At 36.4% G+C, this 72,089-nt stretch overlaps 1 protein-coding gene and 1 pseudogene across 1 annotated transcript; one reads left to right on the top strand and one right to left on the bottom strand.

The window, feature by feature from the left end:
* Positions 1 to 35,689: 35,689 nt before the first annotated feature.
* Positions 35,690 to 39,868, top strand: LOC149172655 (uncharacterized). Its single transcript, XM_089426409.1, has one exon. The coding sequence runs from the start codon at positions 35,690 to 35,692 to the stop codon at positions 39,866 to 39,868; it is 4,179 nt and encodes a 1,392-aa protein (XP_089282535.1).
* Positions 39,869 to 51,295: 11,427 nt separating this feature from the next.
* Positions 51,296 to 55,388, bottom strand: LOC149172654 (aldehyde oxidase GLOX-like; annotated as a pseudogene).
* Positions 55,389 to 72,089: the final 16,701 nt, after the last annotated feature.

Raw genomic sequence — 72,089 nt, 5'->3', positions numbered from 1 at the left:
ATGTTGTGAGTGGGGTTGTTAGGCACGAGATAGTGCGATTCTTATTTTTGAAAAATGCACAGCAGTGCGATAAAGAAATGGCAATGTAATGTTTTGATTTAGTTTTTTTTGAAGAACAGAGAGCTGTGTATGTAATTTCTACAGCAGTAGAAAGTCTATGAGAGTAGCAGAGTTGTTTTTGTGATTCCCTCTTTGAACAGAGGAAGAAATATGTAACAGAGTTTCAGTTTGTTTTTAATTAATAGAAATGCTTTGTGACTGTGTAATGGTGTCTTCTGAGTCATTTTGATTTTAAGAGGTTCTTGTCAAGAGATCCTGGACAGAGGAAACAGAGTATTGTCTCTGTGGTGAATTTTTTTTTGCTGGTTTTGGTATTTTCTCCATTAAAAATACCCAACACATGAGAGATATCTCCTTAAAACGACTCGCCTCACCTGAGGTGGACTGCCTGGATTTTAGAAAGAGATAGGCATGTGAAACGCGTGAGAGTGCGATAAACAGAACGGCTCTATCTTTTAAAGTTGGTGGGAATCAGGGTTGGAATTTCACAATAGTCACTCCGTCAAATTGGACGGTTTGGACCCATCTTCACAGTTTCAAGAAAAGATGGTGACAGTTTTGTAAATTTTTCACCTGTCGTGACAGCCGGTCAAATTCAATCCTTGGTGGGGATGAGTTAATAGCCCACTATATGTCTGTCCGTGTTTTGCTTTCGTCTCTATGAATCGCCTCCGCGTTTTCTCCACAAATACAAAGAAACTACATACTAGAGGGTTGCCAAACCTGTGAATTGATATATGTGGTGGACCCCGTGAACGATGCCAAACTTGGGAATTGATAAATGCTGTAGGCCCTGAACCTGGTATTATTATTATTTGGTATAGTACTTAGGCAAAGAACAAAAGATTTAGAAAGGAAGAAAAAAAAAAGGAGAGATGAAAGATTGGTATCATTATTATTTGGTATAGTATTAGGGTAAAGAGCAAAGAGATTTAGAAAAAGAAGGAAAAGGACCGAAAGATCGAAGATTTGGTGCATAAACGCGTCAGCTTAGAAGTATTTGAACGATGTTATTACTCAGAGCTTTTGATGGAAAACTACAAGATGTCGACTTTTTAAACTTTTTGATTAGAAATGTGGGTTAGCCAACTAAGACAAAGAAGAATTTTATGTTTTCCAGAAATTCATGTTGCTTTCTGGAAGTGTCCTTTGCCATTCATACTGTTAGCGTACATAAAAATGACATGCTTCATCAAAAAATATGGAGTGAGGATCAAATTTCAACGTGAGCTAAGTTGTGCAACTCCTCCCTCACACACGTATTGTGCGAAACTGGCGGACTCGAGGGAAAACGATAAATGTGAGTTTGGGTTGGTTAATTGTCAATATCAACATCTACTTATCTGGAAGAAGAGAAATTGTCATTTTACCCCCATTTCATTAGCAAAAACAGTTGTAGACTATGGTGACAACATAATAAATTGTCATTTTCGCTCTAAAGAAAATAAATTTTCATTTTATCCCCATTTCATTAACAAAAACAGTTGTAGACTATGGTGACAACATAATTGACTTTTTGGTTATAACAACATAATAAAACATAAATTGTCATTTTATCGTCATTTGCTTAACGAAAGCGTTTTTTCTTAATTAATGAAACATAATTAACCAGGACTTTTTTTTCCTTAATTAATGAAACTGCGTAATATCGTCACATCGTACTCATGGGCCATAAAACAGGAAAAGGCCTTACCCTTTTTCAATAATGAAAATTCATAGGAATAACCTACAATTATAATTGATAAAAAATAAAAAAATAAAAAAGAGTGGGAATCCCGTAGTTTACGGACGTTTTTGTAAAATTTTGATAAAATTTGGCAGAAATTTTGGGAAATTCAGATTATAGCTATTAAGTTTTAAAATTTTAAATACTTTAAATGTGTTTTATAATATTAAATCCATTACCAATATCAAAAACAAGATTTAAACACTCTTAATTTTAACTATTTTTTTGACTTAACCTCAATAGACAAAGTCAATGGGAATTGAATTCTATTGAGAAGCTTCTATCATGTTTCCACTCTTTGCAATATTTATATTTTCATTGGGAAATGCACTTTCTCATAATTATACACTTTTTAAAGGAGTTATTTTTAGTGTGAATTTTTGGACTTTCCAGTGTCAGAATCAGTAGGAAAATTTTGAGATTAAATCTTGATTTGGGTTATTTAAATTGGTTTTTCTACTATAAATATAGATTCAGCATCCTGAAAACCACTAGGCCACTTCGATTGTGCAGGATTACCCACCAAATTTGTAATTTCAATAAATTTCTACCAAATTTTAGAAAAAATAAATTGGAAACTTACTTTTCAAAAACTGCTCTTTTGTTTTGTGTACAGAATGTATACAATTTTTAAAACGGTTATTATGTAGCAATATTTTTTTTGTGTATAATTTTTCGTTGATACGCAACCAGGGCAACGCATTTGATGGTTATAGATATATCATGAAAAATATTGGTTTTGGGAATTTTTATGTTAATTTTTAATTTATAAATGGTTTGTATAATGATTTTGATTAGAGTGTAAAATAATTTCAAGAAACTTTTTGTTTTTTTTGGTTTATATTAGTTTAATATATTTATATTAATAGTCTCGATGCAAATTGGAAATTATTAATAAATTGTATTTATTTAATATTTTTAAAATTTTTAATATAAATATTATTTTATTATTTTTGATGATGATGATGATGGTTAACGTCTATTGAAACCAAACTTTGGTCTATTGGACCTAAAGAAACAAATTATTTAGTTTGATTTAAGATTTTATTCCTATGCTCAAAAAGCTTGGAGAGAAGCCTCCCGAGCTCATTGTAATTTTGACTACGTAAAAGGCTAGGAAGGTCAGTATTGCAACAAAGAATTTTGACTACGTAAAAGGCTAGGAAGGTCAGTATTGCAACAAAGATTTTGACACTGAGATCTAATGTGGTTGTACGCGGGGTACTCTAAGAGGAAGTGATTTTCATCCTCGATGTTCGTATTCTCACAGAGATGGCAGAACCTTTCCATCCATGGTGTTTTAGGAACTGCCCAACCACCCGTTTCACTATGGAGCTCATGAGAGTTCGTTCTAATCTTGGCTATATTAATTTTCTTCTTTGAGCTAGTTAAAATAGAGAGATATTTTTGATCTTCTACGGTGGGGTTGATGACCTCCTTATAATATCTTAATTTTCTTTTAGCTGCTAAATCTTTCTCACACCACATTTTTTCTTTGAACTTAGAAATAACAATATTTTTAATGTTATTAATGTTTTGCAATGTAACATTCTCGTCGATCTCCCAATGGTTTAACCAATGTCTTTATACCAACCTTGTTTGAGTCTTAGGTGGTTTTGGCTGGAATTTAAAGCTAGCTTAGGAAGTCTATGATCTCCTATGTTAATGAGTTTGTGCTTGTACAACAGAAGCCTAGTCATAGCTAGGCTCTCGATAGGGGAAAGACCCACTTTTATAAGGAGAATAGGATAGGGTGTGTTGCTTTTAATTTTGAGGTTGTACATTGTAAAACACTTCTGGATTTGATCAATCTTTCTCCAGGATTCTCTAGAGATGCTACAACCCCAAACCTCACATCCATATAAGATAACCAGAGTGACTAAAGTTTCAAAGAGGAACTTCTTTCCATCCCACATTACAAGGTTTGTCGTTTTACAATTATTTTCAAGACCAAAATAAGCTTTGCATCCCCCATTAATCCTTTTCTCAATGCTATAGTTCCAGTTGAGCTTGTGATGAATATCAATTCCTAGGTACTTGTAGGAAGACAGTTCCTCCAAGTTACTATTGTCATACATAAAATTAGCATAAGTGTCCTTCTTGGATTTGATAATCTTAACTTTTGTTTTGTCAGTGTTAACAGTCATACCCATGGTAGAGCATTTTTCCTTAAGAAGTATAAGTTGTTTATCAAGATCAAATGGGCACCTTGCGAGAATAACAATATCGTTAGCGTAGAGAAGAAGGATGATGACTATCCCAGCTAAGTTCATGCCAGAACATCCTGATTCCTCTAAACAACCTTCTAGCTTGTCGATGTAAATGCCGAATAGGGTAGGGGAGAGGGGGCAACCTTGTTTAACTCCGATATTACACTTAATATCTTTCGACCATCCCTCATTGCTCTTTAACTTAGCAATTACATTATCATAACCTTATAGCAGCAGCTCTCAACTCAAAAGGAACCTTTAGCTCTTCTAATCTGTTCCAAAGGTTGTTTCTAGGAATCGTATCGAAAGCCTTTCTAAAGTCCACAAAACAACAAAAGAGATTGGATTTATAATTGCGGCATTCCTCCACAATGATCCTAAGCGTAATGAGGTGGTCTATTGTTGAGTGCTGGTTTCTAAAACCCACTTGGTCTTTAGCCCACTTACCTTCACTTTCAAGCCATATGCTCAACTTCCTTTCCAAAATAATACCATATAACTTGGCTAGGACAGGGCTAATCATAATTGTCCGATAATTAGAGGGGTTATTTGTATCCCCACTTTTAAAAATAAGGATAATGAGGCTTTGAGTCCATGGTTTAGGGAAACCTTGCTTGACCACTTGATTGAAAAAATTGTGAATGTGGGGGATGATGACAAGACCTCCAATTTTTAAGATTTCTGCCTGGTAACCTTCAATGTCCTTAGCTTTCCCATTAGCTAAGGAATTAACCCCAAAATCAATGTCTTCTAATGAGAAAACTTCTTTCATTGTAAGCAGGGTTTCAAAGTTATCCATGACATTTGGAGATTCATAAAGCTTTTTAAGATAGGAATTCCAGTTGTGTAAAGCAATTGTATTATTATCTGTAGTTTCCCTAGTTAGAATCTACCTCCAGAATTTCTTAGGAGCTACCTTAGAGAGGTGTAAGAGATTCTCTTATCTTTTACGAATATACTGTCTTTGTTTCCTTTTAGTTAGGGCTTTGTATATTTTTATTTTTCCAATTTTAAGAGATTCATCAACAACTTCCTTAATTGTTCTCCTTGCACTTTTACAAACTTTGTCATACCATGGGTTGGTTTTGCTATTTATTTTATTACTTGAAACTTCAATTGAGAACTTGTTAATAGTATATGAGAGGGTTGTAGTTAAATTATGATAGAGATCTTCTATGTTTTCTATACTAGCTAAAGGAAGCAATTTAGTTTTTAATTCATTTAGAAAGAGGTCTTTTTTCTTTCTATCAAAGATTAACTTCTTTTGGCTATAGAGATTATCTTCTATGGAATCTCTATGCATGACAAAATTGAGAGTTATAAGTAAAGGTCTATGATCATAGTCAGGCTCGTGGTCGTTTAAAATGTCAAAATTTGTTATTTCATTGTATAGAGAGAGAAACAATATTTTTTTATATTTATTTTTGAAAAATATATAAACCTATTATTTTTAAACATATAAATATTATAATAAATATTTTAAAATTATAATTTAATAGGGATATATGTAAATTTTTAAAAAAAATCAAAAATTAAATTTGTAAGAATTTAGTTTTATTTTAATAATAAATATCGTTAATCTTTTAACTATATCTTAATTTTTTTTATTACTAAATATAAATATAAATATAAATATAAAACTATTCAATATTATTCTTCCTTTATTCTTTCTACTTCTCTAATTTAGTTAAAATTTTATATTTTTATTTTAATAAAAATTTAAAATATTATTAAAAACTTCTTATAATTTATGTTATTTGTTTTATTTTTTCTTTAAAAAATAATTTATCTAACCGTTAATATAATTATGTGTCATATACCTATTTTCCACACGTTTAAGAGGGTTAAACTTTAATCTATCTAACCGTTAATATAATTATGTATTATATACCTATTTTCCACACGTTTAAGAGGGTTAGCAGGGAAAAAAAACCTAAGAGATGTAGGGATACAGTTGAGTATGTGGCTTTAATCCGAGTTTGGATTACTAAGTACTAGACTATTCAGATTAATAAGTATTAGACTAGTTGCATATAGTCTTATAATGAATAAATGTTTTTATTATTATTTGAGGATAAGTTTGAACTTTAATGGATTTGATTTTTTTTGGTTCATAATAAAGTTAGAAGGATTTAATATAGTAATGATATACACAAATCAAAGATGGAAAGATATATCTAAATTGGCTATTTTACTTACTTTAAAATCATAGAATCATAGAAAAAATATTTCAGAGTAATTAGTTTTAAATAAATATTTATTATTTTAACACTTTAATTAATTATTAAAATTAATATAAATAAACATTTATTATTTTAACATTTTCATTAATTATTGAAATTAATATAATATTTATTTAGTTTCAATGGCTAGTTTCTAAACAAATATATAATATTTCAATTATTTTATATTTATTTTTGTTCAGTTAGTTTTTAACTAAATATATTTTATTATTTTTATATATTTTACTTACTTTATTAACTAATTTACCAACAGCTAGTTTTCAACAGCCTTAAGATCGATTAATTCTTCACCTTGTCCTGAAAATGGATCACATTAGTTGGTTCGAAACGTCGACCAAATACTAATTATGTGATTAATAAGGATTCACCTACGAATAACTGCAAAAAGAAATTGAACTAATTCCCACCCATAGTCTCTATAGTATGGTGAGAAAAAAAGAAGCATAGTCTTTCGAGGATGATTTGGGAACAGGCACAATACTTATAGTATGATGGGGGAAGAATCGTTTGAGTGAAGTAACCCATACTGACCTTGAAATCCCTTGGTCAAGGTTATCCTACGGTGTTGGGTAGTTATTCTTGTGAATGCATCTCATGATATCCACATTACATGTTTCCCAAGAAGGGCAGCCAAGAATGGAGCATGATTCATTGTTCTTCCGACTTTTTGTTGGTTAAGATCGATAAACACATTAAGAAAATATAGGTGCGGGGTGATTCAATGCTAGTTATTGATTGAATGGCTTTGGTTTCCGATCTCAAACTTGAGCATTTGATAAGAGATATTAAGTAGACTTTTTCATTTTGATTGGGTTTCCTTTATCCATATCCTTTGAGAACTCAATCATACAATCTAGGGAGGCCCTTCCTCTTCCCGTTGGGAAATGAGCATTTATGAGTTATTTGAGGGTTAGGAATTGGAATAAATGGAATTTAAATTGTGGTTTTTTGTTAGGTAATATTTTAATAGTTCATTTATGAAAATGTGTAGCTATGGAAATTTTGTTTATTTTTGGTTGGAAACCTAGACCTTTATAGTATAACATAGGACAGAGGTAGCTCTTCGCATTTCTCTGTGTGTGCTACATATGATGTCCATTTTTCTAAATGTTTTAGGGACTTTGGATTGGACTTCTCCATGGATTATCTACACAAACAATTATACTGTTCATAATAATGTTTTGTACGAATTGGGAGGAGCAGGTAAATTGCTTCAATTTTCATCCCCTCCAAAAATTGAAGAAATTTTGAAATAATGTCAGAATTTATATGAAAAAACATACACAAACCACTAAGATTCAACATAGCTTGCAGGAACGATAAGGATGAGCATAAGAATCCAATACTATTTGGGCTAAGAATGAACACAATGCACTACTTGGATTAAGAATAGAAATATAGTCTCGGATAAACACTATAATGATTGAAGCAAACTATTAAAACAATTTGAGATGCACAACTTTTCTTATAATTCTAATGGCAGAAGTGTCCTCAGACACGTAATTTTATTAATCAGAAAAAACAATTACATAATTGATTTGCAAGAGCTTACACCCGAACAACCAAACACTCTTGCAATGAGCTATTTATTAGCTCCATGTCCTAACTACCTCTAATTATGGATCACTTACAAGTGTCCATTTACAATAAATGCTATTCAAACCAACTAGCTAACTAATCTCCTATAATAGAGCCTAAGATACGACACATTTGGAGAGTCATATCTAGTTACAACAATATGCTAATTCTAAAAGTCTCCATTAAATAATTAAACATTCTAGAATAATAATTATTAATTTAATATCTTAAATTAATAATTATTTTATTCTAATTTTATAACCTATGATAAAATTTGTATTTTTGGATCATCTAACATTCCCCCCTATGATCCAAAGATACATTACAACAGATACCAAGTTCATCCCTGAACTTAGTAAATTTTATTCTGCCAAGCGGTTTGGTGAAAATGTCGGAGATTTGATCTTCAGAAGGACAATAAACTGGTTTGAGGACATCTTTGGCAATGAGAGACCTGATATGATGATACTTGGTGTCCACATGCTTTGTCTTTGAATGAAAAACTGGGTTCTTGGCAAGTTTGATGGCTGACTGGCTGTCAATGAACAATGATGTAGCTTCTCCCTGAGAAATGCCCAAGTCCTGCAAAATTCGGCGCAACCAAACAATATCGCATGCTGCCTCCCATGCTAAAATGTACTCTGCTTCTGCTGAAGAAGTGGCCACTGTAGCTTGTTTCTTACAACTCCAAGATACTGCTGCTGACCCCATGTTCATTAAATAACCTGATGTTGATGCTCGATCATCAATACTTCCAGCAAAATCGGCATCAGAATATCCACCAAGTACAAAATTTTTAGTCTTTGTGTAAAGAAGACCAAAATCTTTTGTTCCTTGGATATATCGAAGAACTCTTTTGGCTGCATTCCAGTGGCTGTCTCGTGGTTCCTACATAAAACGTGAAAGAATACTGACTGCATAAGATATATCAGGACGAGTATTTGTCAAATAAATCAAGCTTCCAATCAACTGTCTGTAAGTTGTACTGTCCACCTTTTCCCCCCCTTCAAATTTTGAAAGTTTCAAGTTTTGCTCCATGGGGGTGAGAACGGGCTTGCAATCTTGCATGCCAAATCGCTAAAGAACCTCTGTGGCATACTTACTCTGAGAAATGAAAATATGATGTGGACGTTGGAAGACTTCAACTCCAAGATAGTAGTGAAGTAATCCCAAATCTGTCATCTTAAAACCTGCATGTAACTCCTTTTTTACCTGTGCAAGATGATCATCATGATTGCCAGTGATGATCAAATCATCGACATACATAACAAGAATTACCAGATATTTGCCCTGTTGTCGCACATACAAAGTATCATCAGATTCACTTCGTTGAAAACCAACTTTCTTAAGGTAATCATCCATCTTTGCATACCAGGCTCGGGGAGCTTGTTTCAACCCATATAAAGCCTTGATCAATTTGCAGACTTTATGTTCTTGTCCTTCCACTTCAAAACCTGGTGGTTGGGTCATATACACGTCCTCCTGTAAATCCCCGTTGAGAAAAGCACTTTTCACATCCATTTGATGAACTTTCCATCCTTTTTGAGCGGCCAATGCAAGTGTTAATCGGATGGTGTTCCATTTAGCGGTTGGAGCAAAAGTTTCTTCATAATCAATGCCTTCCTGCTGTGCAAAACCTTTTGTGACAAGTCGTGCTTTATACTTGTCAAGTTCACCCTTTTGATTATACTTAATTCTGTAAACCCATTTGCATCCTATGGGTTTAACATTTGCTGGACAATCAACAAGTTTCCAAGTGTTGTTATCAATTACTGCTTTATATTCTTCAACCATAGCCTGTTTCCATTCTTTATGTTTTACTTCCTCTTTGTATGTGGAAGGTTCAGTAAAATGATTTGCTATCAAGGCAAAATTGCCTTCACTTCTATGTGCCCTTCTGGTGCCAGTTTTATTCTGTTCATCAGGCTTTACATCTTTCAAAAGTTGAATAGCCCATTTCGGAAGTTGATGCTCACTTGTTTGTGCTTCTGTAAAGTCCCCATCATTGTAAAGAGCATTAATATAAACTGATGTACGTCGTTCAGGTGAAGAATGTGGAGACTCACTGTCTGAAGAGCTGCTGCTGCTTGGAGATGCGGATGAACTGCTAGAAGACCCAGATGATGTTGTTGATGTAGATGGACTGGATGACTCATCTTCAGAGGAAGGAAAATCAAGTTCATACCAATTTGGTGAAGTTGGTTGACTTTGCATTTTTCCATTTCTTTTACTTCCCTTAGTTTCTAATTTTTGAAGAAGGTTTTCAATTTCTTCAGCACTCTTACTCTCTGTTTCATCAAAAATGACATCCCTGCTCACAATGAATTTTCCATTGGTCAAAAGATGATACCCTTTCTTCTCATCAGAATAGCCAATCATTGTGCATTTTAAACTTCTTGAGTCAAGCTTAGTTCGTTTTTCTTTCGGAACTAAGGCATAACATACTGACCCAAAAACTCTAAGATGTTTAACTCGAGGTTTGAAACCAAACCAAGCTTCATAAGGTGTGATTCGGTTTAAAGAAGCAGTTGGAGATCTGTTTCTTAAGTAGACAGATGTATGTATTGCTTCCGCCCAATATGTTGGACTTAACCTCTTGAATGTTAACATGGATCTCGCCATTCCTAACAAAGTGCGATTCATTCTTTCGACTACTCCATTTTGCTGTGGAGTGTAAACATTAGTGAGATGTCGTCTTATGCCATTTTCACTGCAATAAGTTTTGAATTCATTTGAAGTGAATTCTCCCCCATTATCTGTCCTGAGAGTACCTATCTTTTCTTTGACTTCATTTTCAACAAGTTGGCGAAAAAGTTTAAACTTATCAAATGCTTCTGACTTGTTCTTCAAGAAGTAAACCCAAGTCATTCTGCTGAAATCATCAATGAATAGTAAGAAATATTTGCAACCACCAAATGAAGTTTGTAGTGGACCACAAACATCAATGTGAACTAGTTGTAGCCGCCTGTTTGCACGCCATGAACTTGTTGGAAAACTTTCGCGGTTTTGTTTTCCATAAATGCAAGCTTCACATTTTGCATTTTCCCTTTTGAATGTGGGAAGTCCTTTAACCATTCCTTGTTTCTGCAATTGAGAAAGACTCTCAAAATTCAAATGTCCATATCTTACATGCCATAGTCTGATAGGTGAAATACCTGTAGTCACTGCCCCTGCAAAATCAGAATGCCTTGGAATAATTGTCCCTTTCATCCGTAACAGTTTTCCATCTTCATATCCTGTCATAACTGTTTTCAAGTTCTATTTCACTGAATTAATCTTCACTAAACCATCTTCCATAATCACCTGATGTCCTGCTTGTCGAATCGTGACTAAAGATAGCAAATTTTTCTTGAAACTAGGTACATACCATACATTGGAAATCAATTTTTCTCCAATGTCAGGGAGAAAAACTTTTACGACTCCTTTTCCATAAGGAGTATGTTTTGTATCATCAGCAAGAAAAATTGAATTAAGTTGGCATTCTTGAAAATTCCAGAAAAAATCACGTCGACATGTCATGTGCTGAGTTGCCCCGGAATCCAAGATCCAGGCATCTTCATAGTCACTTCTAAGATGAGATGAAATTTGTGATGCTGGTGAGGAAGTAAAAACATATTCTGAGTTGTCTTCATCTTGATCATTTGCAAATTGTGTTGAATGCTGCTGAAACTTGTGAATTCCACTAAGTGAAGTTCGACAATCTTCAGCATAATGGCGAACTTTGTTACATCTTCGACATACAATTTGACTTAAGTCTCTTCCTCGTCCTGAAGATTGTCCTCTGCCTCGGCTTTGACTTCTATTTTGATATTGTCCTCTACCTTGATTACTATAGCCTTGTCCTTGAAAATTGCCTCTTCCTTGGTTGTTTCCTCGACCTTGAAAATTATTTCTTCCTCCTCTGTTAAAATTGTTGCCTCTACTTTGGCTTCGACCTTGATTATGTGTTGCTTGATTCTGATTCCATCGGCCTCTTCCTCGAGAACTATCTGCTGAAGACTTACTTGTGCTGGCTTCTGTGAGAAAAACATCTTCACCAACTTTCTTCTTCTTCCCAAAAGTTTTATCATGCTGACTTAACATTTCACAAAGTTCATCAAACTTTAGTTTTTCTAATTTCCCAGTTACTTGTAAAGTTTCTAAAAAATGCGTATAGGAAGAAGGAAGCCCAGCAATTACAATTGTGACCATAAAGCTATCATCAATTGCGGGAAAACCAGCATTAATAATTTCCTGCTTAATATTCTTAAGTCTGGAAAGATATTCAAGAATATCACCATCTTCAGTTAGTTTTTGTTGCAACAATTTTAACTGTAGATCAACCTTCTTTGATTCTGGCTGAGTATCAAAGAGGTCTTTAAAAGTTTTCAATGCAGTCCATGCATCTATGGCATTCTCTATATGTACATACATTTCATCATTCACAGACGATTTAATAAGAGCTAAGGCTTTAGCATTCTTGATTTCCCATTTTGCGAGTGGATCTGCATCTGTGGGTTTATTCGGCTTTACATCTCCATCACATATTCCTTGCCATAATTCATTGTAAATGAGTGTGTTTTCAATAAGACGATGCCACGTTTTATAAGATTTGGTGCCTTCAAGTTTGTCAGAATCAGAAAATAGGTTAATCAACTTAGACATTTTTAGCGATGAAGAGACACACCAAGAAGCAGAACAGAAAGGACAAGATAGTCAACACAACACACCACGCAAAAAACACGATCTATCGGGGCTTGGCCTTGACCCTCGAATAGTCATCAAAACAGTAGAATATTGACTGAGCTTTGCACTTGGCTCTAGTCAATTTCTCAAATTCTTACAGGGCAACTTTCAAAATTTGACTTTTTACAATGGTGCTTTTGCACAATCTGGTAAAATAAATTTACCCCCCCTCAAAGTAAAATTACTTTGAGTTACATTTATCTCCTTCGAAAAATTACAAAAATAACAAACTCCTTATTGCTCCAAAAAATTACAATCACCTTAACAAATGTTACAATAAATTCCCAAAATTACAAATCATTAGATCTCTCCAAACTTATCACTCCATTACATAAGGAATTAGAAATACTCCTTATGTCTCCTTAAAATTCCATAAGGACTTTATAAACACTCTTTAAAAAATCCTTTACATACTTCCCATTAAAAATAATTATTAAAACTTTATGAAATCACTTGAATTCACGTTTGTGGAAATGCACTTTTTCCACACAAAACCTTTAAAATATTACTCCACTAAGAGTGCTTAAAAAAAAAGTTGACTTTGGCTCGATTTTGAGAAAGCTCGAATCATTTGAGGATGGCATTCTTTCTTGCATGCAAACCTTCTCCAAATTGGAGCAACCGTCCTCCAACACAAGAGCCTTCGGGCAAGTCGCATATGATCTGGCAACGAGCAGTCCAACGCAGCCAACTCAGATTTGAAGAGCTTTTCTACCGTTCTGGACACCGGCAGTAACCTAGTGTGGATCAAGTGCAATTCTGTTGACTCCTCAATAATTCCAATTCGTTTTGTTCTTTTATGGCTCAATCGGCTCTATACATAGATCGCAGAAAATAAGTTAATCTTCAAATCGTTTTTGCCGTCAAACAAAACGAAATTACCATCGTTGCGCTCCAGCAATCTTTTCCCTGACCAGATCTTTTTTCTAAATTTGTAAACGTTTGTTTACAGCTTTTTGCCAGTCAGAACAGCCAAACGAATATTCATAATAGCATAGAATATTATTTGATTTACCGCAGAAAATAGCGGAACAGACCTTGAGGTTCAGAGGAATTGGGGCAGGTAGAGTTGTTGGCAATGGGGGAATTCGTTCAGAGAGAGATGTCACGAATCCACACATGGCACTGTAGACTTACGCGTGGAAGTAGCGAAGCCTGTACACTATTTGGTGCAACTGTTGTTTTTCCAAGAAATTTTCGATCGCTGGAAGAGCTAGAACAATCCCAGCGATCCACTTATCCTTTCTGCCCAACGACTACAATTACTCAAAGCAACCTCATTCAAACAGAAACTTTAGCGTTGTCCTCTTTTTTTTTCAATTTACTCAAACAATTTGAAACAATCATACAAAATTCCACTATACAGAGGCAATTTTTTTTTTTTTAATAATAAAAAATGAATTTTAAATTTTTTTAAAAAAATCTAAAATCAATGATAAAATTTATTTTTCTTTTAAACAAAACTGTACAATTTCCATACCAATGATTTGCTGGCCAACTGAATGGAGTTTTCCAGGACTTTGTTGAGCTGAAATCTCCTCAAATCCACTGCAGCATTACTGGAGCTCTGATACCACGATAATGGCAAAAGTGTCCTCAGACACGTAATTTTATTAATCAGAAAAAACAATTACATAATTGATTTGCAAGAGCTTACACCCGAACAACCAAACACTCTTGCAATGAGCTATTTATAAGCTCCATGTCCTAACTACCTCTAATTATGGATCACTTACAAGTGTCCATTTACAATAAATGCTATTAAAACCAACTAGCTAACTAATCTCCTATAATAGAGCCTAAGATACGACACATTTGGAGAGTCATATCTAGTTACAACAATATGCTAATTCTAAAAGTCTCCATTAAATAATTAAACATTCTAGAATAATAATTATTAATTTAATATCTTAAATTAATAATTATTTTATTCTAATTTTATAACCTATGATAAAATTTGTATTTTTGGATCATCTAACAAATTCTAAACGCAGATTGAGTGTTACAATGGATAGACTAAACATATTATTTTCTTCCAGTTTTCTATCAACGCTTTATCAGAGTTAGCCAATACCATAATTTTAGGAATACGTTTCTGCCATTAAACAATATTAGCAAACATAAAGGATGAATTGAAGTTTTGACTAAAAAGAGTATTATTGAATGAAATAAATTATTACTAAATTCATGAAATAAAGTTGCATAAATAAACATGGAAGCAAGGCTATTCACTAACACTGCAAAGACAATATTTCCAAAGATAGTTTTTTCGAAAATGTATGAATGAACTAATGCATGAAGAATAAGAATAGAAGGGGACTTGAGCACTTTGGCTGGGCCCTACTCCAAGGAGACTCAAGACCCTAAAGGAAACTTATTTTGGAAACCAAAGGGTGCTTCTCATTAATCATGATATATGCTCATAAATGAGATATTACAAATTTACTAAAAAATGCTAGGCAAAACGTTTCACCGAAAATTCCGACTCCCTAGTGAGATATGCATGCCCCTTATCTATACAAAAATGGTTGATGGGTTACCCCATCAAAGAGAGGGCTACTTCCCTTTCAAAACCCTAGAAAATAAGCTTGAGTTCCTTGATGGCTTTGCAGATATAGGGAAGTGATAATGACCTTGAGCAAGTTGAGTTTTGACCATCCTTCAGTAAGGGACAAGCTCTGTGTTTTTCTCTCTATTAGACTCTTGCATGATCTGCATCAAATATTCTCATTATCCTATAAAATAAATGCATTAGGCACACAAGATATGAGAATTATCTCTTAACCTTATAAAGAACATATTAAAGATGAGATTTATACATTATTAAATGTAGAAGGAAAGGTTAAAGGTTTGATGTTCCTTACGTTTACCTATTTAAGAGCCACATCATACCCCCTACTAAAACTATTATTCATCCTCTAAGAAACCCATTCATCTTCCATTTTTTGATGCTCTTCATTCATTCTTCTCATGGTTTGCCTAACATCCCATGTCATGTCAGATGTAGTAGCCCCATGGGGGCTTCACCGGGGGAGAAATACCATACCACGTGGGTTCATATTGGGGGATATTTATTGAGGAAAAAATCACATAATATATTGGGTGATATATAGGGGTTAGAGGGTTTTTATATTGGTAGGCATAAAAAATGGAGCCCAAAGTTATTGAAAAATATAAAGGAGTATAAAAAGTGTTAACGAAAAAATGGATACTTCCAATATCTAGTGAAAGTAGGGGTTTTTAAATTAGGAAGGTGTATTGGATTCATATTGGTAGGAGGTTAAATAATGTGCTTTTTAGAGGTATTTTCCAATATGTAGTCAAATTAAGGGTATTGTTTAAATATGCCATGAATGCACGTGATATGTATGAGGTTCATTGATTGAAGCCCCGGTAAGTAGCCCCCACTCGTTCTAGTCTACTTCGGATTACCTTAGCCTATTCTAGGGTAGCCTACCCTACCCTACTCTAGCTTAACGTAGCATACTCTAAAGTAGCCTAGCCTAGCCTACCCTACTCTATAGTTAAGTCATAGTCGAATTTAGTGTGTGGTTTCATGTCAAGTTATTTTAGGCGAGTCATTAGTTGGAAAAGGTTAAATACCCTTCACTAGGTTCATTGTAATCGTCCAGTCTTTTTGTGATCAATATGTGAAATTTGTGTTTAAACTCCTCCACTTTTCCAACGGAAATCTGACCCTAACTACATGCTCTCCAACCACTACTGGTGGGTCACCAATATGGAAAGCAACACAATGAGTCCACATTCATCTCCCAAGTTCCTTCACCTCTAGGTTTATGACCATGTTCCTGACACTAGCTCCCTGGAACCGTATATGCTCCGCCATTGGTTACCAAGTTCCTTCATCTCTAGGTTTATGATTATGTTCCTAACACTAGCTCCACCGTATCCGCTATTGGTTTCCCAAGTTCCTTCGCCTCTAGGTTTATGACCATGTTCCTGACACTAGCTCCCTGGAACCGTATGCTCCACCATTGGTTTCCCAAGTTCCTTCACCTCTAGGTTTATGACCATGTTCGTAACACTAGCTCGCTGGAACCGTATGCTCCACCATTGGTTGCATCGTTGGGCAAGAGAAGACACAATGGTAAAGTCCAGATTGTGGGCCTTGATGTCAAGTGAAGTTCACAAGCATGACAAAGTGCCTAAAAACCTCCATATCCTAAACAGAGGCAAGGCTCATGCTCGTCTTTGACCACGTAAATAATGGGCTCTTTACTAAAACCCTATGTAACATCTACATTAGCCCGAAAGGTTTTTCTCTAAACCCTTTGGATTCATTGGATTTATTTTCTTTCCATTTCTCAAAATTTTGCCCGGACCCGAATTGTCTTAACTTTTTACTCTTTTACCCCAAGTATATTAATTTTTAACTTTCCCACCATTAAAATAATTTTAATTTTAATTAAAGATTATTTTCATCTTCAAAATATGTCTTAAATTATTCGAAGGTGTAATAGTGATTCCTTCCATGTACTTTTCACTTTAGAAACAATTGCGAGTTTAATCCCCACGTACAACCAAATATATACCTCATTTATTAAATTTTAATGATTTACATAAATTTCATTATTAAAAATACAAAAATAATGAAAAATACAAAAAAAAATATGAAAGCTTTATTCTGAAATATTCCTTTCCTGGCATTTATCTGCCTGATATGGACGACAGATTTCACTTCCCATCTTCAAACTTAACCAATCTACTTTAGTTAAATAGATCTACCCATGGCGTTAAAACCATCAAACTGATAGCTAAAAATGGTTTCCAAAATTTCAAACCTAACCAAGTAAATCAAAGCAAGAAGAAACTAAAGGTTACAATGCACGCAACAGCTGTTTGTGTTTGTACCGCATATTGTGGAGTGGTCTCTCCAATCCAGTGGCCTTGACTGCCCACCGTATTAATGCCCACCATTGCCGTCCATGTCGATTCTCTTGTTACTGTTCATAACGTGCTCGATGTGGCAAGCTAAACACAACCAAGCTGGCAGACGACGACTCTCCAATCAATCTGCCATTCATTTATATTTGTTTTAAACGGTATGCCGGGCCCCAGATCTCTTGTGTATTTGATTAATGGTAACATGAGAGATATCTCCTTAAAACGACTCGCCTCACCTGAGGTGGACTGCCTGGATTTTAGAAAGAGATAGGCATGTGAAACGCGTGAGAGTGCGATAAACAGAACGCCAACGCTGACGGCTCTATTTTTTAAAGTTTGTGGGAATGAGGGTTGGAATTTCACAACAGAGTCACTTCCGTCAAATTGGACAGTTTGGACCCATCTTCACAGTTTCAAGAAAAGATGTTCACAGTTTTGTAAATTTTTCACCTGTCGTGACAGCCCGTCAAATTCCATCCTTGGTGGGGATGAGTTAATAGCCAGCTATATGTCTGTCCGTGCTTTGCTTTCGTCTCTATGAATCGCCTCCGCGTTTTCTCCACAAATACAAAGAAACTACATACTAGAGGGTTGCGAAACCTGTGAATTGATATGTGTGGTGGACCCCGTGAACGATGCCAAACTTGGGAATTGATAAATGCTGTAGGCCCTGAACCTGGTATTATTATTATTATTTGGTATAGTACTGGGGCAGAGAACAAAAGATTTAGAAAAGAAGAAAAAAAAAAACAGAGAGATGAAAGATTGGTATCATTATTATTTGGTATAGTATTAGGGTAAAGAGCAAAGAGATTTAGAAAAGAAGGAAAAGGACCGAAAGATCGAAGATTTGGTGCATAAACGTGTCAGCTTAGAAGTATTTGAACGTTGTTATTACTCAGAGCTTCCAATGGAAAACTACAAGATGTCGACTTTTTAAACTTTTTGATTAGAAATCTGGGTTAGCCAACTAAGACAAGGAAGAATTTTATGTTTTCCAGAAATTCATGTTGCTTTCTGGAAGTGTCCTTTGCCATTCAAAATGTTAGCGTACATAAAAATGACATGCTTCATGAAAAATATGGAGAGAGGATCAAATTTCAACGTGAGCTAAGTTGTGCCCCTCACACACGTATTGTGCGAAACTGGCGGACTCGAGGGAAAAAGATAAATGTGAGTTTGGGTTGATTAATTGTCAATATCAACATCTACTTATCTGGAAGAAGAGAAATTGTCATTTTATCCGCATTTGATTAACAAAAACAGTTGTAGACTATGGTGACAACATAATTGACTTTTTGGTTATAAACTATGGTGACAACATAATAGAACATAAATTGTCATTCTATCGTCATTTGCTTAACGAAAGCGTTTTTTTTTCTTAATTAATGAAACTGCGTAATATCGTCACATCGTACTCATTGGCCATAAAACGAATAGGAAAAGGCCTTACCCTTTTTCAATAATGAAAATTCATATGAATAACCACCCACAATTATAATTGATCAAAAAGAGACGAGGTGGGAATCCCGTAGTTTAATGAGTTTTTTTTGTTTTTTTTTTTTTTAAATTTTGATAAAATTTAGCAGATTTTTTGGGAAATTCAGATTATAGCTATTAAATTTTAAAACTTTAAATATTTTTTATAATATTAAATCCATTACCAACATCAAAAACAAAATTTAAACATTCCTAATTTTAACTATTTTTTTTTTACCTAACCTCAATAGACAACGTCAATGGGAATTGAATTCGATTGAAAAGCTTCTAGCATGTTTCCACTATTTGCAATATTTATATTTTCATTCAGAAATGCACTTTTTTATAATTATACATTTTGTAAAAGAGTTATTTTTAATGTGATTTTTCGGACTTTTCAGTGTCAGAATCAGTGGAAAATTTTGAGATTAAATCTTGATTTGGATTATTTAAACTGGTTTTTTCGACTGTAAATATGGATTCAGCATACTGAAAACCCCTAGACCATTTAGATCTTGCAGAATTACCCATCAAATTTGTGATTTCAATAAATTCTTACCATATTTTAAATAAATTAAATCGGAAAAACCCATCAAAAAATTTCCAAAAAATCACACTAAAACCAACTCACTTTTTAAGATCCGCTCTTTTGTTTCTTTTGTTTCGTGTGCAGAATGTATCCAGTTTTTAAAACTGTTATTATGCAGTAATAATTTTTTTGTGTATAATTTTTCGTTGATACGCACCCAGAGCAACGCATTTGATGGTTATAGATATATCATGATAAATTTTGGTTTTGGGAATTTTTATGTTAATTTTTAATTTATAAATGGTTTGTATAATGATTTTGATCAGAGTGTAAAATAATTTCAAGAAACTTTTTGTCTTTTTCGGTTGTTTATATTGGTTTAATATATTTATATTAATAGTTTTGTTGGAATAGGGAAATTATTAATGGATCTTATTTATTTAATATTTTTAAAAATTTTAATATAAATATTATTTTATTATTTTTAAATATAATATAAAAAATAATATTTTTTATATTTATTTTTAAAAATATAGATATTATAATAAATATTTTAAAATTATAATTTAATGTAGATATATAAATTAAAAAAAATTTGTAAAAATTATTTTTATTTTAATAATACATATTGTTACATTTAAAATTAGTAATCTTTTAACTATATCTTAATTCTTTTATTACTAAATATAAATATAAAACTATTTAATATTATTCTTCCTTTTGCAAAAATAATTTTATTCTTTCTACTTCTCTAATTTAGTTAAAATTTTATACTTTTATTTTAATAAAAATTTAATAGATTTTCAAGAACTTCTTATAATTTATGTTATTTATTTTATTTTTTCTTTAAAAAATAATTTAACCGGTAATATAATTATGTGTTATACACCTATTTTCCACACGTTTAAGAGGGTTAAACTTTAATCTATCTAACCGTTAATATAATTATGTATTATATACCTATTTTCCACGTGTTTAAGAGGGTTAGCAGGAAAAAAAAACCTAACAGAGGTAGGGATACAGTTGAGTATGTGGCTTTAATCCGAGTTCGGATTAATAAGTACTAGACTATTAAGATTAACAAGTATTAGATTAGTTATGGGTGGTATGCATATAGTCTTATAATGAATAAATGTTTTTATTATTATTTGAGGTTAAGTTTGAACTTTAATGGATTTGATTTTTTTTTGTTCACGATAAATCAAAAGTTAGAGGGATTTAATATAATAATAGTATACACAAATGAAAGATGGAAAGATATATTTAAATTGGCTATTTTGCTTATTTTGAAATAATCATATTTTACCGTAATTAGTTTTAAATAAATATTTATTAGTTTAATACTTTAATTAATTATTAAAATTAAAATAAATAAATATTTATTATTTTAACATTTTAATTAATTATTAAAATTAATATAATATTTATTTAGTTTTACTGGTTAGTTTCTAAACAAATATATAATATTTTAATTATTTTATATTTTTTTTTCAAGTTAGTTTTTAATTAAGTATATTTTATTATTTTTATATATTTTACTTACTTTATTAACTAATTTACCAATGGCTAGTTTTCAATAGCTAATTCTGGGCAATGATACATCCATACAATTTATTCTTTAAGATATATTAATTCTTCACCTTGTCCTGAAAATGGATCACATTAGTTGGTTTGAAATGTCGATCAAATACTAATTATGTGATTAATAAAAATTCACGTACAAATAATGGCAAAAAAACTCATAATGGCAAACTCTCATTTCTCTTACTTACTACCACCATTGAACTAAGTCCCATTGAACTAAGTCCCACCCGCAGTCTCTATAGTATGGTGAGTAAAAAGAAGCAATCTTTCGAGGATGATTTGGGAACAAGCATTTTTCTCCTTGTAGATATGAACACAAGAGATATAATCGAAATTTCTCTTTAATAGTAAAGCCTCTTCCAAGATGGGACTGAGTGTGTGCATGTGACACTTAGATGTCTAACTAGTTTATAACTATGAGAGATCACCAAATATCTGATGTTTCACACATTTTTAATAGCAAAGAGAAACATAAGCTTGAGGCTTAAGAGTTTTGTGTAATTATGTGAGCCACAACCCAAACCACTTTGAAGTTTGTAAGAGTGGTTTTGAGATAAAACATAGTATTGCTCCTCCCCCACACTCACCCCAGCTTGGGATGCACCATTAAAGTATGCTCCGGAGCGTGACCTATTCACTTTTTTAGCTTGGGATGCACCATTAGTATGCTCAAGAGCGTGACCTATTCACTTGTTTAGTTGTTATATTTTAGAGCCTATGGCTAGAATCATCTTTAGGAATTAGCTCATAAATAATCACAAACTGGGCTACCACTTTGTTGGGGATTATTTCTCTCTTAGAATATGCCTTTATTTCGTGCTAGCAAGATCCCCCAAATTAATAATGGGTGCGATGTTCCTGAGGTTTTTTTGGATTCACAAAGTCCCACCAGGTTTTCCACTCTTCCTTGCAAGAAAAACCTTGTTGTGAAGGACCAACAATTAAGAAATTTTGAACAGAGTTCCAGATGACACTAGCATAACACTAAACACAGAAACAGATGATCAACTGATTCCTCGACTACTTTGTAGAGGGGGCACCAATTTGGGCCAATCAAGTTTCAGTTTTTTAAGTTTACACCAATTAGAAGATTATTTCTAAAATACACCACTGGAACAATCTAGATTTTGTTTGACAATTAAGCTTCCACAACATCTTCCACCATTGAGCCATGATAAATACGTATCTAGTTTTAGGAGTGTATTCCACAGATGAAGAGAAAACCCAATGAAAAAATTTCCACTAATGTTACAATCTAAAGTGTGAGGTATTGAGTGAAGTAGCGTAATTCTGCTTCCACTCAACCCAACCTTATGGAAAATTTAAGTGTGCGCTCATCCATCCTTCAGCCCATATAGATGTGTTTCATGGGCTTGCCACATAATGTAAGGTTCATCTACTTAGAAACTGGAAGACTCATGGAAGAGCTTCATCATTGCATTAACAAACATGCAAATTTATACACACGGATAGCCGTAAATTCTACAGTAATCTGCCGACTACCGCCGCTTGCTGCCGACTTCTCCAGAAGACGCAGACTTCTCTAGAAGATGCTAGGTTCGGCTTTTAATGCTGGTGGTTGGATTTATCAATGTTTTCCAACACTCCCCCTTAAATCCAACCATATGACAACTATACAATATATAAGACACTGTAAACATACTCCTAATTGACATGCCTGCTGGTCTAAGTCTCAGCTAGGCTTACAACAAACATTTCATTTTTGCCTTCTTGCTAAAGGCTCTTAGTAGACATTATCTTCAACAGGCACACACACTAACTTTGCAACACATTGTTGAACAGACTCCTCTTGCACTGTGATCCGCGGCTTTCAACCTCAAGTATGTGGATGCATAGTCTTCAACATCCACGCCAACCCTGTAGAATAAGATACTCGTCCCATAGGTTTCAACACATAGGCCGACGAACAAGTTTCAATGCTACTCTAGTCATCAACCAACAACAAGATCTCCTCTTCTAGTTGTTTACGCACTGTAACAGACACTTAACACAACAGCTCCAGGCTCTGGAACGCTGCACACCAATGCAACAATCGGCAGGGCAGAGTCCACTTGCCCTTCAAAACCACCGAGCCCACAACTCTCTGAGCTCGCACACCCCTAACTCAGCGAACCTCCACAATCGACTCTCTCACATAGGTTCCACAGATCGTCAGCTCAACAGCAACCCACCTTGATGAGCACACAGCTCCACTACACGCAGCCACACGACAAATGGCTGAGCACATAGCTCCACTACTCTGGACAAGAGCGCGCCTTCCTCCTCACGGTTTACACAACACTGTTCTTACTCGAACAGACCTCACCAGGCAGACTGCAAGTTCACAGCAGTGCTACCGCCTCACCAATTTGCAGTAACAAACAAACTGAACACTCAACACAGCTCACACTCCTGAGCTCTCCACTCTGCCAAAACCCTTGGCTCTGATACCAACTTAGAAACTAGAAGACTCATGGAAGAGCTTCATCATTGCATTAACAAACATGCAAATTTATACACACGGATAGCCGTAAATTCTACAGTAATCTGCCGACTACCGCCGCTTGCTGCCAACTTCTCCAGAAGATACAAACTTCTCTAGAACATGGTAGGTTTGGCTTTTAATACTGATGGTTGGATTTATCAATATTTTCCAACACATCTCCCATTCGAATTAAGGAATTCCAACATCTCATGCAACGAGATTTGGTTTCCTTTGCATCTAATCGATGAATCTTCACCAATTCTAAATCTTTCTTCAACACCTACCTTCCAAACTAACCCCTATTCAATTACACTAAAATTCAATTAATACTTTACAAACAACATAAACATTTGGTTTGTGTTTATTTGGAGAGATGTACTTCAATTCATAAACTTTTTATAGAAATAAATCACCGTCAACTTTTGTAACAAATGCCTTGTGAGAAAATAACTAGATTTTTTAACTCATCGCTTCAACCCAATCTTAAAATAATATTAATAATAATAAAAACCTTAACTTACATTTACGGAATCAATTCACAAAATACTTCTTATAATAAAAAAAAAATCCAAACTCACTATTACCTACAAAAATATATGACCCAAAAAAAAAGTACACATGCCATTTCTCAAACCGAAACTTGCAGTTTCAAACACCGTAAATCCTATTATACCAATTACATGCATTTTTATGACCTATCACATATCTTTAATGCTTCTCGCATACTCCTCTATGGGAATTAACATCATTGTGCCTTATGAATTGATACATGAAATGTGATGGTAGTTTCTTTAAATGCTTCATGCATACTCCTCTATGGGTATTGACATCATTGCGTCTTATGAATTGATACATGAAATGTGATGGTAGTTTCTTTAAATGCTTCATGCATACTCCTCTATGGGTATTGACATCATTGCGTCTTATGAATTGATATATGAAAAAGCATATTTAAGATTTTGAAAACCGTACTTTAAATAATTGGTTTAATAAAATAATTAAAAAAAAAAAAATATTACATTGGTGAATAATCTACACGCTGTAAAAATCTGCATGTTAATTATGTACGCTTAAAACAAAATGGAATTATGAAAATTCAAATATCATTACTCTTTGAAAAATAAGATGCTTTTATTATATTTTTATTATGAAATAAAAATTCAAACTATTATAACTATGTTAAATATGTTTCTAAGAGTTTTTTTTTCAGGACGAAAAAGCTGAATATTATATTATATGAGAGATATAAGAGTTCAAATATTTACATCTGAAAAAGACCTATTGAATTTAGTCAACATGGGATCAGCATGGGAGAAATCCAGCTATATGATAAGATTATCAAGCTGTGACAAAATGATCTGAGGGATCTCCTATGAATAAAAACCAGCAAAAGTAGCCGCATATGATCATAACGCACCAAGGGAAACCTGTGAAGAACAAAAATGTACCTAGAAAACCGGCAGATTAAACTCCTAGATATGATAGCTTTCCCACTCAGAGAAAATCTGCAGAAACCATAAACCTGTAGCAGCGTGAAGACCCATTTTAAACAGTGAATCGAACTGAATATTCTTGTCCTTGTGGATATAGTGAATAGAACCTCCGACCATAGAGTCCCAGAAGAAATTGATCCTATCCATCCAGCCAATCAAATGTGGCACTGAAATATGATTTTTTCTTGAGATGAAGTCAACCATAACCTTCGAATCTCCAAATAACCATGACCTTCGAATCTCCAAATATCGAAACATGCTGAAGATCAAGAAAAAGGCAAAATTTTAATAAAATTTTGGTTTTTTTTTAATTTACACTCAAATATCCCCATCATAATGACGACCCTCTTTATTTAGATGGTGTATTTCGAACTTTCAGGTGCAGGAATGGTCAAGCAATTAATTTCCCTCACGTTCGTCAAATTTACAACTATTCCTACATCAACCATTAAAAAGGTACATCAACAATGCCATGGGCGATGAACTGTAGTTACCAACATTCGTGTAACCGTTTACTCAATAGCCCTAACAATGTATTCTGAATTCTCACATTAGGAATATGTCAACACCAATACCAGCTGATTCTATTAAGCAGTTCAGCGGGCCCGAAGTACCAACCAACAGACACTAATACTGAGTTGCAGAGCTAAGAACCTTAGCCTGGGAGCTACAGATGCATGAAGGAAGGAGGAACCAATTTCAAGACAAATCAAGAGCTCAGGGTTTGAGTGGGCCCAATAGTTAAGAGCATGTGTTTTTTCCTAAGAGGTCACAGGGTCAAAACCAGAGGGGGAGAGTATGTATGCATTCATAGACTTGCGCGGAGGTGGGTCCCTTGTTCTACAAACAAGGAGGTGTTATACACCAATTTGGTGTCTGCCATCTTAAAAATAGATATTATTATTATTATGAAGTCAATCTGCAAAAAAAACAAAGAAAACCCAATTAGGTTCGGTTCAAATTAAAAGATGGACAAGACCTTAAAAATGGATATTATTATTATTATTATGAAATCAATATGCAAAAAAAAAATGGATATTATTATTATTATGAAATCAATATGGAAAAAAATGGATATTATTATTATTATTATGAAGTCAATCTACAAAAAACACAAAAAAAAAAGCAATTAAGTTCAGTAGAAAACCTAATTAGGTTCGGTTCAAATTAAAAGATATGACAGATTTCCCATGAAACACAGAAATTAATCAAGACGATTTCTAAAAATTTACTTTGAGCAATCTCCCAATTAGGTTCGGTTTAAATTAAAATATGGACACATTTCCCATGAAACACAGAAATTAATCAAAACGATCTCTGAAAATTTACTTTGAGCAAAGCCTCTACTCTACACCGAGTAGCCTGGCCAAACCAGGTTCGATTAGAGGTCAATACATAAACCGTAGAAAACAAATAAAACAACAAAAATGAAGAACCAGATAAACCCCAAACTGTAGAGTTTCCGGTCTGCAGCAAAGAATGCCCTCCTCTGCAGCAAACGCTGCTATGCGGTCGCGGACGAGTTGGTGAGGGTAACAGGCTAGGTAACAAAAATTAATTTTAATTAACTAATCTTACATTAGAGGTATTTTTAAAGTTTTTAAAGGTTTTTTAATTAAATTGGATACAGAGATTATTGTTAAATCCTTTACAATTGAGGTGACGATTAAGATTAGGACAAAAAAACAGTTGGGGAAGTTGATTTCAGAGAGAAATACCTTACGACGTATTTCTTTTTTTTTAATAAAACCAGATAATATTGTAACATTGTAATCATTGGCCCTAAAATGAATAAGAAAAGGCCTTACCGTTTTTTAATAATAAAAAATCATATGAATAACCTAAGATTATATTTTACCAAAAACGATGAGATGAGAATTCCTTAGTTTAATGAGATTTGATCAAATTTAATAAAATTTTTTAACAAAATTAATTATAATTATTAAATTTTAAAATCTTATTTTTTATAATGTTAAATCCAATACCAATACCAGAAACAAAATTTAAAAAATAACTAAATTCTAACTATTTTTTCGACCTAACCTCAAGATACAACGTCAACGGGAATTGAAATCGATTAAGAAGCTACTCGCATGTTTCCACTCTTTGCAATATTTATATTTTCATTGAGAAATGCACTTTCCCATAATTATATACTTTTTAAAGCCTGCCCTTTCGTTTCGTGTGCAGAATGTATACAATTTTTAAAAGTGTGATTGTGTAGTAATATTTTGTGTTTAATTTATTTTGCTGGGTCATACGCTTGGTCGATCACGAGAGAGCGGAAGGGATGCTGCAACCTGACCTAGGGTTTCTGCAAACCTGAGAGCGGCAGGACTGTCATTCTGGGTACAGCGGGCAGAGTCTGCTGAGTCAACGAGCAAGTAGAAGCGACCATAAGGAACAGGAAAATGCAAACCCCTCAGGGGGAGGGCCAGGAGCCTCCCCCCGATTCGGACAACAGAGCACGGCCTACGGCCGACAAAGACAAGGAACAGGCCATCGGCGGCAATGCCATTGACGACAGACAAAAGATAGGCAAGAACACTGACGCAAATGAAAGGAGTAAGGCAAGTTCATCAACATGCAAGCCGATGGCGATCCATAAACCAAGGGTCGACTTCCCAAGTGAACGCATCAACGCCAGAATACAGTACATGAGGGATCATGTGCTAATCGGCAAATTCATAGGAATATGGCCGACGGAGAAAGCGCTGAGAAGCTGGATCAGCACCAAATGGCATCCTAAGGGGCATATCTCGTTGCATCTAGGAGCCAAGGGTTTCTTCACTGCAGTTTTTAACTGCCTGGAGGACCGCAACAGGATTCTGGATCAGGGTCCTTATTTCTTTAATTCAGCTGGATTATACCTGAAAGGCTGGGTCGAAAGATTTAACCCAGACAAGGAGGATCTGACCTATGCGCCAGTGTGGATAAGGCTTTATTCACTGCCATGGGAATACTGGGAGGAAAAGTCTCTACAAGAAATAGGGAACGCTATTGGCGAGTTTGTAAAGATCGCAAAAGAAACAAAGTTATGCAGGTACACATCCTATGCTCGGATCTGTGTCTATATGGATCTCAAGCAGCCACTGCCAGACACAATAAGATTCTTTCATGAGGACTCTGAATGGACACAAGTTATAGATTATGAACATGTGCCCTTTAGATGCAGGAAATGCCATGAGATAGGGCATCTTTACAGAGACTGTCCCCAAAATAAGGTACCCTCTCCCCAAGATAGTTCTGACAATCAAACCACAGATGGATTTACCAAGGTAACAAATCGAAGGAGAGGAAACAAGAAAGCAACAGGCAACACCAAAGCAAATCTAGTCAATAAGGCAAAACCCACAACAAGCAACAGTTTCGAAGCATTGGACAAGGATGACGAGCAAGAACAGGAGAAGGAAAAGGCGAAAGACAAAGAGAGCCATCAAGAACAACCAGGCGAGACATCGAGACAAGAAGGGAAGAAAATCCAAAAGCAAGACAACTTGATAACCCCAGCTAAAACCCTGCCATGGCATTCTCAAGGAATGGACGTTGAATATTCGCAGCCATATGAGAAATCTTCACAGGGGCGAGAGGATCCCTCGCAAGCACCTCAAATTATGGAAGAAGATCCGGAACCCTTAGATATAGGGGAGCTGGACATTCTAGGCTTGGAACAGGCATGCAAGACAGGGAACTTTGAGAAGATACCAGAAACGCAAGTGGATAACCTAGTCGAAGTTCTGCACATAGCACAGAAGAAATATTCACTAGGCGTCCAAATAGGAAGTCCATGGGATGGAAAATTTATCACAAAGGACAATAAGAAAAGAGGTAGGAAATCCACTTTGGAAAGAACTATCAAAATCGGAGAGATTTTAGTGGAGTCAGGGAGGTATGCCAAACTGACCAAGTATTTCAATCCACACCCCCAAATTTCTCAATGAAGTTAATATCATGGAATATCAGAGGGCTCAATAGCCCTAGGAAAGGTAGATTATTAAAAAATATGCTGATGCAAGAAAAACCAAGCATTCTTTTCTTACAGGAAACGAAATGTAGTTCAATTTTTTTGGAAAAAATAGCAGTGAAAGCATGGCCAGGGGGACATGTAGTAACTGTTGATGCTCAGGGAGCTTCGGGAGGACTTGCAATCCTCTGGGATGCGCGAGTCATACAGTTAAATAATATTCAAGCCAATAAAAGCTTCATTCAGGCAACCTTTCATCTCTTAGGTTCTAATATCCATGGGCTAATAACAAATGTTTATTTTCCTCAGGACATAGCTCAAAAAGCTCAGATCCTGAACACACTATCAGATCTCAACTCAGACAGACCTCATCCACTTTGGATTGCGGGAGGCGACTACAACATGACAGCAAGCATAGAAGAAAAACGTGGAGGCAGAAGCAGAACAAATAATGAGGGCAATCTACTAAAAACTTTCATTCAAAATAACTGGCTGGTGGATGTCCCTACAGGCAATGGTCTCTTCACATGGAGCAATAAAAGAGAAGGAGAGCAGCAGATTGCGTCGCGTCTTGACAGGTTCCTTATCTCCGATAATGCAGTTCACCTTGGAGGGGAATTTACAACATCCATACTCCCTGTCTCAGGTTCAGATCATTGGCCCATCGAACTGCAATGGAATAGGCCAGGTAACAATATCAAACGTCCTTTTCGTTTTGAAGAATTCTGGTTTACTCACCCGGACTTTGAGAGGCTAGTAAGATCCACTTGGCTCCACTTCAATCCTTCTGAAGGCACCAGGATGGCCAGGTTTCAACAAAAGCTTAAACATCTTAAAGGGGTCATCAAAAGATGGAATCACAATACATTTGGCAACATCTTCAAAGCACAAGCCTCCCTCAACATGGAAATGAAGAAAATCCAGCAAACTATCATCACTGAAGGGCGCACGGAGGAATTAACCAAGCAGGAGCAAGTCTTAGAATCTAGAATCATAGAAAGGGCCAAACAGGAGGAAATTTTATGGAGACAGAAATCAAGGATCAGATGGTTAAAAAATGGAGAAAAGAACACTAAATTCTTTCATAAAACTACGGTGCAGCGGAGAATGGTTAATCACATCTCTCACATTAAAAATGAACAGGGGGATAAAATTGAAACTCATGAAGGCATTGAAGAGGAATTCCTGAATTACTTCAAGAAGGCACATCAGGAGCCCGATTTCAACAGAATGCCGGCCATCAACAAGCTAATTAAAAATATACCAAGAATAATAACAGAGGAACACAACAGTCTTCTCCTCAAGCCCATTAACTTAGAAGAAGTTGAAGAAGTTGTGCGGAATCTGAAAGAAGGCAAGGCGCCAGGACCGGATGGTTTTACATCAAATTTTTTTCATAAATTCTGGGACTTGATAAAGGATGAAGTATGGCAGGTAGTAGAGGAATCTAGAGCACTCAGATGGATGTATCCTGGATTAAATGCTACCTTCATAGCCTTAATTCCAAAAGGGGAAGATTCCAACACTCCAGACAAATATAGGTCGATTGCGTTGTGTAATATCATCTACAAAATTACTTCTAAAGTAATAGCAACAAGATTAAAGCCGCTGCTCCCTCTGATCATATCGCCTGAGCAATCGGGTTATGTCGAAGGGCGTCAAATTACGGACGGGATTATTCTCACGCATGAGATAATTCACTCCTTAAAGAAAACCAAGAAACCAGGTATGTTGCTCAAGCTAGACTTATCCAAAGCTTTTGACAGTCTTAGTTGGGCGTATATTCAAAAAATCCTTTTAGCTTTTGGTTTTGCGCACTCATGGGTCAGATGGATCTTCAACCTTCTATCTTCAGTCTTTTTCTCTGTCTTAATTAATGGTATTCCTTCAGCAACTTACCGGCCCTCCAGAGGTATAAGACAAGGCGACCCCTTATCTCCCTTCCTCTTTGTAATTATGGCAGAGGGATTAGGCAGATACATCACCTCGGCCAGACTTATCCAGCAATTACGAGGTCTTTCTTTCAATAATTCCCCCGCCTATACCCATCAGCAATTTGTAGATGATAATATGCTTTATGGACATCCCTCGGTGCAAGAAGCTCGTATCCTCAAATCTATCCTGTCAACCTTTCTGATGCTTCAGGAGCCCACATAAATCGAGTTAAATCCCAAATATTTTTCTTCAATACCCTTGTGCCTACACAAAGATCTATTGAACGAATCTTGGGATTTACTATTGCATCTCTGCCCTCCAAATATCTAGGCGCCCCTTTAATGGCCTCAGCCATTAAGCACTCTTCCTGGAAGCAACTGCTGGAAAAGCTCGAGTCTCGACTTACCCTCTGGACTAATCGAGCTCTGAATATGGCTAGTAGAATTGTTCTTATCAAAGCGGTCCTTCAATCCATGCCACTCTATCTTTTCTCCATTTTAGCTGCCCCAAAATGGATTCTCAAAGAAATCAAGACTCTTCAGCGTAATTTTCTTTGGGGAAGCTCGGGGAAAAACCGAAAATGGGCTTTAGTGAAATGGGATAAAGTCTGTCTTCCTAAAATAGCCGGAGGTATTGGGTTAAGGGACCCTAAGCACAGTAACAGAGCAATGAGAGCAAAAATCTGGTGGAGATGGCTTGCCCATCCCAGCACTCCATGGGCCTCTCTTTGGATAGCCAAATATACAAGCAATTGTCCTATGGAAGAATGAATAAGAATGACTGAGCTAAGCACGGGTTCGGTATTTTGGAATTCAGCCATTCAACACAGGAGCCTCATACAAGAACACGGCTTTTGGGAAATTAAAAATGGAACCACTGCGCGATTCTGGGACGACTCATGGCAACAACTACCAAGATTAAGAGACATTCTACAAGATCATCACATTTCAGAAAGGGAAATGAATCAATATGCCACAATCAGCCAATTCTGGAGAACAGGTACCACTCAAGAGCATAGGCAATGGCGAAATGCAAATCAATTTCTATCACACTGCTCTGAGCAAACGAAGCAGCAATACCTTAATACAGAACTTCAAAAGAGGCAAATAACTATCTCAGAAGGTATGGACATCCTCAGGTGGGGATATGAAGAGAAAGGAATTTTCACCACAAAGGAAGCATACAAAATCATTATCCAAGATCGGATCAACAAAGACAAACTATGGGAGGAAATCTGGGATTCATCCAATTGGCCGAAAGTCTCCACGTTCTTATGGCTTCTCTGTCATAATCGAATTCTAACTTGGGATAATCTTAGAAGAAGAGGTTTCTCTGGACCATTTATATGCCTAATGTGTATGAAGGAGGAGGAAACAGCCATACATCTTATGCAAACTTGCCAAATTGGTAGAAAACTCTGGGAAAAGGCAGTTTTTCGCTGTCAAAAATAGGGAAGAGTACAGGGAGATCTCAAAGCGACCATGTGCAATTGGGATCAACAGCATTTTCAAAGCAACTTCCTTAATACTCTCTAGCATCTTATACCTGGACTATTAATGTGGAATATATGGAAAGAGCGTAATAGAAGAATTTTCAAAAATCAATCTATGTCACTAGAGCAACTCTGGATTAAATTTCATCAGAATCTAGTGGAGACTCTTTCCATTAGAGATTGGCACACAGAATATCTTCCTACTTCACCTCAGGAAAAAACAATATGGGACAACTGGGGGATTCCGATAAATCAAATGGTAGCAGAGATAAAGAACCAAATAATGCAGGGACTGGAGTTAAACACCTGGATTCCGCCCCCCATCAATATGTTCCAGCTTAATTTTGATGGGGCCTCTAAAGGAAATCCAGGGAAGGCAGGATATGGAGGAGTCTTTAGGGATCATAATGGCAATCCTCACTGTATCTTCATGGGATCGATAGGCTGGGACACAAATAACTCAGCAGAATTGGAAGGATTATGGAGAGGTCTTAAACTAGCCCAAAGGAAAGGTTTCTTAACTCTTGTTGAAGGGGATTCGCAAATCATAATCAGAATGCTTATCAAACTATTGCACGGTTCTCCTACACACAAAATAAGTAATAGTTGGAGAATGGCTCAGAGGTTGGAGCTAATCCACAACTAGTTGTCTCAGCATCAAGCAATTTCTTGCAAACACATCAGAAGGGAAGGCAATAAGGTCGCTAACTTTCTTGCCAACCTTGGAGTGGAAGCCAAGAGCGGTTACTTTGAAGGTCCTATTTCCAGTCTAGATTCAGAGGATCAGATTGTCAAAGTCCAGGAGATAGTTACTAGGGACAAAGCTCAGATCAAGAGAACCCACCCGGATGCGGGTGCTCCCTCCAGCTATCAATGAAAATCCTTAACCGTCAGACAGTTGGCTCCATGGATGGCAGGCTGGCGGATGGCATGGTACAGGTCGTAGGTGGTATTAATAGGTTTAAGGTGAGTGAATTTACTATGCTGCAGCCTCGAAGTTGGCTTGAATTTATTTCAAGCATGGCGACTATGACAGATCTCTGGTTCCGGGTTCTGGATCAATGCTATGGCATTAATGCTTCAGGCTTATATCGGGCTAAGTTGCCTCTGTCATGGCGCATTGTCATTTGGGTTTGGCACAGGAGACGCCCTGAAGTTTCCAGAGCACTCTCTGCTCCTGGTCATTCTCATTCCATTTGCCCGCACTGGCTCTCTGCCCTCGCAACCATGATTCGTAGAAAAGGCATCCCTCGCAGGGGAAGTAACTCTGGAAACAGAGGAGGCCGAGCTCGTCCCATGCCTTAGACTGTTGCTCCTATTTCATCTATGTCGCCCTCATCTCCGATGTCAGAACCGGACAGGTCTCGTCCGAACAACTCCTTTCAGACCTCAAGCTTCTCCTTCCAGAGTCAGTTTAATAGGCCCACTGTGACAATCAATTTCACTGTTCATGTTTCTGAAGAGGAAGGCAATTCCTCTAGCTCGGCTCCTTCTGATTATGCTCCTTCACAAGACGACAGCATCTTGCTCGGGGACATGGCCGGACGTGTTTATCAGGTGGACCATCGGCAAGAAGACGCCCCGGCTCCGGATCAGACTCAGCATCCGACTCCAGCTCAGGAAAACGACCCGGTTCCGGAACAGATGCAGCATCCGACTCCAGCTCAGGAAGACGTTTTACTTTGTGGTCCCTCTCATAGATATTTCGGAGTTTTGCACCTGGTCACTCATCCAAATGGCGAGCCTGTTCTGGATGAAGATGGTTACGTTACCTGGCTTGCATCCCCCAGCCCGGAAAAGGAGGACGCGCCTCAGTCGCCTGGACATGTCGGTTGAGCACAGTAATTTCTTGCCGGGAGGATCTCTTGCTCCTATGTTTTGTTTTTTTGTTCTTATGGTTTTGTGTTGGAAGTTAATGGTTGATGACTGGTCTACTATGTCATTCGATTATGCTGGAGGTTTTTTTGTACTGGCTGTCACTGCAGGCCAAGAAAATTACAAGACTGCTAAATCTAGTTTGCAGGACTACATTGTAATTTTGCTTGAAGGGCTAAACTGTAAAACCCTGTTTTTCTGGCTGAGGACTGGCTCAGGCCTCCTCTGAGGATGTAACCTTTCTGTACATATTTTTTCACTTTCTTAATAGAATTAGCTTTTACCGAGAAAAAAAAATATTTTGTGTTTAATTTTTCTTTTATACGCACTCCAGAGCAACGCATCTGATGGTTACATATATATCAGTTTTGGGAATTTTTATGTTAACTCTTTAATATAAATCGTTTTGGTCAGAGTGTAAAGGAATTTAAAAAAACTTTTTATTCTGGTTTTTCTGTTTGGTTTGTATTGGTTTAATATATTTATGTCAATAATTTTATTTATTTTGGAATAGGTAAATTAGGGTAAAGACCTAATATTTTTAATATAAATATTATTTTATTATTTTTAAATGTAATATGGAAAAATAATATTTTTTATGTTTATTTTTAAAAAATATATAAAAATAAATTTTTAAAAGATAAATATTATAATAAATATTTTAAAATTGTAATGTAATGTGAATATTCATAATTTTTTAAAAAAATGTATAATTTCAAATTTTAAAATAAAATTTGTGAAAACTTATTTTTATTTTAATAATAAATATTGTTGCATTTAAAGTTAGTCATCTTTCATACTCCAAAGGCTGACACCGATCCCAGCGATCCTGCTGTGGGCAAGGGGAAATCTAAAGTGGATCCCAAGCAACTGGTATCCGACATGGACATGGATGCAGCAATAGCACTAAGCTTACATAACACCACAGAGGACGAGGAACAAAATGCCCCCAGCAGTATGGAACAGGATCCGGAGAACATTATCCTTGAAGGAATAGACATCTTAAAACTTGAAACAGCCTGCAAGCAAAAGGAATACAATACTATTCCTCCCTGGCAAATAGAGCGGCTGGAAGGAGTCCTAGCCAAGGTTCAACACAATAAACATCTAGGCATACAAGGAGGGAGTCCATGGGATGCAAAAAAGAGTCTCAAAGAAACCAAGAAAAGAGGGCGCAAAACGGACCTGCAAAGGACCATTGCAGTAGGGGAAATGCTTATGGAATCAGGGAGATTCCCTAAGCTGACTAAGTTCTACAAACCTGCATCCCATTAACCATGAAGCTCATCTCATGGAATGTGAGAGGACTCAACAGCCCCTCAAAAATTAGGATGATCAAGAACTTGATACAGCAAGAAAAACCTTCTATAGTTTTTCTTCAAGAAACCAAAAAAAGCACAATAGCTATGGACAAGGCAAGAAACAAGATCTGGGCTGGTAGTAACCTAATGTCAGTAGGCGCTTCAGGAGCTTCGGGTGGATTAGCCATATTATGGAATCCACAGACCCTCAATCTTTACGACTTCCATGCCGCCCATTTTCTCATACAAGCTTCCTTTCATCTCATAGGAACAAATATCCACGGGCACTTGACCAATGTTTACTTTCCGCAAAGTAATCAGCACAAACTGGATCTGTTAAACACGCTTTCCAGTTTGAATGAGAACAGACAGTTCCCTCTCTGGATCAGTGGCGGCGATTTCAATATCATTCAATCGCTGGAGGAGAAAACAGGGGGAAGAACAAGATTAGAAAATGACAGCAAAGGACTCAGAGACTTTATTCAGGACAATCACTTAATGGATATTCCAACCACCAATGGGATTTTCACCTGGACCAACAAGCGCAGTGGTGTCAACCATATCGCCTCTCGGCTTGACAGGTTCCTCCTTTCAGACAATGCAATCCATTTAGGCGGAGATTTCAATGCTTCAATTTTGCCTCACGGAGGATCGGACCATTGGCCCATCATGCTTCACTGGTCTCGACCTGGAACAAGAAGCAATCGGCCATTCCGCTTCGAAGCTTTTTGGTTCACAAATGCAAAATTCAGGCAGATCGTAGAGGAGGCCTGGAAAGCCTACAGGCCTCCAGAAGGAGCCAAAATGTTTCAATTTCAACAAAAGTTGAAAAATCTAAAGCAGGTTCTTAAAATTTGGAACAAAGCTCAATTTGGCAACATTCAGGAAGATCGACAAAGGTTGGAAAAACAAATGGAAGCACTTCAGCAAGATATCATTAAAGAAGGCCGCACGGAGGAGCAGTCACAACAAGAGCAAATCCTCTGGCATCGATTAGAAGAACGGAGAAAGCAAGAAGAAATACTTTGGCGGCAGAAATCCCGAATAAATTGGCTAAAAGAGGGCGAAAAGAACACAAAATTTTTTCATAGAACAGCTATACAGAGGCGCATGCACAACAACATCACTTTCATCAACAATCAGCAAGGAGAGAGAGTAGAAACCCATGAAGACATGGAAAAGGAATTAACACATTACTTTCAAGACATCCTTAAAGAGCCGGAAGGAAACAGGGATGCCGAAATCAGGGCCATCACACAGCATATTCCCAGAATCATAACTGATGAGCACAACAACAAATTACTACAGCCAACATCCCTGAAAGAAATTGAAGAAGCAATGAACCAGCTCAAGGATGGCAAAGCCCCGGGGCCGGACGGCTTCACTGCCAATTTCTACCACGAATTCTGGGAATTAATCAAAGAAGAAGTTTGGGAGCTGGTGGAAGAATCAAGAAGCATGCACTGGATTCTTCCAGCCCTCAACACTACCTTCATTGCACTAGTTCCAAAATGTGCTGAACCAAGCAAGCCTGAAAGCTTTAGACCCATTGCTCTATGCAATGTCATATACAAGCTTATCTCTAAGGTCATCGCAAATCGACTCAAGCCTCTCCTACCCTTACTCATTTCTCCGGAACAAACAGGGTATGTCGAAGGAAGGCAGATCATGGACGGGATCATTCTATCAAATGAAGTGATTCACTCCCTCAAGATTCTCAAAAAGCCAGGTATGCTTCTCAAACTAGATTTATCCAAAGCTTTTGACAAGCTCAGTTGGAACTATATACAAAAAGTGCTTATTGCTTTTGGCTTCAGTCATACTTGGACAAGATGGGTCTATAGCTTGATCTCCTCCCCAAGCTTTTCTGTACTGTTAAATGGTTCTCCTTCTCATCCCTTTAGGCCTTCAAGGGGCATTAGACAAGGGGACCCCTTATCGCCTTTCCTCTTTGTACTCATGGCAGAAGGGCTAGGCAGATTACTGAAGGCAGCCGTCTCCACTCAAATGCTCAAAGGAATCTCTGTTCATGGCCTTCCTCCTCAATCCCACCAACAATTTGTTGACGACAATATGCTCTTTGGCCACCCATCATCGCAAGAAGCCTCTGTCTTCAAATCTCTGCTATCTATTTTCTCAAAAGCTTCAGGAACCTCCATCAACTCATCGAAATCTCAGCTATATTTCTTCAATACCCCTCTTTCCACTCAAAGGAATATCGCTAGAATTTTGCAGTTTACCATTTCTAAACTCCCGTCGACCTACCTAGGGGCCCCCCTGGCCGCTGCAGCTATCAAACATTCCTCCTGGCAGTCTCTTCTAGATAAGCTTGAATCTAAACTCTCCCTATGGACCTTCCGAGCTCTTAATATTGCCAGCAGGCTTGTCTTGATCAAATCAGTACTCCAAGCCATGCCTTTGTACCTCTTTTCACTGTTGGCTGCACCTAAATGGGTCCTTAAATCTATCCGCAATCTCCAGCGAAACTTTCTCTGGGGATCGTCTGGCCTCAACAGAAAATGGGCGCTAGTGAAATGGACAGATATCTGCAAGCCCAAATCCGATGGAGGCCTGGGACTTCGAGACCCATTACAGAGCAATGACAATATGGGGGCTCGCATGTGGTGGAATTGGATTACTAAGCCAAACGCACCATGGGCCAAACTGTGGCAGGCAAAGTATGCACCAGGCAGCCAATGGAACGATCTAATCAGAATCAACTCCACAACTCAGGGATCTCCTATATGGAACGCAGCCAAACCCCACAGCAAATTCATTCAAGAGCATAGTTTCTGGGAGATACACTCAGGCACCACCGCCAGATTTTGGGAGGATTCGTGGCAGCAGCTCCCCAAGCTTGCAACAGTTTTTCACAAGCCTCTCTGGCAAGAGCAGATGCAGCAAGCACAACTCACTCAAGTCAATCAATTTTGGCAACATTCTGAAAATACCGACTTCAGAACCTGGAAGAAGGCCAGTCTCTGGCAAAACAATTGGCAAAGCGAGACATATGAGGACATAGAGAAAGAATTATCATACAGGAAAATTCGATATTCCACTCTACAGGATCGCCTCAGATGGGGCCATAAACAAAAAGGTACATTTACTACTCAAGAAGCCCATCAGCTCAGATATAATGGAAACCAACCCAATAAGGATCCGATTTGGGAAAAGATCTGGCAACCAGGAATTTGGCCCAAAATATCCACTTTCTTATGGCTGCTCAGCAAAAGAAGAGTACTCACTTGGGACAACCTGATTAAGCGTGGATTCGTGGGACCATCAAGATGCCCGAACTGCAACATCGACTCGGAGACAATAGGACATCTCATGGAAACCTGCCCGCTCGCAAAGCAAATATGGAGGAAAGCAGAGAGCTGCAACATGAGATCAGAAGCCAGGACAGAAGACATAGCTGAAAACTTAAGGAAATGGGCTCCCTCCCCCTACAAGAGTCAGCTTCTCAACCACCTGTGGAGACTCTTACCAGGATTCATATACTGGATTCTTTGGAAAGAAAGAAACCACAGAATCTTCAACAACTCTTCCCGGCCCAATGAAACCTTATGGCTAATCCTCAACAAACAGCTGCAAGAAACTCTGGCCCTCAAATCCTGGTCAGACACGGATATGCCAGAATCCCCATTAGAATGCCGGATCCTGAAGGCTTGGAACTTAAACCTCTCAATGCTACAGAAAGAAGGCACCAGACCCCCTAACAGCAGCACCTCTCCTTCCAGTTGGTCCCCTCCTGATCATGCCTCCTACAAGTTAAATTTCGATGGGGCGGCCAAAGGAAATCCGGGGCTCGCAGGTTATGGAGGACTCTTCCGAAGTCACACAGGGGAAATAATTCAGATTTTCTATGGCTCATTGGGCAAAGATACTAATAATGTAGCTGAATTAGAAGGCTTATGGAGAGGCTTATGTCTGGCAGAACAGCATAACTACTTTCCTTTGGAAGTAGAAGGTGACTCCCTAATCCTTATCAATGCTGCCCAAAGACTCCAAGCAGGCACGCCGGCGGTCAAGGTGGCCACGAGTTGGAGACTATTAAGCAGGTTAGAATCCATGGAGGAGAAGCTACAAACTCCCCAAAGTATAGAATTCAAGCATGTTCGGAGAACAGCGAACAAGGTGGCTGATAGATTAGCCAATCAAGGTGCCTCCCAGTGCATCTCCTACTTTGCAGGTTCTCTGGATCACTCAGAAGATGACAAGCTCAACAATGACTGTATCTCTCTGGCGAAGAAGGATTTCATCATCCCGGATGCGGGTGCATAAGGGACGGGGGAATGGCACGCGCCGGCACGTGGGCGGGTGGCATGCTCATGGTGCCCGGCGGTACCACGCGTTGGGCTGCATTAAACCACTTGAATGCGAAGAGGAGAAGGCATTAATGCCTGTCTACTCGGCTCGAGGGAGGTAGTTGAGCGAAAGGGTGGTGAGGAAGTTTAAACGGAGAAGAATGGCAAGACGGGAGGAAAGCTGCGAGCCTAGTAAGGAGACCCTGCTCCGCTCAGACAGCAATGCGATTGTAGAGACCGTTGTGGGTTCCAGGATTTGGGTTGGTGAGACTGGCGTTAGTCTCTGGAGTTGGTGCGGGTTCTTGTTGCTGAGTTTGGCACTAGGGGCTGATTCTTATTGCTGGGGTTGGTTCTGTATGCTGGTTCGTGTTGTCGGGGTTGGTTCTTGGTGCTGGTTCTTGTTGACGAGGTTGGTTCTTGGAGCTGGAGTCAGGGCCTGGTGCTGGCGTTTGTTCCTGGTGCTGCAGGTCGCTCCAGCCATTGTCGAAGCTCAGAGCGCTCGAATTGTAAGAAGGATAACAATGCCGAGGGATAGGCCGAGAATGGGCAGCCGGAGGGGTGGAATTCAAGGCAGAGCTCCACCGAAAGATGACTATTATTCCCCCTCTTCCTCCATGGAGGTAACCTCGAGGCCTCAGTGGTTTCAGGACAGCAACGATGAGGAGGGGGGGCATAATGAAAGAAGCCCAATTGCTGAAGAAAGGCAGAGGGAGCTCCCCATGCTCAGGTATCGACTCCCCTGCCCACAAGTCAATTCCACTTTGATTGTGTCCATTACTGTTGAACCTGGAGTTATTCCGAATATGGAGGTCGAGCCTCTGCCAGAAGGGCAGCGCTCCAGCAGAGAAGACTCTCCAATTGCTTGCCTTCCGGTCGGAGCAGGAAGTGGTTGGTCGCCGCCTGAGCATGTTCCTGGACGGGGATGGTTGGAGTCTCGTCGCGCATATGGGAAGGGCCTGGAACGCCCCGCTACCAATCTTGACCCGGATGCTGGCCCTTCTGGGCACGTTGCTGCTTCACTGGCTCGTCGTGCTTATGGGATGGACCTGGAACGCCCCGCCACCAATCTTGACCCGGATGCTGGCCCTTCTGGACACGCTGCTGTTGCACTGGCGGGTACGAGCAAGCCAGCCCGAAAGGGTAGCCCAGATAAGGTCATCCAGCTTTCAGATTCAGAGAATTCGCTCCATTTCGGGCACCGAACTGCGGAGGCGCTCCAGACTACTGATGAAGACTGAACTCGCCCTGGTAATCTCTGTTGTTGTTGGGATTTTGATGTGTAAAATGGCTAAGTGGCAGCCTTATTTCTGTCAATGTGTCGGCTATATTGTTCAAGTGTCACCCGTAATTGTCCAAGTGTCAGTTATCATTGTCCAGTTGTTTGTGTGTCTATGTCCGGGTCATACTACGGCCCTGGTGTCTTGGTGTCCATCTATGTTCAGTTCTTCTATGTTATGTAACAGTGTCGGCAGTGGATCAGCAACATTCCCAATTTTGAATCTCTTCAATTTTGGAGCTGTTAAGTGGGCAAGGCCAGGGCTGACAAGCAAATCCTCTTAGCCTTGCCTTTGTACTCTATTTTGTATATTTGTTTTGTATGATAATAGAATTAGTCAAATTCAGAAAAAAAAAAAAAAAAAAAAGTTAGTCATCTTTCAATAATATCTTAATTTTATTTTATTATTAAATTTAAATATAAAAATATTTAATGTTATTTTTCTTTTCTCAAAATAACTTTATTCTTTCTACTTTACTAATATAGTTAAAAAATATTTTTATTTGAACTAAAGTTTTTTAAAAACCTCTTGTATTTTATATTATTTATTTGTCCTTCACCATTGGGCATGATTGTAAGGCAAACAGCTTAGGGGTTCTCTGGTGTTTTTTAGTTTTTGGTTAATTTTGTATTGTCATGTGAATCTCAGTTCGGTCCCTGCATGGGTTTTAAAAGCAGACAATTTTTTCATCTGCTTTTTTGATAGTTCTGCCTCTTGTCAGTGCAGAGTTCTTGACTCTGATCACTCTGTAATTGTACCTTTACCTTGTTAATAGAATTAGTCTTCTACAAAAAGAAAATAAATAAAAAAATTATTTATTTTATTTTCACTTTAAAAAATAATTTATCTAACCATTAATATAATTAAGTATTATATACATATTTTCCACATGTTTAAGAGGGTTAGCAAGGAAAAAACTTAAGAAATGTATGGAGGCCTTAATCTGAGTTTGGATTAATAAGTACTAGACTAGTTATGGGTGGCATATATGTAGTTTCATAATTACTTATTATATTAAGTAATACATTTTCTTATCATTATTTAGGACAAGTTTGAACTTCAATGGATTTGAGCTTTTTCTGCTCATGATAGATTTGAAGTTATATGGATCTAATATGGTAGTAGTATACACAAATCAAAGGTTGAATTATATATCTAAATTGTTTATAGCAGTGTTGCCCCTTTTTCTTTGTCAAGTTGTTTGAGTTTGATTTCAAGTTTAACATGTGGCTTGAGAAGCTCCAAACGAGGGGCATCTACTCAAAATCACCCGAGGATTTCACCATCCCTTAACATGACCTGCCGACAAAGTTTGAAGTTACTTAAGTGTATACCCAATCACCCTATATTATATACCCCACGGGGTAGCCTTCTTTTTCTTTTAATTAAATTCATTAATTAAAAAAAATGTAATATCAAATGAGTATGGTTTTTTTGGCATGTGGTATTGATAAAGTATGTTATTGGCCCAAGCCTATTTACAGATTAAGGATATTCATGATCAAGTGGGAGTGAATATCAACATTTAAGTTATATAGTAATTATTTTATCATTAATAATAATAATAATAATAATAATAATAATAATTTTGAATAAATCTATAATTTTATTAAAATTTTATCAATTTGTTTACTAACTACCATTTAATCTATATGCCCGGCTAGTAGGTACATAATCATAGTCCTGTTTCTAATAGAGAAAAGACTTGTTTTTACAAGGAAGATAAGATAGTTTGCATTCATTTCGATTAGAAAATTATAAGTGAAAAAACAGTTTTGTATTTGCTCTGTCTTTCTCCATAATTCTCTAGAAATGTGATAACCACAAAATTCACAACAATATACTCTAATAAGAGTGATGCTAGTTTGAAAAAGGAGTCTCTTCTTATATCATATCTCAAGATCCACTAATTTACTATTGGTTTTAAATCCATAATAAACTTTCCATCATCCATTTAGATAGAACACATAAAGATAATATGATGCCATAAAAAAACATGTGTATAAAAAAATCTGCATGTGTTTCTAAGTCTAGATTAAACAAGACCTAGACTCAAGAACGTATGCACATTCTTAAAAATGCACAAACATTCTTATTAAAATCAATATTGTTGAAAAATCTTATTCACAATATAAATCAACTCCAAAATATATATATATATATATATAAACCTTTTACCTATTCCATTGTTATACTACATAATTGGAAAGATGTTTTCATGTAACACAAAAATAATATTTAAAAATTAAAAATAAATAACAACGTAACATTTTGCCAGAATTAAATTAATTTAAACTGATCTCAAACTCAGTACCGTAAAAATATAGAAAACATAACATACTTTAGATAAATATTATATTAATAAATAAATTTATTTATTTAATTAACATAAATAATGATAATTCATTCTCAGCCTGTTTAATATTTTCAAGCTAAACTTAAAAAATTCCACGATCATGCATGAGCTTGACCTTGAAATCCCTGGGTCAAGGTTAACCTAGGGTTCTGGGGTAGTTATTTTTATGAATTCATCTCATGACATCCACATTAGATGTCTCCCAAGAAGGGCGGCTAACAATGGAGCAGGATTCATTGTTCTTTGGACTTTTTGTTGGTTAATATCGATAAAGGCATTAAGAAAATATAGGTGCGGGGTGATTCAATGCTCGTTATTGATTGACTGGCTTTGGTTTCCGATCTCAAACTCGACAACTCAATCATAAGGTGGATAAGTTGTATTGGGAGGCCCTTCCTCTTCTCATTGGGAAATGGGCGAGGAAGTGGAATCAATGGAATTTAGATTGATGTATTTATGAAAATGTGTAGATGAGGAAATTCTGTTTATTTTTTAATTGAAATGATATATGTAAGTTATAATATTGATTTGTTTTATTGAAAAACAAATAAAGCTATTAATTTGATTTGAGTTGGGCAATGATGAATTATTATCTCTTTGATTTAGGTTTAAGTCTTTCGTGTGTATTGATAATGGTAAATATAACAATTATAATTTATTGGTTATCTAGGGTTCTCTAGAGGGGGACCCTCATATGGATAACATCTCATATGTGGATTTGAACCAATACATTTTTCATAATTATATCAATTTAAATTAATTAATTATATATATATATATATATATATATATATATATATATATATATATAATTAATATAGTTATATAAATTGCCCACGAGGTTTTGGATTGATGGTGAATGGGTGCGCTGTTAAGGCACTCCTTGCGATAGGTTACTGGTTCAATTCGCCGTGGGTACTTAGTTTAGTCTTAACCTAGAAAAAATATATATATATATATATATATAGTTATATAAATTAAATTTAATAACAAATATTAGAATATTTAATTATATATTTTAACTTGTTAAAATTCAAAATAATTAATTAGTTGAATTGAGGCTTTTGTGATCCATATTAAGTTATGAGGAAAAATATTTGGACGTAAATCACATGATAGTACATTTGTCAACCATTTTCGATCCAACAAGTGTGGTTCATCGTCACGACAAGTTGAAGAATCGGATCATGGCAATATCTTAAATAAGGAGATCCTACTTACCAATGGCTAGGATTGACTGAAAAAACGGCTATAATAGACTGGACCGAGCTAACTGTTATAATTGACCCAGAAATGGCTATATTTAATTAAAATAACATTATTATGTTGAAAAGTATTTAATTTAATTTTTTTTTAAATGAAATAAAATGAATAGATAAATAAATGCATATTTCTGACCAATATGATAGATATATGTGTTATTATTAATAGAATAATTTTTTAATTAGAATTATTCTTATGGCAAGGGTACCTCCTTAATATAAATTAATTAGTAAAACCCTAATATATTAGTGTGTAAGGTTTAAGGTAGATTATTATTCCAATACTAAAAATTTAAGAATCATTTTAAGATATTTCATTAATTGGTTAACAAGAGTTATTAATTGAAAAGAATTAGATGTTAATTAAACTAATGATAATTAATGTTATATTATTATTATTATTAATCTTATTAATGAATGTATTTAATATCGAGGTTATTTAATAGGAATAAGTATTACTATATCTAGGGATGTTAGTAAATAGTGGGGATCTAGTAATAATATTAATTATTGTTATACTAAATCATTTGGATTAGTTAAGAAAAGGTAATATCTATATTAATATTTAATGTATATTATTAGTAATATTAACCAAAATAATGATATTAGTTATTATTATATTCTAGTTATAGTATTATTCTAATTATTAATGGTTAGGGTAATTAATAGTTTTAGGAAATTAAGTAATAGTAAGGATCTAATGTGTTATTATAGTAAAATTATTAAATGAAGGGTAACCCAATAATATGAATCTATAGGTAAAGTTGTAAACATATCAAAGGTTGGATAATTTAATCTGTTTAGATAGATATGAAAAGGACTATTTAAAAATATATAAATAAGGGAGACATAATTAAGAGGATCAAAGGAACAAGGTTCAAGAAAGCAAGCTAAGGGTAAAAAAGGGGGGGGGGAATATATTAGAAACCATTACGAAAAGAGGGAGGGGAGAGGAAGGGGAGACACGATTAGGAAGAGAGGGCAGGAATCCAGCAACTACTGATCTTCCAACCGTCGTCTCTATTGAGATTGCTAGGTCTTCTTTCAATCTCAATGGCTTCCCTAAATTTACGGTGATGGAACTGCGCAACCCTAGCAATAACATTGGCCTCCTCAATACAGACATGATGATTGGTTCTTTCCACATGCTCTGCTAATGCGGAAGATTTGGTTCTCCTGTGTCTAAGGTCCGCTACGTGCTCATTAATCCTTTGATTAATAGAGCGACCAGTCTCACCAATGTAGGGGGTTCCATAGGAACAAGGAATAATATAGACACCTTTCATATCCATAGGGTTGATAGGATCCTTTACAGAGCGGAGGGATTTACGAATGGTGTTAAGGGGTCTAAAGGTCAAGGGAATATTATGCTTCCTGAGAATATTTGCAATCTTATTGGTGGCCCTTGAACAAAAGGAAGATGGACTCTAGGGGTTCGCTCTTTGGGATCATTTTTAGCCAAAGAATTTCTGGAAGTTTTAAGGAAATCTTTTTGACCAAGGTGCCTACTATAACCGCTCTCAACAAAGACATTAAGGAGATGGAATTTCTCTTTCTCAAAGCTCTTTTCATCCGAGATCCTTAGGGCACGAGGAGCGAGGGTGTTGAGGACACCCAACTTTTGAGCCGAGAAATGATGGGAACTGGCATGAAGATATTGCTCCATATGCATTTTCTTCCAAAACACTTGGTGGGAGAGGGAACCGTCAATATTCTTAGAAATAAGAATATCAAGGAAAGGGAGGCAACCATTGACTTCCTGTTCCTTGGTGAACTTAATGGCTGAGGATTGACTATTGAGATGATTGAAGAAGAGATCTAACTCTTCTTGGCCATGAGACCAGATGACATTAGTGTCATCTACAAATCTTTTCCAAAGTTTAGGAAGGAGTCAGGCTGAGGCCAGAGCTTTGGATTCAAAATCTTCCATAAAGAGATTAGCAACAACAGGGGACAAGGGTGAGCCCATGGCAACGCCACAGGTTTGTTCAAAGAACTCTCCTTCAAAACTGAAGAAAGTGGAAGTGAGACAGATCTCAACTAACCACGCGGTGTCGGGATCTGTTAGGCGGTTGATCACCTCCATTGCCTCCCTTATAGGGATGCAAGTGTAAAGGGAGACAACATCAAAACTAACAAGAATGTCTCCAGGGTCAAGCTTCATGCCCTTGAGTTCCTCAACAAAGGAAGCAGAGTCTTTGACAAAGGACTCTGTATGGCCAACTAAGGGTTTAAGTTTAAGGGCAAGGAATTTAGCCAAAAGGTAGGTAGAACCACCAATAGATCCTCAGAGTAATGGGATTTCTCTCAATGAGTTTATGGCAAAGGGAATTCACAGAGTTACAGGATTTGATGGCAAGAGCTACAGTCCTAGAAATCTTCTTAAGGCGGTTCTTGGGAAGTTTTTTATAGCTCCCACTATTTTGAAGATGATCTAACATCTTCTTCCAGTAATCCTCTTTGTTAAGAATGAGAGTAGCTCCACCTTTGTCCGCTTTCAGGACAACAATGTCTTTGTTTTGGTTTAAGGATTTAAGGGCATCAAATTCATCTTTGCTGAGATTGCTCCTAGGGGGCTTAGCTTTTCTAAGGACCATGACGCAATCCTGTCTAATGGTGTCCTTAATATTATCAGGTAATCCTCTAATCCCAAATTCCACATCACAAATAATGTCCTCCACCGGGATTTTCTTAGGGGCCAGGGAAAAATTTAAACCCTTACTCAAGAGCTTAAAAACAAAATGGCGAAAGGAAAAACTAGACAAATTTATAACTTTGTTATTATCGAAGGGAGGGTTAAGATTAACATTATTTTTACAATTCTTATTATAATCAAATAAATCCAAGCTATTGTTAAACTCGTATACAAATTTTAATTTATTACAACTACTAATAAACGATAATTTACTATTATTCCTAACCTTATTTTTATAATTATGAGATAAATTACTCATGTGAATCTTATCATCATTATTAACCACAGATAGATTATTACTACTAGATAAATTAAAGTTATTATTGTCTTTAATTAATGCTGATATATATTATTACTATTATTATAATTTTTAATGACAAAAAAAGTTAATATATAAGTTAAACATATATATATTTTAAAAAAACATGTAACAAAATTTTTAATCATAATTCACCATCACTTTATTATGGAGATTATTAATCTATAAAGAGGTTTTGCTACAATACCATGGCCAATACCATAGTTTTTAAATACCACATGCCAAAAAACCATAACATATAACACTTGTTCATATGACATTTTTTAATTAAAGAATTTAATTAAAAGAGCAAAAGAACATAATTACTTTGGAAATAAATCTTAGTCGTGGATTTGTGTATACTACTCAGAATATTCTATAGAAATTACCTTTACCAGCCACCTAATAATTATGGATAATTAAATTAAAATTATAAAGCCTTATTCCAAAATAGACATTTACATAATTAATATGGTATACAAAACTATTGTATTGATTAAGATTTATTAATAATTAACTAGAAATTTTATTTGATATATTACTATATAATCATCATGATAATCAATTAAATCTAATTTAGATTTAATTTAAATTGGTATGTGATAAAATATTATTCTATCTCTATATATAAAATTGTAATTTCTTATTATTTAAAATATATTTTTGAATACATAAATAAAAATAACATATTAAAAACTAAAACACTTCAACTCACTAAATTAAAAAACAAAAAATTATAATTTTCATAATTAACCAAAAAAATAAAATAAATAAATAAATAAATTACTCATATGTTAATTATATTATATTATATAGAGTATATTGTTTTCAAAAACATCCCATTCTTATTAATCCCTACCCAAAGAAAGCTATATCAATCAATTTTCTCGCTAAGAGTTATTAGGTTAGGTTTGACTTGTAATGACATATAATATATTTTTTAATATATATTAACACTTCATTAGACAATAAATTTAGTGTCTTACTGCATCCTTACCGGGATATAAAATCATTCTTACCGGGATATAAAATCAACTTATCTAAATTTGTATAACAATGTCACCTGTAAAGTGCGATGTCTGATGTTTAAATTCAGAAACAAATACATATATTTTACAGTATATCAAAATTTTTATATTTTTACATCGAGAGTGTTATTAATGTTTTTTAAATTTAGAAACAAATACATATATTTTTTAATATATTAAAAAAATTATATTTTTAAATTAGAAGCGTTATTGGAGTTTTTTTTAATATATAATGTAATTTAAATTAGGAGTATTTACTATTTTTCCATTTTAATATTTATGTCATGATTTCTAAATATTTTAGATATTTTATTGTTAATTAGTAATTAATATTATCAACTCTAATGGTTATTATAATTTTATTATAAATTAATATTATTAGTTAATATATATTAATTCAATTTTATTATAAATTAATATTATTAGTTAATATATATTAATTCATTACTATTATTTAATGAAACTACATTAAAATATATAATTATAAAGAGAAATTTAATTGGATCTACAAATTGAAATTATTTCATATCTTTATCTTCTATAAATAGCTATTCTATTTTCGATAATTAATATGTTATAAATCCTTATCATAGTGAAGATAAATAGCTATTCTATTTTTGATAATTAATATGTTATAAATCCCTATCATAGTTAGCATGCAGTAATATTGGAAATGATCTAGGAGGGATTATGCAACATGCAACACCCTTAGAAGGAGGGATTGGAGAAATCAATTTAACTAGTGACCACTATTAGTTTAGCATTGAACAACGCAAAATTATAATGTTTGACTTTCAAAAAATAAATATTTATTTCTAAATAGTATTTAAAAAATTAATTTTCAAACATTTTTTTATATTTTATATCATAATTTCTAGATATAGCTTATTCATGTGATGCTTTTTAGATAATTGTCTCAAAATCAAAGAGAAAACCACCCAAAGTTAAAATCTATAAAAAAAAAACTCATACTCAATGTAAATAACATATTTAGTATATTACATATTATATTTTAAACAAATCCTTGCATCCAAAATGGATAAGAATAAAATATGAATAAATATATTTACATGAAATTAATACAGAAACATAAAAAATTTATTTTATTTAAATTATAGAATAAAAAATATTTTGTAATAATTCTAAAAATGCATATTCTTATAATTTAAATTTTAAAAATTATTTGTAAGGGAAATTGTTGCATTGGTTTAGTATGTAAGTAGCCTAGGCTACTATATTTACGAAAATCATTTTAAATTGATGGGCAAAAAATCTTTTAAGAAAATTACTTTAAATTTATAGGGAAAGAATCTAACCTCCAGAATTTTAGACTTTTTTTAATTAGAAATCGTAATTACTTTTGTGTGTATATTTAGAAAGATACAAGTCAAGGGATGCATGAAGAGATAAGTTAAGTCAAGTGTAGTTGAGTTGGCATAAAATAGATAGTTTAAGAAGAGTTAAGTGTAATTAGAGCTTGTATGGTTCCATATTTAGTAAGTTTGGTGTTTATATACTAATGGTTGGGTCATTGTAATGAAAAGTAAGAAGAGAAATGAAACACAACTGGGTTATTGTAATGTGATCAAGTTTGGTTTTAGTAGAGTAACTGAACAACAAATCACGTATTATTTTGTGAAATTTGTGCTTTCCTCCTCTTCCTTTACAAAAACAATTGGTATCAAAGTTGAGGTAAAGTTTAAGATCAAGGAGTAGCCAAAAAGAAGTGAGTAGTCTATAGAGGCGCCATAGTATTAAGCATAGTTACAAAGTTCTTCCATATTGGCCAAAATAATTCAAAAATTCGCTAGTAGAATTGAGTTCGTCTAATAATTGGACCATTTTAATAAGATATACTCAATTTTGATTAATAAAAAGAAGTTATAGAAATTTTATATTCGAAAAAATAACAATGGTAGAAAACAAAAAGAAATTATTAAAATATTGTAGAGAAGAACGGTAAGTTTTATATTTAAAAAATTGCAAAATTGGTAAAACATATTTTTTCACTTTTATAATTATTTTGGATGATAAAACAATGTTTTTAAGAGTTTATATATATATATACACTTTGAGGTGTACGAATGGGCAAGCAATTAATTTCCTTGCTCCATCAAATTTACGACTATTCTTAAAATCAAGTTTAGGAAAAAAAATGGTATGTCAACACAAAAATGCCATGGCCGTTGAACTGTATGGGTTACAGACATCCCCGTAACCATTTACTCAACCGCCCTAACAATGTATTCTGAATTCTCATATCAGGAATATGTCAACACCAATACCAAGGAAATGGTGCAACAATTTATTTTTATTATTAATGGAAACAATAGATACAGGATATACAACAACTAACAATTTTAAAATATAAAGAAATAAATTTTGGCACGGTATCGCCTCAGCGTTAGAGTGTCATTTTTGACAAATTAACCTTTACGGATGAAGATTCAGACCTCGTACCCGTTTCATATATTCCTAAATCCTCCATTTAACTGATGAATCAAATCCATTTCGACTTGCTCGACACACCTCCATTCACAATGGTGAGCAGGTAGTACCCCGAAGGAGTCGCCACTGTGCTTGGTGGAGATGAAAATTACATCTCTAGATACAGCAAACTTTTTATTTACTTCATCACAGAGACGATATGCTTTGGAAGATACATTTACGACTTCTAGCATCAAGTTTTCTTTTATGTACCTTTGCTATCAAGGCATAACAAGGGGAACCAAAGACCCTAAGATGCTTTACCGAAGGAACATGTCCATACCACATTTCATATGGAGTCTTGTTTCTAATAGCATTAGATGGACATCTATTCTTTATATATGCAGCACATAGAATAGCATCAACCCAAAACATTATCTTTACATTTTTGAAGAAGAGCATGGATCGTACCATATTTAAGATTGTCCTATTCATTCTTTTAGCTACACCATTCTATTGGGGATTATAAGGCATAGTTGTGTGATGTTTGATCCCATGTTGGCGAAGATAGTTTTCAAATTCATTTGATGTGTATTCTTTTCCATTATTAGTGCGAATAGACCCAATATGAGATTGTGCATCATTTTCAATCCATTTATGAAAATTCTAGAATGTTTGAAAAGTATCAAATTTGTTCTTCAATAAAATCTTCCTCTTCCTCTTCGACCACCTTATCCTCTTGAAGAATCTTGAGCAAGATGCTTTTCTTTATGAGCAAGGCACACAGCCTCTTCAGAAGATTCAGGAGTTGTCTTCTTTCCAAAAGCTTTCTCTCTTTCAACAATGTTTTCACAAGAGAGTCAAAGGTGATATCTTTGAGATTTCCATTTGCTTGCAATGACTCAAGATAATTGGAGTAAGTAGGATAAAGTGCCTTGATAAAAGCGATAAGAGGAATATCCAATTCAACCTTAGTGGATTTTATATCATGCATTATATACTTGACTTCAGATACAAGAGTAAGAGGATCATTAATTTGCAGTTCAAGAGTGAAGAGTTTAATCATGAGTTGAACAACTTCAAGTGCAGAATGTGAGTCATAGAGTTCTTTCAGCTTTTGTAAGGCTTCAAAGGCAGTCGAAAATGATGAAATATGGCGACTCACCTCTTCATTTACAGATGCTGCAATTAATGCGTAAGCTTTGTTGTTCTTGTTTTCCCAAATGACGAGCTCTTTGTCTGAGGTAGGCTATACTGGTTCATTGTCTTCGTCTCCGACACACACTCCTTTCCACAACTCATTGAAAATGAGGGTGTGTTTTATCATCCGGGACCATTTAGGATAGTTTTCCTTGCCAATGAAAACTATTCCCACCATGGATATGATTGAATGCATTCTGTAAAAAATTATTTCTGCTGATAGAAAAATACTTCTGCCAATATACAGTAAAATTGTACTTCTGGTAATAATTTTTTTTTTAAATTACAATTCAAAAGGGCATTCTCTCCATATAGGGCTTTGTACTGTCTTTTTCTTTAATGAAAATATAAAACATAGATCAGCTATGCATTCTCAAAAGATTTCAAATCTCTTCCTCATATACCAATATGGACGCCAATACCATGCAGTCAGCGTACCAAAAAAAGGGGCTCAATACAATTCCATGTGTTAAACAGAGTTAAGAGTACATTCAACAACGTTCAAAGTACATTCAATGCGTGGCTTTTAACACATTTTACATGTCAAAAAGTCTTCAACGTATATACCAAAAACTTCAAAGTATATGCCAACGTTATGTGAAAAACTTCAACGTATATACCAGCATCATTCACGCAGCAGACTCAGGCGCCTTTTCCATGTTAGTCCAGCATTAAAAAATACCAGGAGCAGCGTATATGTGACAAATATGAAACAACGTTTATATGGAGCAGCATAAATCATATTACAGGCAGCGTTCAACATATGGGTGGACAAAACTGTGGTAAACAGTGGTAATGGCGGTTTTACATATTACAACCCAGCAATATAAACAAAACACTGTTTCCTCCTGCGCAGAGCGTATTCATACCAGATACCAAAGCTTGGATAAGTCAGCAACGGCGCCACAACTTTGCAACGTATTGCTTGAACAGTTCGCCAAGCGTGGTATGAAACAAGTGGTCCTCTAGGCAGCCGCACGTATGGTGGTCTTATTGGAGCAGCGCCCTCATGTTTCACGCACCATTCACTCAGGCAGCGTTCCACTCATGCAGGTATGCCATTCACTCAACAGCGCTCCCTCAAACTTCAACAGCACACTCTTCGCATCTGCGTTCCTCCACGCTCATACCTAGACTATGGCACGAGTTTGAAAATTCAAGGGCAGTAGACTGTACAGAGATGGGCGCAGGATTTCAGCCGCGTTCAATCATGTGGAGAATGCCTTTTTTTTCAAAAACGCCCTCTGCACTGGAACGCTGTTACCAGGTCAGAGGTGGCAGTTCTGAAATATGGACAGAACAGGAAAATAGGCAGAAAATGGAGTTACAAGGGCAGGAGTACTAAAATTAGGACTGGCTCTGATACCATGTCAAGCTAGGTAGTAACTCCTCAAGGAAAAAAATGATTCGTATGTATTATTCCATTAGGTAGGTCTTCATTATATACATGAGAGAGAGACTCACTTCATCTCCCGATGACGGTTCATATTACTTATTTATCTATTTACATTATATTCACTCAATCCTGAGGATTAGGTGTCAACAGTCAGCCCAAGTCAGCCCAACTAAATATCTGTCCTTACCCTTGAAAATGGGTGTGGCTGCAAGTGAGAGCATTCTCTGGTTCATGGACCAACTGTGCGTTGTGAAGGGAGGGGCGTATGCATTAAATTTTATGTTCTCACTCGGCCTCCTCAAAAGAGAGAAGCGAACAATGAATTTTGACCCGTATTTGATTTCTCTTGTAGAAATGCAGTGATGTTGACCCTCTTCGAATCGTAATTGGGGTGCAGATAGTAAGGAATGTATGCTTCCACTATCAGCTCCGTGGGAAACGGTACACCGGAGAAGTGATATCCATAGTTTGAGTTGCTCCCGGCTACTAAAACACGTCCGTCGGGCAGAACATTGGCAGTGGAATGATACATCCTCGGGATTTTAGTGGGAGCTAGGACTCTGATCCTATTGCCCAATGCTTCTGTGGGTGTGTAGAGAAACAGACTCAATGCAGGCTCCCGGGTAGATTGCCAGCCGGCTGTGCCATTTTTGGCACCGTTGATTATGAGAATTTGGGCAGTGGGGAGAATGAGCATGTCGCCCATGACTCTGGGGCCAGGCATGTCCTCCATCTCCCATTGCCGATTCTGAGACGTGATCTCCATTCTCCCGCAGCTCCTCAATGCCTCAACGAACGTCTGGTTCATAGTAGCCTTTACAAAAGCTCCATCCGGGGCTCCTCCACAGATTAGGATGTCCAACTTCTGGAAATTATTAGGGGACTCCAGCGGAAGCATTACTGAAGAACCAGACAGAGGATAGTTCCGGGCGCCACCTCCAGGCATGGTGGGGAAGGTTTTGAGTAGCTGGTTTTTGTTGTAGTCGAAGAGGATGGAATCCTTGTTGGCTAAAATGAAGAGATTGTCGTCTGACGAGAGATGGAGGAAGGGATAGAGATTTTTCACCTCTCCCACAATGTTGGTCTTCGCGAGGAATGGGAGCTGGAAGGCACCGTCAGAGGGGGCTTTCGGAACGAATTCGTAATTGAACGATCTGCGCCCCCCTACGACAATGACCCGACCATCGGGAAAGATCTGGTTTGACGCGTACCATCGGTTGGTAGTGAGGTAGGCCGGTGATTCAATCCAGTTGCAACTCGCGTCGGAGCATGGGGCGAAGTAGCGAATAACTCTTGTCCCATTGCTCCATCCTCCAGTCTGAATAAGTGTGCCGTTGCTGGCGAAAGCAGCCGAAGAACAGAAAGTGTCAGTGAGAAGGCGTAGAGGCCTCACACTGTTCGTGGCGATGTCGTACTCGATCGAATGTGCCGAGCAATCTTGCGAGGCGGCAGCGGTGGCGTTGTTGCAGGGAGGGTCGGTTCTCATAATTTGCGAAGGACCGGCAAGCGTTTGATTGAAAATGAGGAGCTTATTTGTGTGGGTTAGTGTCATATGCATTGCGGAAAATCCCGCATTTTGCAGGAGAAGCTCCCATCTGCCTTGGTGCATCTGATGCCCTGAAATTAATCCAACGTAACCATTAATTATCAATATCAACAGAGCTTGAACGATCAACAGAGTCCTCCGTTCTCCCATTGTAATGTATGTTCTCCTCTACAATTGAAATTGTGCAGATAAAAACCAATTCAATTATTCGCTAGAAGAATGAATTGCCTCTTGAATCTCTTCCACAATAGCACTAGGAGACTCAGAATGTATAGATGGGCGTTCTCAATTCTTGGCTAGAAGTATTGATTGCCCTTGGAATGTCTTGCATAGTAACACTAGGAGACTCGGAATGTATATATAGGTGTTTTTGCATGGACATAGACCTGTTGCACACGGCTTAACTGACGTGTAATGTTCGGATTTTAGAAAGACATAAGCATGTGAAATGTGTGATAGTGCGATAAACAGCACGCCAACGCTTACGGCTTTTGCTTATTCTACTTTTTAATATTTGTGGGTATTGGTAAACAGCCAGTGATTTGTCCGTGTTTTTCCGTCATCTGTCTCAGTCGCCTCACCGCATTTGTGAATTGAAGTTTCTCCACAAATACAAAGAAACTAGAGATTGGACGGCTGCCAAACCTGTGAATTTGTTGGAAGAAACTAAATAATTCCAACTACCCGCTACCAATGTTCAACAACGTTTTAAATGCTAATTCTAGAATTTGTTGAAAATAGGCAAACTTCTTCAGGAAACCACCGCTTGAATTGATCTCTAGAAACTTCTCCAGCTTGTATATATACATGTTAATCGATGAATGGAAGTATGTTTTGTGTTCAATGTTTGTGTGTTGTGTTCAAGAGCTGTGCACCTCTACTCTATGTCATGGTATCAGAGCGGGTGTGAGTTCGAGCGTTGTGTGAGGCTCGGTGGTGTGTATAAGGAGGTGAGATATTGCTGTGTGTTGCAGAAGAGCAGTGAGTTTCGTACTGTTGGCATTATGATTCAAGTGTTGTCCTTGATGGCAACTCACTCAGAGGTTGGTACAGGTGATGGCAACTTAATCAGAAGACAGATCTTAGTACAGCATGCCAAGGAAGTTCATATACGCATGTTCGTTAAGCCCAAGTCGCGTGTACACGCAAGTTGGTTTCAGAAAAAGCGCGTGTATGTGGAAAAGTATCTTTGGTCCATGGTGGTTAGTCCTTGGAAGTTGTGCCTATGATTTCGGACCATTGTGTCTCGACGGGCGTGTCGATCCCTAGTTTTGAAGTTGATGGTATTGTGTTACTATGGTTTTGGCTCTTGGTATTGAGCTAGGCCTAAGACTATATAAGGAGAAGAAGATCATTAGGCAAAATCATCTTTCGACAAGGCTTGAATATCTAAGAGAGAAAGAGATCTGATATGCAGGTTCTGAGTTGCTTGATCTAAGCCAAGGAGAGATCACATCGGTTGATGGAAGACTAGATCTAAGGATAGATCGGGATCTAATGGTTTGAAATGCACTATCATGATATGGTTGATTATGCGTATTTCTAGATCTGCATATTGTCGCAATGTTACGTTCTGGGTCTAACTAATGTCTGGTACAGCTGCAAATTGAGAAAGTTTATTTTTAGATCTGTACGCAGGTTGGCTTCGGTAAAAGCGCGTGTATACGTGGGTTTTGCTCATTAAAGTAGCGTATATCTTTTGAAGCTTGATTTTGGGTTTACAGTGGGGTCTGACTGTTATTGCAGAGTTCTGTAGTCTGCTCTGTGTTCTGGTAACTGGTGATTGACAGGGTTCAGTGGTTCAGTGATTCAAAGTTTGGTTGTTTTATGCTTCAATGATCTGTTGTGGAAATTGAATGAATTGTGGTCTTCAGATTGTAATGTTGTGCTTCAGGAATATCCAAGTCTGAAAATGTATGAAAAGTGATACCTGAAAGAAGGAAGATTGTAGGTCAGCACCTACGTACTAGTATCTTGGCTAGTACAAGAGTAAAGGGGGTTGGAGCTCCCTTCCAAGGAAGTTTGGAGAACGAGAGAAGGTTGTAGCCTTCTGCAGGTTGTAGCCTGCGTACTGGTATAAGGCTGCACCAGTACAAAAGATTGTAAACTGAAGTTTCATATTAAAGAAAGATAGAGACAACTTGCAGCAGGTGGTTTTCACCCACATTGGGTTTCCACCTTATATCTTGGTGTTCATGTGTGTGGCTTTTTATCTGTTCTGTTATACTGCACATGTTTACTGTTAATGTGGTGAATAATGTCCTGATGCACTTAATTGAAGAATAAGCTAACTAAATTGTGAGTTTTCTTCTTATACGCTGTTTTACTTCGTCACAGTAGCGTGTACACGCTGGTTCACTTAACTGAAGTAGCGTATATGTTTCTGAGCATTTAAAAAGTTTGATTAATCTGATAATACTGATTCACCCCCCCTCTCAGTATTATTTCCAACAATTGGTATCAGAGCAGGTCCTTCAGAGAAGCTTGATCGCTTGAAGGAAGATCATTCATCATGAGCAACTACGAGAAAGAAGCATCAATCAGGCCACCGGTTTTTGATGGAACAAATTTCAATTATTGGAAGGTAAGAGTTACTGCATATCTTCAATCTCTTGGTACAGAAGTTTGGGACATTGTAGAAACAGGCTATGCTTTTCCTTCAGCTACTCCTACAGATCCAGCTGAGAAAAAGGCATATGAAACAAATGCAAAAGCAGTCAGTACTCTATTAGGAAGTATATCTCAAACAGAATTCATGAAGGTCATGCACTTCAAATCAGCAAAAGAGATATGGGACAAAATGATCACTAGCTATGAAGGAGATGAACAGGTAAAGCAAGCTAAAGTTCAAACTCTCAGGATTCAATATGAGACCCTCAAGATGTATAATGATGAAAGTGTGGCTAATTATTTTCTTCGGGTAGATGAGATTGTTAATTGTATGAAAAATTTGGGTGAAGAAATAAAAGAGACTATAGTAGTTCAAAAGATTCTAAGATCATTATCCCCCAAGTTTGAATCTAAAGTATCTGCAATAGAAGAAAAGGAAAATCTCAAAGTTCTCACTATGTCTCAGCTACATGGAATTCTAACTGCTTATGAAATGAGAAAGGGAGGTCCATCAGACAGAAGGGAAGCTGCTTTTAAGGCATCAAGAAAAGAAGATTACTATGAAGCAAGCCATGTTCCAGAAGAAGAGGAAGAAGAATCAAATTTTGTCAGAAATCTTCAAAGGGGTGCTGGAAGGTTCAGAGGTAAGCTACCTTTCAAATGCTTTGCTTGTGGAAGAGTAGGTCATTATGCTGCAAAATGTCCTAATAAGGATAAAGGAAAAGAACCTGCTAGATGGAATAAGAAACAAAGTGCAAATAAGAAAAGCTACTACACCCATGAAGATAGTGATGGCTTATCAAACAGTGATGAAGATGAACAAGGTAATAAATATAAGCTATTAATGGCATTTGAAGATGATGATTATGAGGATGCTGTAGATGTGGATAATCTCTATAATGAAATTACTAGACTCAAGAGATGCATAGAAGAAAAGAGTGTGATCATTGATACTTTGCAATTTCAAATTGATGAAAAGGAAAAACATCTTGAAAAACTAGAAGGTGAAATTGTTGGTCTCAGAAAAGAAATTGAGAAAACAAAAACTATTAATCTTAAGTTTGTCAAAGGATCTGAAACTTTGGATGAGATTATCAATGTGCAGCGGTCTCCTCTAAACAAGACAGGTTTGGGCTATAATGGAGAAACCTCTCAAGCATCCACCTCAAAAAGTTATCTTGATGCAGCAAGAAGAAATGAGCAGAAGAACAATGAAGATAATCAGGTAAAGCAGGGACGAATTACAAACAGAAACTATCAGGGACAATCCTTCTTAAGGGTGAACAAAAGCTACAACCAACCACAGGTAAAATCTTCTCAGTTTGGCACAAGAATAGATGAAAATAGAAATTACAATCAGTGGGCTGGTAGATTCAATAACCGCAGAAGCTTCTTCAATGGACAATGCTTTTCTTGCCATAACTTTGGTCACAAAGCAGCTCAATGTGTTGCATATAAAACAATCATGACTAGGGAAGCTCAAAAACAAAGAAGTATGACAGGGATTACAAAGAGGACCTATAACAACTTTTTAGTTCTTGAAAATGAAGTTGAATGTTCTATTTGCAATAATTTTGGTCATAAAGAATCTGAATGCAGGAGCAGGTTTCAGGAGAAAAAGGAACAAGCCACGAGCACCAAAAAATGGAGAATAAAAGAACCTCAGACAGAAAGATGTGGGATAGCGTTTTATGCAGAAGGACAGGAAAATCTATGGTACATTGACAGTGGATGTTCGAAACATATGACAGGTGATAAAGAAAAACTTGAATCTTATTCTACTTTAGAAAAGGGAAAGAAAGTTTCTTTTGGAAATGATACTCCTGCAACTATAAAAGGAAAAGGTATTGCTCCTTTGAAAGAAAAGGTCAAGGCTGGAAATGTTTTGTATGTTGATGGATTGAAGCATAATCTTCTAAGTGTCAGCCAGATGTGTGATCAAAAAACCGAGGTTATTTTCAGATCGAATGGATGTCTTGTTCGTGATCTTGATACAGGTAAAACAGTTCTCAAAGGCAAAAGAACTCCAAATAATCTGTACATATTTGAAGAAGGACAACAACAATGCTATCTTAGCAAGGATGAAGAGCACTGGTTATGGCATCGAAGGTTGGGACATCTAAGCTTCTCACAAATAAGGAAAGCATGCAAATATCAGGCAGTTCGCGATCTTCCAGATATCAAAATTCCAGACAACACCATATGCAAATCTTGTCAGTTTGGAAAGCAAACCAGAACTAACTTTCCAGAGAAGGAAGGATCAGCTAGCTTGCCTCTTGAGCTAGTCCATACAGATGTATGTGGTCCATTTAGGAAAAGGACACCTCGAGGAGAAGAATATCTGATATTATTCATTGATGATTTCTCAAGGTTTGTTTGGTTAGGGCTTATGAAGCACAAAGATGAAGCATTCGAAAAATTCAAATCCTTCAAAGCATTGGCTGAAAATGAATCAGGACACAAAATTAAGTGCCTCAGATCTGACAGAGGTGGGGAGTTCACATCAAATGAATTTTTCGATTTCTGCGATGAACATGGGATAAGAAGAGAATTCTCTACAGCTAGAACTCCTCAGCAAAATGGGGTTGTGGAAAGAATGAACAGAACTATCCAACAAATGGCTCGTGCTATGCTCGATGAATCAGGTACTCCTGCAACCTTCTGGGGTGAAGCTGCACATGCTGCTGTTATCATTCTTAACAAAACAAATGTCCGAGTAAACAACACTCAAACACCTCATGAGCTTTGGAGTGGTAAAACTCCTTCCGTGAAGCATTTCAAAATCTTTGGGAGCAAATGTTATATTAAGAATACTGATGAGCAACTTGGCAAACTTGAACCTAGAGCAGATGAGGGCATTCTTCTTGGTTATTCTCCACATAGCAAAGCATACAAGTGCTACAATAAAAGACTTGGCAGAATTGTTGACAGTATTGATATAGTGGTTGATGAGAAGGGATATATTCCTAGGCAAGTTCATCATGAAGACATTGAAGAAGATGAAGGTTACTCTCAAAGGCGAAATGATGAAGAAGAAGAACCTCAAGAAGAAGAAGAATCTCAAGAAGAACCAGAGGAGCAGACAAGAATAGAAGAGAAGACTCCATCCAGATATGTCCAAAAGAATCATCCAGAAACTCAGATTGTGGGGCAGAAAGAAGCAGGAGTACAAACAAGAAGGACACTTGCAGAAGCTTCAAGCTACTTGGCTCTACTCTCCTCCATTGAACCACAAAATGTGAAAGAAGCATGCAAAGATGAATGTTGGGTCAAAGCAATGGATGAAGAACTTGAGCAAATCGAAAGGAACAACACTTGGGAATTAGTTCCTAGACCAAAAGATAAGAATGTAATAGGAACAAAATGGGTCTTCAAGAATAAGTTAAATGAAAATGGAGAAGTAATTAGAAACAAGGCCAGACTTGTTTGTAAAGGGTATGCACAGCAAGAAGGAATAGATTTTGAAGAGACCTTTGCTCCTGTGGCAAGACTAGAGGCCATCCGAATGTTCCTTGCTCTCTCAAGCTTTCAAAACTTCAAGGTATTTCAAATGGACGTGAAATCAGCCTTCCTGAATGGAGACTTAGAAGAAGAAGTATATATTGAGCAGCCAGATGGGTTCATTCTTGGGAATGATCCAAACCTTGTATGCAGATTGAAAAAGGCACTCTATGGGCTCAAACAAGCTCCAAGGGCTTGGTACTATCGGTTGGACAAATATCTTCACCAACAAGGCTTTTCAAAAGGATCAGCAGATAGCAATCTCTATATAAAAGTTGAAAATAACAAATTGCTAATTCTTGTTGTTTATGTAGATGATATTATTTTTGGCAGCAATGAAGAGACTATGAGTCAAAACTTTGCCTTGGTTATGCAGAAAGAATTCGAAATGTCACTTCTTGGAGAATTGACATATTTTCTTGGATTGCAAATCCAACAAAATGAAGGAGGTATCTTCTTGTCTCAAACCAAATACCTCAAGCAGATCTTGAAGAAGTATGGCATGGAAGAGTCAAAGCCAGTATGTACACCCATGGTTACAGGATGCAGCCTCAGTGCAAATGATGAATCAGCAGCAGTCCACCAACCCACTTATAGATCCATGATTGGGAGTTTGCTTTATTTGACAGGTACTCGACCAGATATTACACATGCAGTAGGAATGGTTGGAAGATTTCAAGCCAACCCAAAGGAAACTCATCTTCAGGCAGTCAAAAGAATCTTCAAATATCTTCAAGGGACCCAAAACTATGGCTTATGGTATCCTAGAAATACAGATCTCACTCTTCATGCTTACACAGATGCAGATTGGGCTGGAAGTGTGGATGATAGGAAAAGCACAAGTGGAGGTGCTTTCTTCATGGGTTCCAGATTAGTATCTTGGTTCAGCAAGAAACAAAGTTCGATTGCCTTATCTACAGCTGAAGCAGAATATGTGGCTGCAGCATCTTGTTGCACACAACTTCTTTGGATGATGCAGACCTTGCAGGACTTTCAAATCACTTGCACTCCACCTGTCTCTATCTTATGTGATAATACAAGTGCAATCAGCATTTCAAAGAATCCAGTCATGCACTCAAAGACCAAGCACATACCAATCAAGTACCATTTTCTTCGGGAACAAGTGCTTGAGCAGAAGGTCAAGTTGGAGTATGTTCCTTCTAAGGAGCAAGTTGCCGATATTCTCACAAAGCCACTGCCCAGGGAAACTTTTGAATATCTCAGACAAAAGCTGGGAGTAGTTGATGCTTCATCCTGTTGTTAAAGTTTGTTTGTTCTACAAAAAGTTGGTATACGCAGGTTACGGAAGGGATATGCGCGTATATACGCGGATTCATGCTGGGTAAGTCGCGTGTATACTGGACGCTTGTTGCAGTAAGAATATCCGCGTACATATGTTGTTTTATACAGGATAAATCGCGTATATGAAGTTCTGAACAGCAAGGGAAAACTCTGAAGTTCTGAACAGCAATGGGAATGTCAGAATTCTTCAGGCACAGTTTCAGGGAGTGCAACAGCCACAGGTTCAGAGGGAGCAGCTTAAAAGTCTCATAAAGCATTGTTGGCATTCAGATGTTTTGGTTTCAGGAAGAGGAGCTCAGAAAGAAATTCTGGTTGCTGATCTAACAAGATGTTTATCAGATGCTGCTGGTGCCTTTCCTAAGTCTTGGTCTAGATCTGTTGTCTCTATGTCATGTATCTCTCTTGTCATATCTCTTTTATGGTGTCAAGGTCATGTAACGGCCTATGTTGGTTTCCCCACTATGCCTGGGATGAATGCTGTAATATAATTGGTTGTTTCTGATATGTTATGGATGTATTGAGTCTTTTGGTGATAGGAAGGTCCCTTATGGTGTATAAGTCTTGGTTCTTGTTGAAGAACATCTTTTGCAGATCTGGCCTACTGTCAGGGGGAGCACGAGTCAGCACAGCCAAGCAGAGGTATCAGCATGTCCTCAGGGGGAGCACAGCCCTTTGCCCTTGATGTCAAAGGGGGAGAGTGACTTGGTGTGGTGGTTGCCATCAAGTCCAAAGGGGGAGATTGTTGGCATTATGATTCAAGTGTTGTCCTTGATGGCAACTCACTCAGAGGTTGGTACAGGTGATGGCAACTTAATCAGAAGACAGATCTTAGTACAGCATGCCAAGGAAGTTCATATACGCATGTTCGTTAAGCCCAAGTCGCGTGTACACGCAAGTTGGTTTCAGAAAAAGCGCGTGTATGTGGAAAAGTATCTTTGGTCCATGGTGGTTAGTCCTTGGAAGTTGTGCCTATGATTTCGGACCATTGTGTCTCGACGGGCGTGTCGATCCCTAGTTTTGAAGTTGATGGTATTGTGTTACTATGGTTTTGGCTCTTGGTATTGAGCTAGGCCTAAGACTATATAAGGAGAAGAAGATCATTAGGCAAAATCATCTTTCGACAAGGCTTGAATATCTAAGAGAGAAAGAGATCTGATATGCAGGTTCTGAGTTGCTTGATCTAAGCCAAGGAGAGATCACATCGGTTGATGGAAGACTAGATCTAAGGATAGATCGGGATCTAATGGTTTGAAATGCACTATCATGATATGGTTGATTATGCGTATTTCTAGATCTGCATATTGTCGCAATGTTACGTTCTGGGTCTAACTAATGTCTGGTACAGCTGCAAATTGAGAAAGTTTATTTTTAGATCTGTACGCAGGTTGGCTTCGGTAAAAGCGCGTGTATACGCGGGTTTTGCTCATTAAAGTAGCGTATATCTTTTGAAGCTTGATTTTGGGTTTACAGTGGGGTCTGACTGTTATTGCAGAGTTCTGTAGTCTGCTCTGTGTTCTGGTAACTGGTGATTGACAGGGTTCAGTGGTTCAGTGATTCAAAGTTTGGTTGTTTTATGCTTCAATGATCTGTTGTGGAAATTGAATGAATTGTGGTCTTCAGATTGTAATGTTGTGCTTCAGGAATATCCAAGTCTGAAAATGTATGAAAAGTGATACCTGAAAGAAGGAAGATTGTAGGTCAGCACCTACGTACTAGTATCTTGGCTAGTACAAGAGTAAAGGGGGTTGGAGCTCCCTTCCAAGGAAGTTTGGAGAACGAGAGAAGGTTGTAGCCTTCTGCAGGTTGTAGCCTGCGTACTGGTATAAGGCTGCACCAGTACAAAAGATTGTAAACTGAAGTTTCATATTAAAGAAAGATAGAGACAACTTGCAGCAGGTGGTTTTCACCCACATTGGGTTTCCACCTTATATCTTGGTGTTCATGTGTGTGGCTTTTTATCTGTTCTGTTATACTGCACATATTTACTATTAATGTGGTGAATAATGTCCTGATGCACTTAATTGAAGAATAAGCTAACTAAATTGTGAGTTTTCTTCTTATACGCTGTTTTACTTCGTCATAGTAGTGTGTACACGCTGGTTCACTTAACTGAAGTAGCGTATATGTTTCTGAGCATTTAAAAAGTTTGATTAATCTGATAATACTGATTCACCCCCCCTCTCAGTATTATTTCCAACACGTACTGTGAGCTGTGAGTTGTTTATCCGCTAAACGTTTCATTTTTAGTAAGGCCTTCTGTGGATTCTTTTGAGGGATTTCTTGTTCCTGTTTTTTTTTTTCCGTCGACTGCTATGCAAATATTTGAGCAAGAACTAAATATTTTAATGTACGAGTACTTGCAGCCAGACTTGTTTTGAATGCAGGGGTTCGGAAGTGGTAATTTTCAGGCGAAGATGCTGAAAGCTTCTTGTGTTTGTTGGACTCTCCCGAAGTTCGTGAGGTGTACATCTTAATGTACGAGTGCCAGCCGCAACCAGAGGTGGAAAGTTGTGCGCATAAGGAGGTCGAGCTTGGCATACGTTTGTGTGGAGACACTGTCTGTGGTGCTGTGAATGATTATTGCTAAAAAGTTGGAAGACCTGTGTGGAAGAGTCAGACCAGTGTTGCTGAGTTCGTGTGGTTGCAGATCCGTGGTAAGCTGTGTGTAGAAAAGAAACCTTCGAAGGTATGAAGGAGAAGACCTCTCCAAATATTGAAACCTCTTCTTCGCTCAATTCTACGTTGGATATAAAAGACACAATTTAGAAAGTATTATGATATTTTTAAAGGGGTTCAAATGGGAAAATTGATTTTAAAAGATTTGCTTTATTTCAAGTGTTGAGACTAAATTTAGAAAGGGGATGCTTATTTTTAATGAGAAGATTATAATGGAGTAATAAGGTATTTAGTATTTGTTTAATGTGGTGAAAAGTTTTCTAAGATTTAGTGAAAATTGGTGCATTTGGATTTGGTGGCATTTTGGTGATTGGATAAAGTTTTTTTCATCATGGCAAATTTATTGCTTGATAATTATATGAATGAATCCACCAAACTTGATGGAGAAAACTATGTGAATTGGAAATTCAAGTTAATGACTATTTTAGAAGGAAATAATTTGTGGTCCATTGTAAGTGGGGATGAGCCCAAACCCACTGTTGCAGGTTCTATTCCAGATTGGGAGAGAAGGGAGACAAAAGCAAAGGTATTGCTGCGTATGTTCGTAAAGGACAACATTATTCCTCACATCACAGATTGCAAGACATTAAAAGAAACATGGAATACGTTGAAGGGTTTGTATGAAACAACAAATACAAACCGAATCTTGTTTTTGAAGACTAAGCTTTTATCTCTAAAAATGGAAGCAAATGAAAGTATAAGAAATTTCATATCTCGTGTCAAATATTTAAGTGATAAGTTAGGAGATATTGGTGAAAAGGTGTCTGATACTTACTTAATCACCATCATATTAAATGGCTTAGTGCAAGATTATCAAATTTTTGTTTCAAGTCTTGCAGCTAGAGAGAAACCCTCTTCATTTGTTGAATTGACAGGAATTCTTCTACAAGAGGAGGAGAGGATGAAGAACTTTAATTTGGGCTCTAGCAGTTCAGATTTGGCATTGGTGGCTAAGGGAAAATATCCATACAGGGGCAAGCCATGGGACAAGAACAAAGGAGGCAAGTTTCAAGCAAAACAGAAAGGTATGACACAGTCTAAATTTCCAAAAAGAAATGATGAGTGTTATTATTGTGGCAAACCTAGGCATCATTCTAAAGATTGTTATAAAAGGAAATATAATGAGTCTAGGCAAAGAAACAGAAGACATATTGGAAATTTTGTGGACAAAGATACCTCAATCAGTGATGGATTTAAAAATATTAAATTGTTTGTTTATGATGCTGCATTGTCTGTGGAAAATGATGATAAGAATGCTTGGTTCATTGATTCTAGTGCATCACTCCATATGTCTTGTAATAAGGAGTGGTTTGATGAATATCATGAAAACATTGAAGGAACATATGTTTTCCTAGGAGATAACAGATCACTTAAAGTTCAAGGTTATGGAGTAATAGGTGTGAATTTTCCTAATGGACAAGAGAAACAGATCCATAATGTGATGTATGTTCCTGATATCAAAAAGAATTTAATTTCTGTTTCTACTATTACTGACCAAGATTTGAAGGTGGAATTTGTTAAATCACAGTGTGTAGTGAAAGACATTCAAGATAAGTACAAGGTTATTGCCACAGGAACCAGAGTTGGAGGCTTGTATAAGTTGGATGTGACTACGAAAAGTCATCAAGCGTTGGCATCTACAACAATATCAACAGTAGATTTATGGCATCAGGACATCTAAATCACAAAGATTTAATGCTACTTCAAAAGAACACTATGGTTGAAGGTCTTCTAGTCTTGTAGAATGATCATGTTGAATGTGAAGCATGTGTACTTGGCAAGCAACATAGGGAGGAATTTCCTATACATAAAGAAAAAGGACAAAGGGAAATACTTGAATTAATTCATATTGATGTATGTGGACCTATGCAAACTAGATCTATTGGTGGAGCATGGTATTTTCTTATTTTTGTGGATGATAGATCTAGATATACATGGGTTTATTTCATAAGAAAGAAGAGTGATGTTTTTAGTACTTTAAAGAATTTAAGAATATGGTAGAAAAACAAACTGGTAGTTACATCAAAATTTTGAGATCTGATCAAGGGGGAGAATTCAAATCAAGAGAATTTAATCAATATTGTAAAAGCAATGGGATTCAACAACAATTTACAGTGCCACATACACCTCAGCAAAATGGAGTTGCTGAGAGGAAAAACAGAACACTAGTTGAATGTGCACGTAGTATGCTTCAAGGTAAAAATACCTCTAATGTTTTTCGGGCTGAAGCCGTTAATACTGCTGTTTATTTGAAAAATAGGATTCCAACCAAAAGTTTAGAGCTTAAAACACCTTTTGAAGCATTTTATGGGTACAAACCAAAAGTGAATCATTTAAGAGTTTTTGGTTGCAAGGCATTTGCTCACATTCCTAAAGATGAAAGAAGAAAACTTGATGGAAAGTCAATTAAGTGCATATTTATTGGTTATTGTGATAATCAGAAAGCATACAAGTTGTTTGATCCCAGTACTCATAGACTGCTTGCAAGTAGGGATGTGGTGTTTCATGAGAATGCAAATGAAGGTGATAAAATAAATAATACTAGTGTATGGCATGCTATTGATGATTATGTCAAAATAGATACAAGTGTTGAACAAGAACAGGAACAAGGACAGGAACAGATACAAGCTGAAGAGCAAAGAGCATCAAGCAGTCATGATACTCCAAGAAGAGGAGAGGGGGCTCCACAAAACAAAAAGAAAGATGAAAGCAGTAAAACTCCAAGAAGTTCATCACGTCAAAGTCATGTACCTGTAAGGTATAAAGATTATGCATTAATGTCTCAGGTTATGAATGTTGTAGAACCTTCAAGCTATGATGAAGCTAAAGAATATGAAGAATGGAGAAAAGAAATGAATGAAAAATATAACTCTATAATGAAGAATGACACATGGGAATTAACAGAAGTGCCTAAAAATAAAGTTCCCATAGGATGCAAATGGCTTTATAAATCTAAATTTAATGCTGATGGAAGTGTTGATAAACATAAAGCTAGATTGGTTGCTAAAGGATATTCACAAAAGTAGGGAATTGATTATGAAGATACTTTTGCACCTGTAGCTAAGTTGAACACAATTAGAATTATGATTGCATTAGCTACAAAATATAATTGGAAGATGCATCAGTTAGATGTCAAATCTGCATTTTTGAATGGTGAGTTAAAAGAAGAAGTTTATTTAGTCCACCCTGAAGGATTTGTAAAACAGGGACATGAGCATTTGGTTTGCAGGTTAAAGAAAGCTTTATATGGCTTGAAATAAGCACCAAGATCATGGTATGTGAAAATTGATTCTTTCTTTTATGAGAAAGGTTTTATGAGAAGCAAGAATGATCCTAACTTATACATCAAGGAAGATGAAGACAAGAATGTTGCTTTAATATCTGTATATGTTGATGATCTAATCATAACAGGAAATGCATGCAAGTTGATTGAAAAAATTAAAAATCAGTTGTCACATGTATTTGAGATGAAAGATCTTGGTGAATTACATTATTGTTTAGGTCTTAAAGTTTGGAGGGAACCTGGTAAGACACTAATCACACAAAGCAAATATATAAGGGAAATCCTTAAAAGATTCAATATGATTGAATGCAAGGCAACATCTACTCCTTTAGAACAGAATGTCAAATTGTGCAGTGATGATGGAACCAAAGAGGTGAATGGAACTATGTATCATCAACTGGTGGGAAGTCTAAACTATCTCACCACTACCAGGCCTAATATAGCATATTCTGTCAGCATACTTAGTCAGTTCATGGCTAAGCCTTGTGAAAGCCACTGGAAAGCAACAAAGAAAGTCCTTCGATATCTGAAAGGAACACTTAATTTTGGTATTATGTATACTGTTGAATTTGATGTTGAATTGGCAGGTTATTCTGATTCTGACTGGGCAGGAAATCCAGATGATAGGAAATCTACTACTGGATATGTGTTCAATATTGGTTCAGGACCAATATCATGGAGCAGTAAGAAACAACCAACTGTTTCATTGTCATTCACTGAAGCTGAGTATAAAGCACTGTGCAGTGCAACTTGTGAAGCAATATGGCTTAGGAGGATACTTGAAGATGTTGGAGAAACACAACAAGCACCTATAGAAATCAGATGTGACAATCAAAGCACCATCAAATTGACAAACAATCCTATATATCATACAAGGACAAAACACATTGAGACACAACATCATTTTGTAAGATAAAAATTGCAATCAAAAGAAATTGACTTATAATATTCTAATACAAATGAAAATGTGGCTGGCATATTCACCAAGCCTCTTGGAAAGGCTAAATTTGAAATGTGTAGAAATAAGTTGTGTATTGTAGAAAATCCAAATTATGTTATAAGCCTAGCTGAGACGAGCGCATGACAATTAAGAGTATAGTGTCTTGTTTATTGTATGTAGTTGGAATTGAGGGGGAGTGTTGGAAGAAACTAAGTAATTCCAACTACCCGCTACCAATGTTCAACAACGATTTAAATGCTGATTCTAGAATTTGTTGAAAATAGGCAAACTTCTTCAGGAAACCACCATCTGAATTGATCTTCAGAAACTTCTCTAGCTTGTATATATACATGTTAATCAATGAATAGAAATATGTTTTGTGTTCACTGTTTGTGTATTGTGTTGAAGAGCTGTGCACCTCTGATCTCTGTCAGAATTGATATGTGTGGTACGCCCCGTGCAAGATGCCAAACTTGCGAATTCATAAATGCTGGAGGCCGTGCCCCTGGACGCGTTCACTGTCACTATAAAGGATACCAAACCTGGGAATGGATAAATGTTGTAGGCCCTGCATTTGGTATTCTGGCAAAGGGCAAAGAGATTTAGAAAAGAAAGAAAAGCACCGACAGATGAAAGGTGAAGTCCATAAACGCCGTTATCTTACTAGCATTTGCTGTTGTTATTACTCAGGAACTTCGAGAGAAAACGACAAGATGTGGATTTTTTCATTAGAAGAAGAATTTTATGGTTTTCAGAAATTGATATGGCTGTCTGGAACTGTCTTTAGCCATTGAAAAGTGCGTAGATAAAAAAATGCCTCTTGAAAAATATGTAATGATAGAATTAAATTTCAAAGTGATTTAACTGGTGAAACTCTTCCCTCGCGAAAATGGCAGACCTGAAGGAAAGGACAAAAGTGACTTCGGCTTGATTAATCATCAATATTAACATCCGGGTAAGAATTTTATCTTCATTCGCTTAACGAAAACATTATGGCGACAACATAATTGACCATGAGAGGGAAAATAGATTTATTTTTTCATTAATTGTTTTCTCTAATTTGTCTAATGAAACGCTAACAAATATAGTGACATTATAAAACGGTAGCAGGAATGCACACGCTTTTATCCGATTTAGGCTTGGCAAGGCCCGAGCTACCAAACAAGATGCCCGCTTAGCATGGCTCAAGAATGCACATTCTTGAGAATGTGAATTAGTTTAGATCTATTTCAGACTCAAATCAAATTTCTTGAGAATGTGAATTAGTTTAAATCTATTTCAAACTCAAATCAAATTTCTTAATATGTGAATTTGTTAATACATACACGGAATTCACAGTTTTACCATGTTATTTAATTTAAATTACCTTATTAAACTTGTCCAATTTTTTACCATATTTGGGTATCCTTCATAAATCCGACACTAAGTACAAAGAACATCATCATCATAACGTGCCGCATAAGTTTCAAGCTTACAACGTTACCAATATATTACGATATCTAGGATATTATTTGAGTTAAATTACCGTATCATTCTCAATTTGGCCAATATTTTCAAGACCGAGACGGAAAAAGAAAACAGTGGTGAGCTTGACTTTGAAATCCCTTGGGGTTTCTTTTATGGGTTTTGAAGATCATCTTGGAGTGTTAGGGTAGTTATTTTTTGAATTCATCTCATTACATCCGCATTAGATATGTGCCAAGCAGGGAAAATAATAATAGAAAATATTTTGTTTCTTTATAGATCCTTCAATTAGATTTCTGATCTCAAACTTGAACTTTTGATTAAGGACATTAAGTAGACTATTTTTCATTTTGACTGAATTCCTTTTATTTATATCTTTTTAGAACTCAATCACAAGGTAGATGAATTATCTAAGGAGGCCCTTTTTCTTGCTCTTGGGGTCTTTAATGGTGAGGAAGTGGAATCCATGGAATTTCGTTAGTAGTTTTTTGTTATGGTAATTTTGAATGATATATTTTTGAGATGTGTGGCCTATAAGTGAATTTTTTTATTTTTTTGGGCACTGAAATGATATGTAAGTTATAATGTTTATTTTTTTCTATGGAAAAAAAATGATAAAATTATTAAGTAGACTTAATTTAAGTGGGTTTGTGATAATTTTTTATCATCTCTATCTAGGTTATGTGTGTGTGTGTGGGGGGGGGGGGGGGGGGTGAGAGAGAAATAATGATGGTAAATACACCAAATTTGCTTTAGTGGTTGCATAGGGGTCCATGGAGTGGGGCATTCATATGAGAACATCTCACATGTGGATTTGAACCTATAAACTCTCAAGAGAAAACATATGATCTTAACAATAAACCCACCCAAAATATGCATTATATAATTATATTGTGATTATTAGTAATACTTATATTAATATTATAATCGAAGACTA

The sequence above is a fragment of the Pinus tabuliformis genome, chromosome 4_2 (genome assembly GCF_031772625.1).
Source record: "Pinus tabuliformis cultivar Carrire ecotype Pingquan chromosome 4_2, CPIR1, whole genome shotgun sequence".
Classification (NCBI taxonomy): Eukaryota; Viridiplantae; Streptophyta; class Pinopsida; order Pinales; family Pinaceae; genus Pinus; species Pinus tabuliformis.
This window is presented reverse-complemented; position numbering and strand designations above follow the sequence as displayed.

What these genes read in the sequence shown, in the direction of transcription:
- LOC149172655 (XM_089426409.1), top strand. Translation starts at nt 35,690, where the DNA reads ATGGACAAGGCAAGAAACAAGATCTGGGCTGGTAGTAACCTAATGTCA.